The 60,920-nt window shown below is 37.0% G+C and overlaps 1 protein-coding gene across 1 annotated transcript; it reads right to left on the bottom strand.

The window, feature by feature from the left end:
* Window positions 1-9,683: 9,683 nt before the first annotated feature.
* Window positions 9,684-53,074, bottom strand: LOC142344690 (uncharacterized). The gene is made up of 8 exons (XM_075396531.1): window positions 52,836-53,074; window positions 52,549-52,670; window positions 44,588-44,709; window positions 27,647-27,758; window positions 23,154-23,346; window positions 11,268-11,439; window positions 10,728-10,972; window positions 9,684-10,327 (listed from the first exon to the last, which is right to left on the bottom strand). The coding sequence occupies exons 1-8, from the start codon at window positions 53,013-53,015 to the stop codon at window positions 9,764-9,766; spliced, it is 1,710 nt and encodes a 569-aa protein (XP_075252646.1). The 5' UTR covers window positions 53,016-53,074; the 3' UTR covers window positions 9,684-9,763.
* Window positions 53,075-60,920: the final 7,846 nt, after the last annotated feature.

Below are 60,920 nucleotides of genomic sequence, written 5' to 3'. Positions count from 1 at the left end.
TTTTCAATTATTCATCATGCCTTTTTCATTGAGTGAGCTAAGGAGAACGAATTAGTGAGTAAAGGCCCCCTCTCATTGGGTGAGAAATAATTGAGACTCTAATTATTTAGCCATCATGATGCAAGATTGTTGCGCAACTTGTACAGTACAATTTTTAAAAAGTTCCCGACTATTTTTACAAGTTACCATGAATCTTTATTTCAAGTCGCTCCCTCACTTTGGGTGGCGATTAAATAAGCGCCAGCATAAACTTAGTGATTGTAAGACATCTAATTTGAAACTCTTGGTTCTCATTCCTTGCGTCTTTTAAACATTAGCAAACACATTGCCATCAAAACATTTCTATAAAAGAAGAGCTAAATATCCGGTCAAAATGCAATCATTTGTTCTTTTCGCTTTTCTTGTCAAAGTGACCTCAACGGTGAGACAATTTCTTATCAAAATACAAATACCATAGTAAATCAATTTCTTGTTCAGCCTGGACCATCGTTTCCGAGTTGTACAAGGAGCAGATAAAATTTAAGACAAACCATAGCGGTGTTATTGTATTTAATGACTTATTCAAAATCATGAATCATTTGATAGTAAACATCAAATAGAAGAATTCAAGATTGATTGCTGTACTATACTTACCAGAAAAAAAGTTCTTTAGTTGGAAGTCAATTAGCATCATAAAAAAATCACTGCAGGGAACTGAAATTATCTCCTAAATAATCTGTTAATAATAAACATAATTAGGCAATAGGCCTCTTTGAACTCACCATAATAATAGTTCAGAGAATTCTTATGGTCTCAGAAGACTGTCATTAAAATCCCCTCAAGAAAATAAACCCCACGATAACATTAAATTTTGATCGGAATAATTTGATCGGTTTTAAAAGTCCATAGCAAGTCCCACGAGGCGCTAAGAGGCTGCCAAGTCCTACGGACCATGGTCAGATCCGATAAATCCACAACACTTTAACCGTCAAACAGGGATTTATTCACGAAGGTTTATTTTTCCTTGGCTTTTTTATGAAATACACCTCTTTAAGAAAAGTGATTTAAGTTCGGAAAAATCACTCTGCATGAAGCGATCAGCAATTATTAACTTCTGAAAATTCCCTCTATAAGAAAACTGATCAGTAATTATTTCATATTTCTCCATTAAGTTAATTAATTTGTGAAGTTTCCCGCAGCTTACATTAAACCATTTTTTATTATCCGAAAACCAATAAATGGATTTGAGTGGCAAATACAACTAGCTTTGAATTATAAGTGCCATTTTTGCTAAATCAACGCCAAAGAGATAAATTTAATTTACCAAAAACATGCTCACGTGCTTAAATGTGGTTTATGGTGACAAATTTTGTCACAATATTCCACAAATTTGGTCATTTTTGTGAATTTTGTGCTAATTAACTTCAGTTTCTGTTTGGTAATCGCACTAGTCTGTAATAAAATATACTACTGAACTTTTTATTTAAGGAACTTTCCACTGGCAATTGCTTCCAACTGGTGTTCGCACACACCAGAAACAGTCCAGTTCCGGCCCTCAACTGAAAGAAAAGTCTGGACGAACTCTGCGACAAGTTCATTGTGATCAATTCTACTAGCCAGGTGTAAATCTGGAGTGATTGTCCACTTGTCAGGGTCGAAGTCTATATCTCCTTTAACTGCAGTTGTCAGAAGTTGTGACAAAAACAGTGCTTTTAAAGGCTTCATAGTCAATTCTTTAACTGCAGTATTGATATTTAAGTTTTGGACGGAATGGCACACTGTTAGATAAAAGAACACTAAGTATTAGCTTCTAAAAATTTGCGAAATCACTAATTGACAATGCTCAAATTTTTTCTTTTTCATTGACTTTGGGTACTTTATAAGGATCAGGTAATTTGTTGAGTATGATTTTTCTTCACATTTTTATTGAAAATTTTTGTTTAGTTTTACTTTGTTTAAGTTAGTTTTGTCATCGTTGCAGTTTGTTTTGAGTACTACGAGATTAGTTCAAGATCTTCAAACGTCATAAGTCATAGGCAGTAATTGGTTTCTCTAGTATTGTCACCTTCAACTCACGTACATTTAACTGATTCTACAGCATAAATTTCCAGCTTTTTAATAATGTGTATAATAGTGACCTCGAGGAAAGGCTCTAAAACAGTGCCAGAAGATTGCCTCTAAAACATAGCAATTAAATTAGACTACCAATATACCAGGTTTATCAGTACTCATAGCTAGAAAACTCCATACCTCTTATAGAGGAGTACTCTAAGAGGAGTAAAAGTTATTCAATTATTTTACTTCAAGACATAGCTTTTTGTGTTAAGTATAAACTTCCTTATTACGAAGACAATAACTTTTTTCACAGGCAGTTGCATTGAGTTTTCTGATTTAGCTTTTCAAAATGCTTCTGCTGCCAATTTCTTTTTGCTGGGAAAAGTAAAAAAGAGGAGTTGATTTGTATAATTCCATTGAGACCAACCATTTCCATTGATTTTGCCAGTTTGCTTTCATGATATATTGAAACATAATAACTGAAGTAAAAAATTAACTCACATGCCATATATTGTTCCCTCAAATTGTCAAGCTTAAAGAAATGCCACACTTTCAAAAAAAATGCCTTACTAATTTATGACGAAATACTTAAGTTATGAATCTTTTTTGTTAAAATTTGCAGGGGGAGGTAGAAGCCATTTCAAGAAGTCAGGTACTGATAGAATCTCCTTCTTTCACACGGAGCAGAGCCTATTTAGAGAACCCAGGGAAAAAAAATTAAGCACTAAAAGCTGAAGTCCAACTAAAGTAATCTCAAGCGCTTTGGTAAAAGTTTGCAGCAATACGTGCTATGTAAACGGTACTAAGTTTTCGGTCATCTAGGTTTCCAACCCATACTTAGCAGCCATATACCCCAGTCATTTGTTCTTGATTGATTGTTTTGTAACGGACAACCTTCATTGTTTTGTAACGGACAAGTTTTTGCGAAACAAAAATTTCAACAGAAATTGTGTTACGGATAACGAGTACATAAGTAAGTAGAACAACTTGCCCAAAAGTCAGAACAACTTATCCAATATCATTACAGTCAACCTGCCATTTTACCCAAATGCCTTCTTTAACTTACCCTATTGTTAAAATTGCCAGAACGACTATTTGGCCGACTAAACCAAATGGCTCATGTGACTTGATTTGCAATTATTAGAACCATAAATGGGATTTTAAATGGCTACATAATTAAATGGCTCGCGGGACTTGATATTAAACTATTACAACTGAATATCGGATAATTGAAGGAAAAGATCAAAGAGTGTTGGGTACGTTGGTATTGGGTCAAAATGGCATTGGGTAAAATGGTAGTTTGGGTAATGTTGCATCGTATGAAATGGGGCAAATTGTCATGTGAGCGGAACTGTGTAAACTTATATTTGAGAGTGTTGTCTGCAGGCACAACTTGTAGAACGCCCTAGGATCAAATAAAAGGTGCCTAAATTTCGGCTATACAGGACTTGAGGGCCGGTAGCGGAAAATTCCTCAGATGAACTTAGAATAAAATTCTTTTCCTCCCTCCTTACTTATTCTGAGCATTCCTTCACACAAAATGAAGAGCAGATACTTATCCTATTATGACTAAGGGTGAAAAGAGGTTTATATCATTGCTCTGAAGATTTTTTCTGTCACTAACTTTTTCTCCGATTATCATGTTTCCGATTTCTGAAATCTCTCCAGGCATAAAGCAAATATGCCCTAAGTTGTGTTTTTACGATTCCACTATTTTCAAATAAAACTTTTATGTTAATGTTTTCCCCGGAAGCCACGGAAAATTGAATGCTTTAGAGGAAAATCTCTCTTGTTTCAACTATCTTATTTCAATAGGGGGTCTAACCCAATTACAGAACAACTTTGCATTCGTGATTGATTAGTGTCGGGCTTACTTTCCACTCGGTTTTGCGGCGTCACAGCTCTTTCCCGTATATGGAAGAATAATCACTCCGCGTAGTTTTTTAAATAATGAATTCATTTGGGCAACAGAAAGTAGACGGGATGTTCATTCCATTAAAAATTGAAATTTGTTTGTTTACATTGAATTGAACTCCCGCGTTGAGATCAATTTTTCCCGAGCTCCTGAGGTATTGACAAATCTACCAAACTCATGCTTCAAAACATGAAAAGGGGCTGGTTAGTATTTGGCAGTATCTTAACACTTAAACGCATTAAAATTGAAAATTCCAGAAAATCTTTTGAACAAATGATCCGCTGAGAAATTGATAGCAACAGCCAGGATAAACACACCCGACTAAACGTCAGAAGAGTTGCTCTCGAACGACTAGTGGAAGCTCTAATCATTTGCAGCCTGCTTCAGTCGGGGAGAGGGGAGGAGCCTAATGGGACTAAGGAGTTCAATAGTGGGCTTCAAATAACCACAGAGGTTAATATATACAACTATTAATATTTAAAGTGAAAAACGGCACCAGTTTCGGCGCACTTTCCATTTGACTTTGAGTATTAAATTACCGCCAATTGAGTTCAGCTGCTTGAAATTGTGACTGCGTGGAATTTTAGATCACTCAAAACGCAAAAAGTCAAGGGCGTAAAAGTAACTCGAAAAGTCGAAACAGTCAAGCGAAAATTTGCATAAAAACACACGTTTACAAAAATTGCTTCTCTACGAGAGCAATCAAAGAATTTTTGACTTTAAACGACAGCCCGCGTGAATCGATATAAATCACCTCAACCCAACATTAGATTAGTTAACCCAAGAAATTTTCATTTTGGAATCATTCTATTGCTTATGTTAATTTCTACAATGCATGGTACTCCAGTTGTGTGCTTTATTGAATCATTAGCCAAACATAGCCGGCAGATTGCCGGAAAATAGCCGCCGTTGACGCGCTTGATGCTAATCGGGACTGAAACAGAAAACGAGAACAAGAAGAGATAAATTGAAATTTTTTTCAGCGTCAAAAAGTTCTAATTTGGCCTGCAGTTTCGACTGGATTCTAAAACTATACTTAATTCAGCTTCTAAACTGAAGGGTAATGAGCTTAATACTAATATCAGCTATCAGTCGCTCCAATGAATTTTGATAACCTAATGCACTATGACTTAATGCCAGGTCTTTATGGGTTTATCCTGTCTCTTCTGATTTTGCTCTTTTGACCTTGACTGTATTCACCATCTTGCGTAACTCCTTAAGTGCATAGATTTAAAAACCTTTCAGTTGAAATAGTGAGTGAGGTATGTCAGAAGTCAAACGTGAAAGTCGTGACTCACGTAAAACGAAAAACGTGATCAGAAGGTACAGCGAATTAAAAAAAAACATAGCAGGACAAGTCCTGACGTACAATTCCAAAGTATTTTCGTTGACTAAGCAAAGAACTAGACGTAGAAGGGACTATGAGTGAATTGGAAAAACCATTTCTAAAAAAATCAGATTAAAATGAAAAATGTGAACAAAAAACCACTAGCGAGAAGTGGAAATTTTGTTCAAACCAAAAAACTAGGCCTAGAATGAACTCTGAATGGATTGGAAAAATTTAGAAAAAAATTCCAGCCAAAAAATCAAAAAAACATTAAAAAATCAAAGTAAAATTGCCGCATGTGAACAAAAAACCACTAGCTAGAAAGCGAATTTTTGTTCAAACACCCCTTTCTCACTCTACTTTTAAATAAGAGCGAAAACAATTCACGCCACAAAACCACTCGCTTTTTTCGCCCCACTACCTGTTTCGGCATGACCAAAATCACTACTCCAATTTGACTTCAAAAATCATGAAAATGTGTGAACAGATCTTGAAAAAAAAGACAGCGCCACAATACAATTCAAATTTTTTGATTTGTACAAAAAGGAGAGAGCCTAAATAATAGCCGTTTGAGAGCCTGACGGAAGCTATTAATCAGAAATTAGGAATTTCATCAATTCTGGTTGGCCCACGTTTTTTTAAATACTTTGTTAAGTCTGCTGTTTTAACTAAATTAGCTTTAGTTTCTGCCCAGTAGATTAGAGCACATTTTTTCTCTTTACTTTAGTGTCCTAATAAGAACTTATTGATTTAAATGTATTCGTCACCTTGGTCAAATTTGTTGATTATACAAGTGTGTCTGATTGTAGTGACCGATTTCATTTCAATGTGATGAGACACTTTGAATTAATGGACACTGCTTTACATTAGAGGAAATAAAAATCACATGCATGTGTGAATTAATAGTGCTTACTATCAACCATATGCAAAGTAGTAGTAGTAATCGAAAAGTAGTAGTCATAAATTCGAATTAGACACGAAGGTAATTTGAATCTATTCCGTTTCGGACCCTCCAGCGACGTTCGTGGCCCCGTTACAAATGCATGGTGGTATAGAAGTTTTATTCAAACAAAAACGGGGGCTACAAAAGAGAAAATACCCAGTAATTTTTGCATGATTCATTTACTAAATTCAGTATTATACTGAACCGCAAAAATAAGTTAGGACCACTTATTGTTACGAAATGAAAATTCAATTTTGAAGCAATATTATTCCGATTTACTTTTTGAAAACAATTCGCACAGCATTCATGCCTACACTACTGTCGCGTACGTATGAAATTCAGATAAAACTCGCCAGAAACGCTCACTCGCCAGAAAACCCAATTTAACTTTGAGGAACTCCATCAAAGTTTCACACAAAACAAAATTGTCACAAGATATGCCCGGACCATGGTCGCAGTGAGTTTCATTGCTGTACCATTGACTTTCAATTTGAACCAGTATTGAACCAGACAAATAAGTATAAAACCTTTTGTCAGTCTGCCCAGACTACATTAAGAAACATCCCGCTCTGTCCCTCTTCTTCGCAGCCTCATTTGCATTCTTGGTCGACACTGCACAGAATGTTTCACATTTCTCCGATCATCAGACTGTGCATACAAAGAACTGATAGACTGCACATAGCAAATTTTGAAAATTTCGAATAACTGATCTCATGCATAAAATTTTTAAGATGGCGATACCCTCAAAAGCTATTCTAGCTCGTAACTAAACCATATATTGGTGCATTCACATCTCTTGGTGCATTCACATCTAAACCATATATTGGTGCATCGGTGGAGGTCGATAGCGGAGGTTGATGTTAAAAATGCTTGATGTTATAAATGCTACATTTGATTACAGGCGGAGGTTGATGTTATAAACGCTACATTTGATTTTATAAATGCTACATTTGATGTTATAAATTGATGCTATAAAATAAACATAACCGACTAACGTCGGGCGAATTGCTCTCAAACGACCGGCGGGCGGTTGTCAGCACCTAGCCACTGTTTAGTGAGGTTAGCTTTCGCTTGATTGAAGAGGCGTGAGGCTAGGGTAATAGACGATATTATCACGCCACATAACAGCCGCTGAAGTCAACAAAAGAGTTAAGGAGAGAGAGAGAGAGTGCGAGGTAAAACGTGAGCGAGAAAGAGAAGGAAAGAAACGCCAACCAACACACACACAGAGAGAAAGAGAGAGCTAGAAATTTTTTCCATGAGATTCTAGCCTTGTTAGTAACTAAATATAAAAAACTGAAAGTGCAAAATTCAGAAGAAAACTTTCCACATTTCGCAGTGACGAAAATGTTCAAAGAACATTTTTTGCCTCTGGATTTTTGTCATGTAACCCATCTGCAAGACATAAAAAGCTTCGTTGGCCAGTATTAATCGTTAAACTCAAAAAAGGACTCAAAAACTGCAAATAAAATGACAAAAATTTCAAAAAAAAAATTGAAAAAATCATAAGTTTTATTAAAAAATCGATACACTTTGTGATATTAAAAAGTTCAAAACTATTCTATCGCAATAAAAATTGTTCAGTAACCTATTATCAAAGCCTATAGGAGGTTTCTTGGGGGTGGAAGAACTTAGATAATGACAAATTTTGAAAAATTTGAAAAAAAATTCAAGTTTTATCCAACAATTGCTAAAAATCGTGATGTTCAAATGTTGAAAAACATTCTATTACCATTAGAAACTATGCAGCAACGTATTATCAAACCCTTCAGGAGGTTGTCTGAACCCTGAGGCTGAAAAATCTTGAATAATGAAAAAATATGTCAAAAATTTTTAAAAATATAGCAATTTTTGTCAAAAAATGCTAAAATTCGTGATGTTTAAATCTTGAAAAAGATTCCATTACTTCTAGAAACTACATAGTAACCTATTATTAAACCCTCGAGGAAGTTCCTTGGCTCTTGATGCTGGATAAACCTAAAAACGACAAAAACTTTCAAAAACATTGAAAAAATTTGCAAAATTTATCAAAAAAATGCAAAAAATTTGCAGTGTGGAAATGTTGAAACCATTCTATTACCACTAGAAACTATTCAAAAACCTATTATCAAATCCTAAAGTGGATTCCTTAACACCTAGGGCTGCTAGGGCTGAAAAAACTTATTATAAGCAGACTCGTCTTTGTTTTGAGGTACTAATTCCCGCCATTAGCATGCGAGCCTGTGTGTATGATTCAACCTTCACATACAAACCTGCGTGTATAACTCATCCTTCGCATACAAACCTGCGTGTATAAATCATCCTTCGCATGCAAACCTCCGTTTAAAACTCATCCTTCGCATGCAAACCTCCGTTTATAACTCATCCTGCGCATGCTAACCTGCGTGTATGATTCATCCTGCGCATGCAAACCTCCGTTTGTAACTCATCTTAAGCATACTAACCTACGATTATAACTCATCCTGCGAATGTGAACTCCAGTTGAATATCCATCCTAGGCATAGAAAAGGCAGATAAAGGCTATGAATTTTACTATGATGTGCAAAATATGTCATGATCAGAACTCTTGTAACTCAAAAATACATGGAAAGATGCTGATCCATTGCTGAAATGAACTGCAAGAAAACTCCGGGTGATATGTTTTCAGGTTTGTTCAAGATCAGAATTTACTCACATGTTTTTTCTTTCCAATGTTTAACACAATTGCCATACTTCAACAAACCTGAAAACATAACACATCTTGTGGCAATTTTCATTTCACTGTGATTCTTTGATGGAGTTCATCAAAAATACATTGAGTTTTGTGGTGATATAGCGTTGAGTTTTATCTGAAATTCATAGCCACGCGACAGGATTAGTGTAGGCATCAATGGTGTAAGAATTGCTCTAAAAAAGTGATTTCAAATTGAAGAAAAATTGCACTCAAATTGAATTCCTACTTCGTTAAAATAGGGGGTGCTAAATTAGTTTTGCCGTTCAGTTTAATACTGAGTCTAAAAAGTGAATCATGCAAAATCTAATGGATACATTGTTTTCTGTATGCCCCCCCCCCCCCCCCCCCCGCTTTGTTGGAATAAAACTTTTTCACCACCATGCATATGCAACTGGGGTCCGCGAACAGCACTGCAGGGTCGAAACGGAATAGAACCAAATTAGTGGGAGGGGGTGATGTGTGGGGGCGGGATCAAACACTTAAGCCTGCGAACCACCCTTCACACAATGAATTTACGTCTCAAACTGTTCTGGTGAATCGCATACCTACAGATTAATGAGCCGTACGGATCTAAGAGAACTTAATACACTCAGTATGCTTTACTTGTTTATGCCATTTTAGAGGACGAAAAGTCAATTGCTCAGACCAAAGAAACGATCAGACAAAAAGTTGGTAAAACGAAAAATCGCAAAACAGACCTGCAGCACTAATATAATTGCTACCAACTTTCTTTCAAAGCAACTAAAAACGCTACAAGCTAATAATCTGAATTTGGTGTGGGTTGGAAACTAATACAAATCAATTTGGAATGTTCAATTAGTTAAACGAATTTCATCCACTGTTGTCTAAACTGATTTCAGGACTTGACAAATGCCGCGTTTCGAACACTTTCAAGTCTGTACTATCATTATTATTCGGGTTATTTTCAAGTTGCAATTCTGGCTCCAATTCGTTTATGAGAGATTCCTCATTTATTACGATAGAATTCTCATTTGCGTCATTTACTTTCGAAACCGTATTTTGGTCATTTAAATGTTGATTGTCTGGATCTAATCCGCCAGTAATCGCTTCAAATTCGCTGGTTGGTGGTTTTTCACGCACAATAATTTCTACTCCAGTTACGGATCCCGGAGTCTGTCTTGAAAGTCCCTCGGAGATTTCAACGTCTTCGTCGTCAATGTCAAGAACTGGTTCAGTAGCGAATACGCGAATAAATGATTTTTTCTCACCTCTCACCTCAGTTTGATCTGTATTTTGGACAGGAACTTCAAACTTCGCTGCCTCATTATTTGAAACTATGACCGCAGCTTCGGACTTATCATCCTCATCAGCTTGGTTGCTGATATTGAATACAGCTTCTACATCAGACTGCGCGCTGAAGTCAGCGGTTGTTGGCTGAAAAATGAAAAATGTTACAAATTGTTTATCTATAACACGTTTAGAACAAATAGAAAACAAATTATCGAAGCGTTTTTCTCACACAACCCGTCAATGACGTAACTGATCGCGCTAAATTTATTTTCCTACAGTGCCCAAAAAACAGACATGCCCGCATAACAGGGTCGATTTATTAGATATGGATGGTCGAGAAAATGGAGAGTAATCCCTCTGTACGTATTGAAAAAAATCCCCCAGAGATTTTTTAGATAGTCCTTAGCGGCAATCGAATTTTAGGAAAAATGTAGTCTAAGTTTTAGTGCATCGGGGCACACCATAACGAGCAAAACCATTATCGTTGAAAATAATTAACACCTAGGCATCGTTTATGTTCAATCAGACGCAAAAATTGTTTTACTCTGGCTTCATCTGGTGCCGATTGCTGCTCGTTGTTTTGTTGCTGGCTTTCAACGTAAGCCTTCCAGATATCTGGCGATTGACAGATAACACAGTCAGAGTTCCCTTCAGATATTATACCACTCCTGGATTTCAAACTCGATGCACTTGAGGACTGTGGTCGGGGAGTGTAAGCGGAACCAGAGGACATCACATATCTCGGTGCATGCTTGGAGAGTGCTTTGTCAAATACTTCTTTAGTGAAACCTGCAAATATACAGCATGCTTCATCAAAATGTCTTTGAGGAAAACCTAGACGCAATTCAACTTTTCGGGTTTCGACGAGCGAATGCATTGAGATAAAAACATCATAACGATGACAACTGTCCGACACTCTAATTGAAGTTTTTAAACTGATCTGTGAACAGAAAACACCCGGCCTTCAAAAAATTTGCTTACACCGAAGTTTAAAGATACTAACACATTTTCTAACCCAGCAGCTAATCAACTTTGATCAATTTTGCTATAGAAGGCATAAAAGTTGAATGACGAAAAGTTCTACCTTGCAAATGAGATATTCGTCTGGTGTGACCACTTGACAATGGTGCACTATTCAGCCTTCTCACTGATGTTTTAGCAGTGTTCACTTTTGACCCCTGTTGAGTGGATGGTCGCCTCGGAGTCAGTGAAGCGGCTGTGGAAGATGACCTCGCCGAAGTTGGTTGCGCAGAAATCTGAATACAAATTTCATTTTAGGAAATCGAATGTTACGAACAACTCGAATGTTACAGAAAACGAAAAAAGAAGCGAACATAGCTGGCAAATTGCCAGAAAATAGCCGCAATAGCTTCGTAAAGCTGTAGTCTCAAAAAGATAGTAAAAGAAAAGATAGTATAAGAAAGGTTTTTGGTCATACATGACTTACCTCACTCTCAAAAATGATTTTGACTCTAAAACAGTTCATTACCGTAATTCAAAGACATAAAGTCAAGTGAGTGTGTGCCACTCTAATTGAAGGTTATTTGAGAGCAGCTGATAGAAAGAGAAACAAGTTTGACAGATTCTTAATCAAAATGTAACATCTGAGCAGTTAAGAAATTTTTTGTGGTTTCTTATACTAACTGCTCAGATGTTACATTTTGATTAAGAATCTGTCAAACTTGTTTCTCTTTCTATTAGCTGCACTCAAATAACCTTCAATTAGAGTGGCACACACTCACTTGACTTGATGTCCTTGAATTATGGTAATGAACTCTTTTAGAGTCAAAATCATTTTTGAGAGTGAGGTAAGTCATGTATGATCAAAAACCTCATCACACAAATGAACAAAAAAATCGCTCCAATTAAGAGTGAAAAACGACGTCACATATACAATACAGTTAAAATTGCATGAACAAATGAACAAAAAGCAGATTTGAAGTGGTTGAGACTGTTGCCAATGCAAATGCGTTGAAGCGAGAGGAAATAACATGTGATTTCGCACAGATAATTCTATAGCCTATATCGCCGAGTGGTTAAGACCTTTTGCCGGCGCCCCAGAGGTCGGCGGTTCGAATTCCGTCAAAGTCAGAACTTTATGCCCCACAAAACATTGTGTATGGTTTTTAAGGTTAAACTTAAAAGGTTTTTGACCTCTTTTCGACCTTCAACTAGAGATCAAAGAAACGTTTGGCGGACGACCTTCTGATCGTCTAGTGCAGTAGAAAAATGAGCTTTTCTCTCGTTTAGAGAATCTTATGGTTTTGTCTGTTATCATATGTTATGTTATCGTCTTGTACGTTCGAGATACGTTTGTAAAACATGTTTCTATACGGAAATAGATCATGAAAACTTCTCCTTCGTGAATTTGTCTATGTTCCGATACACAGTAATAATCCTCAAAATTGAGTCTTGACTTTTATATACTTTTTTCAAGAATTATTCAAGTTTATTACTCGATACGAGAACGAGGCGCAACATTTTGGTCCGCGAACCAGAATCATTTGAAAACCGGTTTCCGGACTGCACAAAGAGAGAGAAGTGTGGTTTTGGTCACCAATGCTAGGAGTGAAGCTGATAACCGAAGCACATTGAGCGAGGCTTCTGGAAACCCATGAGTGGATGTACTAAGAATTTTGAAGGCAAAACGTCACAAAAAATGTAAGATCGAAACATTTTAACTGAAAACTGGGATGCGCCAGAAATTGATGCTATAGCGTCAAAATAGACAGAAAAACTCGAAAACTGACAAACTGGCTTTAGTCGAAAAAATTGAAACTCATATTTGAGCATTATTTTGATATTAGACAACCGTGTCTGAGAGAAGGGAAATTGGAAAACCAGCTTTCAAAAAAATTCGATAAATTTTTTTGCGATTTTTAGGTCAAAAATTTGGAAAACCAAAAATTGGATCAATTTTTTGAGAAACTGGTAAATTATTGTTCTGTATAGTTGGGGTAACATATAATACAGGTATTCAACAAAAAATTGGGATTTTGACAAAAATTTTTGAAAATTGTCAATTTTACCGATTTTTGAGAAAAAATCTCAAAAAAACATCAAAAAACAGGAAAAGGTTTGTAGTTTTTATCCCCATATGGTAAATACACGTTGATGTGAGCCTGTGGTATTCATTTTGGGTGCTAGTTCCGCGTTCCACGCCATCACCGGTCTACCAAAAAGCAGCCAAAATCGGTATACAAGCACCGTACTTTCACTTCCGGGATTAGGCTTGAATCCTTTCGCTTTAACTACAGAATAACGGTACAATATCAGTTGTATAGCGTTTTCCAGCACAAACGTGATGTAATCATAAGGCACGACGCCATAAATAATTTGTTAACATCGCATAGAACGAAAAACTACCGCAAACTTGCGTTGCCGGAACCTGCTACCGTATCAGAACGTTGTCAAGACCGATTGAAAGCAATTGTTTATTGTCCGGCGCACCGAATATCTTTGGTTTTCTTAAGCAAACAAGCATAGTGACTTTTCATATGATCACTGATTTAGTATCGAAGCGCAAGCAAAAGTATCAGAACTTGATTAAAGAGTACTATCAATTGCATCAGAAGCATCTTGGATTAAAGTCACTTACAATGGTATTAACACATCAGAATTCACTCCGTTGCTTGCTTAGGAAAACGCTCCATAGTAAGCTCAAAAAACGACGCCGTAGAGCGAAAAAGAATAAACTCGCCGCTGAAGCCGCTGTCGCGTCGCATTCTAACTAGGTTGACTTCTTTCTGGTTTTGTGACCTCAGTTTAGCTCACATGGGTTATTAAGTTAGTTGGTTGTGATACCTAGTCGTTCCGCTGTGTCTCGTTTTTATTTTGTGTTTTCTGTGCGTTTAGCCGGTCACTTTGCGCACCCACCCATCCAGACCTTGCTTTCGTTCCTTTTCTCGTCTTTGCGTTTCCGTTTCCGCCGGTTGCACTTAAGTCACTAGGCTTCTTCACCTCGTTTCGCACGTTGCACGTTTCGCTCGCCGTCGCCCGTTTTTTTGGGCCTCAATAGCTTTTGCGTTTTTGTGTCCTTGGTTCTAATTACAGGGGTTACGAGAATCAAGAGTGTTTGAGACTCAAGCGTCCGTTGCGCTTGGTTACGTCCCACTCGCCGTGCGTTTCCAACTCCATTTTTCGTTACGGTACTACTTGTCCGCCCTTGACGCTTTGTGCTTCGTTCGTGCTCCACGACTTGGCCTGACTTCCTTAGTTTTAACCCCTTTTGTGTTTTTGTTTTAATTGTGTACGTCCAAACTTTAAGGTCATTATCCCAAAATCCACTTAAAAGTAAAACCTTAATAATTCAGCATGTCAAAATCTATTGGAGAGCGAGTTCTAAAGTTGCATGACACAAGAACAAAAATTGAGAGAGCTTTGTATAGCCTATGAGAGTATCGATGACGCAAATCAGGAACCCGCAAGACGCGTAAATAGAGAGGCTAGTAACTAGGTGCAAAGATCTCTTCGTGAGTGACATCTCTAAAAATGATCAATTACCAGCACTCGTCACGAAAACTGAGCAGGTAGAGAAAAAATGCGGAAGTTGAGGAATTGCTAGAAGCTGTTAACACGAGACATGATGATTACATGAAAAACGCTCGAAAATACATATACTCAGTCCTAGATACTGATAGTTCTAGCAAGTTGTCTCACCATTCCAAAAAATCTTCCACATGCAGAACAACATCGAATGCTTCCACACTGCGTAGAAAAAAAACTACTTTTGTCTAAACTCCGACACGAGGAAATAGAAGAGAAAGCAGCAGCGCGAATTGCCGAAAGAGAATAAGAAATTCAGACGTCTCTAAGGGAGCGAAAATTGGCCGAAAGAAAACATGACATGGAACTCTTCTCCAAGAAACGCCAAAATGATCTTGAGAAAATACAGAAAGAAAACCGTAAACGACTCATCGAAGCAAAAATGGAAGAAATTGACCTCATGGATAGTGAATCGTTGTTTAGCAGGATTAAGACCGACAAAGAACCAAGACGTGGTAGCTACCATTAAATGAAGAATGATGACCTAGTAAATGGATGGCTTGAGTCTGATGACAATGCGAACACGCTCGCTGCTCCAGAGAAGAAAGTTCAAACCAGTTTCGGTCAGAATCAAGAGCACCAAACGAAATCAAGTCAAAACCAAGAACCGACATCAGATCCAGCCTAGGCTGCAGAACGTGATAGTCAATTACCGCATCTCATTCAACAATCTTCCTTTGAAGTTAACAAAACTGGTATAGGAAACGGAAAAGCTTCAGTCCCTTTTCCCGCATCGAACGAACCGAGGGAGAGCTCACATGCTGCCGAACTTGTTATCGAGCGCCTGACAGCGGCCAATCGCCTAATGTTGAATATCCAAACAAATTGAACACAAACTCAAATAATCTGACACATCCCTTGATTATCACATCAACGCATGTTTGGAACTCAAATGCAGAACAAGAAGCCGCACACCGTCGTAGTTTACTGGCTTATTCACCGAACTTTTCCGTGCCACCAGTGAACAATGTCGTCGATAGTAGCACAGTAACTGTACCCTCAACTGCTGGTTTGTTGAACACAGCACCCGTTCCGAATTTAACAACACCGGTATACAATCCTCATCCGAGTTAAAATGCTGCGCAATCCGTAAATAATTTAATGCTGAACTTGTCCTCCAATACTGGTGATATCACATCCCGAAACCGTCTTCAAGCATCATTACACTTCAGTCATTACTTCCCAAACTTAGCCTCATGGAAGCTTGCCATTGTTGACCCGTCCACCGCTACCGTAAATTGTCCTCCAAATTTGTCTCAAAGCTCATCCGTAAATGTGAACACAAGTGTCCCGGTTTCCGCCTCAACAGTTGGTGGTGCAATATACTACCAAAATCCGATCTCGACACGAGTGTATCTGCGCAGGTACTTTCTCCAGCGTCCGCCCCAGGCTACCCGATGCCGACACTCCAGTATTACCTGTTTCCGCCTCCAATGGTTACCCCGCAATGAATCAAGCACCGAGTCCGATTAAAATAAAAGACCAAGCAGAAGTTCTTACTCTCAACAAGGACCTCATACCAGATTGGATAATAGCTAATTTTAATGGCAATCCCTTGCAATGGCATGAAAGGTACGGCCAATTTAAGAGCGCTATTGATTCGCCGGCGCTAAGTGATGAAATCAAGTTGACGTATTTGAAAACCCTCGTAGTTGGTAAAGCCAAAGATGCCATACCAGAATTCGCTTATTGTGGAAAAATGAGATTGAAAACGCTTGAGCGAAAGTTCGGACAACCCCAAGCAGTTGTCACTGCTCATCTTGACAAATTGGCAAACTACCCATCAATTAAGATGCACAGCTCCGATCAAATAATCAATTTTTCCTCAAATGTTGCTAGTTTTGTTGACGTCTAAAACAAAGTGCAGATCTTCAGAGTTCATAACTCTTGAATCAGGCAGCTCAGAAACTGCGGCCAAATTTGAAGGAATCATGGTCCTTGCACACTGTGAAAAGAGACTTGATTCACCCAACAATGTTGGATTTTAGCGACTGGTTGAAAGAAAGAGCCGCGGGTCATAATTGCATGAAAACCACTTCTTTTAGGACACTGACAGCAGAGCTGCAGTGAGGACCCAACTGTCTTCGAAAGTATTCGCGTCCAGCTCGACGTCATCTAGTGTTAGTAGGCTGTATCAATGTGCAAAGCATGATCACCCACCTTGTCTGCTTTCTCAATCACAACATCCGATCTGGCGATTTCTGACTTTCACGGAAAAAACTCCCACGCAGCGTGCTAAAATAGCCACAAAGAGCCAACTCTGCTTTTCCTGCTTGAAAGGTCAGCATTCGTTCCGTACGTGTCCGAATCAACGCAAATGTACTCGCGAACGCTGTCGCAGTACCCATAACATCTTGCTGCATGGTGCTGAGCGGGTTTTCCTAGCAAGCGCCAAAAAGAAATCTACTGCTGCATCGCAACCAAAAGTAAACTCAAACCAAAAGTAAACTCAAACCAAAAGCAAAACAAAAACGTCAACAACAGCTGTAGACAGTGCAAGTACTCAAGGAACAAGCAACACAGGACTCACATCGATCACTGATGTCAAGTGTCTTCTGCAGGTCCTCAAAGTTGATCAAGGGGGACATTCACAGAAGTGCACAAGAGCACTTGTTCTCTGCGATACAGCATGCAGTCACTCCTGGATTTCCAGTGAACTCGCAAAACCTCATCATTTGAGAGGAACACCGTTCAAAGTGACAGTGAACGGTATCAATACGCACGAAACAATCAACACTGAAGCTGTTCAGGTGAAAGTGACCCCAAATGGTGAGAATACCTGTTCTCCGTTTGAGTTGTTGCCGTACGTGAAAAAAATCTCCGCATTGGGTAAGACAACATTGATACGTTGCCCTGCAAGATAAATATCTTCATTTGAGTGTGTTACCTCCAAAGAGTTATGAAAACACAAACGTAAAGATGCTACTTGGTCAACACGCGCACCACGCCATCCGACCGCTCGAGTATTTCAAAACCGAATCGAAATCCTCGCCCACTGCCGCTCATTTACCGATAGGATGGGTACTAAGTGGTCCAATGCCGTCAGCGTCCGGTCTAATCTCGACATGTTTCAAAGCAGTAGTTGAACATGACTCTGAGTTGGCGACACAAATCAAGTCGTATGACATGGAATCATACGGGGCTATTAAGCAAGTGGATCCGCGCTCAGCGTCCGACCGTCGAAATCCTCGATCAGTCCACCGTACATGAGAAAGGTCGTTATTTCTTGGGTATGTTGTGGCCTTCCGATCAAGTCAAACTTCCCAATAACTATTTCTCTGCATTGGTCCAGCTGAAGTCCATGGAGAAGAGACTTAGTAAAGATTCCGACTTACGCGAACGCTACGCACAAACAATACGAGAGGATTTGAGTAAAAAGTATGTTGTTAAAGTGCAAAATCGTGAGGACACTGAGCATCCACCCGGCAGGGAATGGTATTTGCCGCATCATCCGTTCATGCTCCCAAACAAACGGGGTAAAGTGCGAAGGGTCGTGATGGCGCCTCCAAGTTTCAAGGCGTTTCTTTGAACAAAGTCCTGCTAACTGCTCCAGATCTTCTGCAGAAGTTGAATCACACGCTAATCAGATTCCGTCGGGGTCAATTTGCTGTATCCGCCGACATCGAGGGACTGTTCCTACAGGTAGATGTGTTGCCATCTGATCAACCAGCAATCCGTTCTTTGTGGCGGGAAGACCCCTCAAAGACCGTTGAGGTGTATCAGTACATTCGACACATCTTCGGGGCAAAAGACTCACCGACTTCCGCAAATTACGCGTTGCAGCGAACAGCACGGGATCAAGAAAAGGAGTATCCAGACGCAGCGAAGGCAGTTCATGAGAAATCCTATATGGATGATTACCTGGACTCAATGGATGTCCATGTCACGACTCAATGGATGTCCAAGTCACGACTCAATGGATGTCCAAGGACTCAATGGATGTCCAAGGACTCAATGGATGTCCAAGTCAATTTGACCAATTATTTAGTAAGGGTGATTTCAAACTAACTAACTTCATTAGCAACGTGCCAGGTTTACTAGAAGAGCTTGAAGATCAATCAGTTGAGGCCGTTCCGAAAGTCATTGGTGCATCAATGGAAGAGTCAGCCTCTCATGTGTTGGGATTAAAATGAGATCATACCAAAGACACTCTAGTAGTGAGTCGGGGCATTTCTTGTGATAGCAGTAAAGGAGTCAGGCAAAGGTTGGTTTTGAGATTAGTAGCCAAGGTATTCGATCCCATCGGCTTAGTTGCTCCTTCCACCGTCACAGCGCGACTTCTGAAAGATGTCTAGCGCTTGCATAGTCAGAGCTGGGATAAAAACTCCCCAATAAGATGATTGATCGATTCTCCTCTGGGAGCTCTGAGTTACCAACGCTGGCATTGTTAGCCATACCTCGCTGTTATTTTCCGGTCCTTTTGAACACCTCCAATTGCACTTATTCGCAGATAGTTCACAGGAAGTTTTTAGCGCAGTTGCGTTCTTGCGTGCACTCGTAAGTCCACCAGATGAAAGTAAACGCACCGAACTTTCATTCGTGATTGGAAAAGCACGTGTCGCCCCAATGAAGACACTCACCGTGCCGAAGCTTGCATTGCACTACAGGCATCTTTGCTCGCAGCCCGATTGAGAGAAATAAGCAAAGCACTTACCGTACCTGTTCAAAACACATTATGTGGATAAACAACACTACTGTCCTCCAATGGTTGAACTCACTGGATAAGCAACCAATATTTGTCGCAAACCGCGTCTCGGAGATTCTTGAAGGGACAAAAGTCGATCAATGGCATCATGTTGCATCTCATACCAATCCGGCCGACGCAGGTACCAGAGGAATGTCTTCTGAAGCGCAGCAAAAAAACAGTTGGTTGCATGGTCCCCAGTTCCTCCGAACGTCCGATTTCTCGTGCCAGCCGAATACCGATAGAGTCAAAAATATCAAATTCAAGGGTCATTCAACTCAAGCATCCTCTTCAGAGAAGACTTCAACTTTGATAACCGACGTTTTCAAAAAAGACTAGCCTTCCATTCCGTAAGTTCAGTTCAATCTAAACTGCTTAGGATAGTTGCGTATTGCATGCGATTATCTCATTTTGCCTATTGGTCTTCTGGTAAATAGTTGATCCGGAAGAACTTAACCATATAGAACAAAAATTGCAGGTAATTATTCAGTCTGAATCGTTCCCCCTTGAGCGGCAACAGCTTTCTCAAGAAAAACAAAACAAGAAAAGCCGCATTGCCGTTTACTCGCCGTTCATTGGACCTGGTGGCTTACTACGGTCCACCGGTCGCCTTAAGCCTTTCGCCGAAATTGACTTCGACTTGAAGCATCCCATAATACTTGATGGACGCTATCCATTAGTGGTGTTGTTCCTACGTCACATGCATCTGAATCATCACCATTAAGGTGTCGATTATCTCCGTGCACTTATCCAGCGAAGATTCGCGGACCTGAAACTTCGTTCAACACTCCGCTCCGTTCTATTCGCTTCGGTTGCGTTCTTTGCCGAAGAAATGCAACACCGGTTCAGCCAAGGATGGCTGATCTTCCGTCTGAATGACTTGGGTTTCAGGGTGCGCCTTTTACCGACGTGGGTCTAGATTACTTTGGACCTTTTTACGTAACGATACATCGCTCATCTGAGAAAAGATGGAGCTTCTTGTTTACGTGTCTCACGTATCGTACCGTCCGTGTTGAGAGAGCGCACTCGATGGATGCAAACACCTGTGTGATGGCTATCGAGAGATATATCGCACGTCGTGGAATACCATCAGTCATCTGGTCAGACAATGGGACGAACTTTGTCGGTGCAGACCTATTGTCATGTCTCCTCAATTGGGATGCAAAGTTGACAGCTTCACAACTCGCACAGAAGGGAATCAAATGGAAATTTCATCCACCTGCAGCGCCGCATCACGGATGCGTCTGGGAAAGGCTTGTGCGTAGATTCAAGCGAACGGTGTACGCCATACTTGACAACTGCCGACTTACTGATGAAGTACTTCAGACGACTTTCTGTTCAGTCGAACAGACACTGAATAACCACCTGCTGACGCCCGTTAGTTCCGACGCTAACAACTTCGACGCCTTGACACCGACCACTTCCTCCTTGGAAATCGCAGTTCCTGCTTGCTTCCAGTCGATGACATTAACCATCGTAAGAGGTATGCTACAGCGCAAGCTTATGCGAATGAGATCTGGAAACGTTGGCTAAAAGAGTACGTCCCTGCGTTAAACCGCCACTCCAAATGGAGACCTCAACCAGCCGGAGTGCCAAAAACTGGCGACTTAGTCTGGATAGTCGATGACGAAAGCCCAGGGGGCCACTATCAACTCGCTAGAGTTTCGAGCCTGCGTTACGGTAACGATGGCATCGCGCGATCTGCCCAAGTGCGAACACCAACCGGCACACTACTTCACCCCGTAATTAATTTAACGCCTGTCATAGAATCATCACTTTTGGGGCCTTTTGTAGCCAATGCAAATGCGTACCAGCGAGAGTAAATAACATATGCGTTCGCACAGATTGTTCTATAGCCTATATCGCCGAGCGGTTAAGACCTCTGGGCGGCGCCCCAGAGGTCGCGGGTTCAAATCCTGTCAAAGTCAGAACTTTTTGCACAAAATTTTGTGCATGCTTTTTTAGGTTAAACCTAATAGGTTTTTGACCTCTTTTCGACCTTCAACTAGAGATCAAAGATAAGTTTGAAGGACGACCTTCCGGTCGTTTAATGCAGTAAAAAACATGTGGTTTTATCTCGTTTAGAGAATCTTATGGTTTTGTGTGTTATCATATGTTATGTTATCGTTTGTACGTTCGAGATACGCTTGTAAAACATGTTTCTATACGGAAATAGATAATGAACATTTCTCCTTCGTGAATTTGTCTATGTTGCGATACATAGTTAAAATCCTCGAAATTGAGTCCTAACTTTTATGTACTTTTTTCAAGAATCATTCAAGTTTATTACTCTATACGAGAACGAGGCAAAACAGAGACGTCATATGGTAGTAATAAAAATCGTTTAAAAAAGTGTTCTATTTCGGTGAGCAGTTTCAGTCAGATTCTAAAACTGTACTTAATTTAGCTTTTAAACTCAAAAGCTAGCAAGCTTAATAATAATGTCAGCAATCGCTCTAATAGTCACATAAAAAAAAGACCCAATGCCAAAATACCCTATTTATTCCCTTTGATCTTTTCGTTCAAGAATCCGATTACAAATTAGCAATCAAAATTACAAGCACATTTTCTCGCTATTAAGTTGATATTTTAATCCAATCTTTGTGGTGATAGTTTCAAATCAAGTCCACTGAGGCATGGCCATGGACCGCGAGGCATGGTCAAACGTACTAATTAAAAATTAGGCAAAATAATCGTTCTGATAGTTTCAACGTTAGAAACATAGCCGGCACATTGCCCGAAAATAGCCGCGATAGACGATTGTGGCCTTCCATGACTTGAAACAACTAAAGAAATAAGGTAGACAGATCGACCACCAGTCCTTCAAAAGACCACTAGACTTTTTGGGTTAGAATCGGACTGTCAATTTTATGGCACATACGGTCTATAAGGAAAAAGCCCTAAACGAGACTAAATTCAAGACTAATACTCGAGAATTAGGGCGTATAAGTTTGGGCACTACTTAGATGCACTACTAGTGCCAAATTAGTTTGGCACTACTATTGATCTTTAACTAGCAAATGTTCAGAAAATTTGAAGTTCCATAAGTGAGTTCAGGAGTCATTTATTTGTGTGAGGTAAGTCACGCAATTGACTTAAATACAAAAATGACGCCACGTACACAAAATTTAACTGCAAAGCAGTAGAAGTCACTGAAGTCATTGAAAAAAGTCAATTCCAAGAAGCCAGGTTGTCAGAATCATCGATGGAGACGACGAATTGAAAAACATAGAAGGACAAGTACTGACGTACAATTCAAAGAATTTCCATTGACTAAACAAAAGCTAGCCTTAGAACGGTCTATGAGTGAACGGTCTATAAGTCAAAATGCCGCATGTGAACAAAATACCACAAGCGAGAAATGGCTCTTTAAAAAAGCCAGCGCCCCAATACAATTCAAATTCTTTGAACTGTAAAAAACCACGACGTCCCCAATAATAGCCGCTATCGCTTCGCGGCTATTAATAAAATATTGGGTATTTTGTCACATTGGGTGTTTTGGCATTGGGTATTTTGTACTGACACCGCTCTAATGAACTTTGATAACCTAATGCACTAAAGACTTAATGACCGCGCTTTATAGGTTTATCCCGTTTCTTTTGAGTTTGCTCTTTAGAGTTTGACCGTATTCGACACATTGCGTAATACAATGCGTAAAAAATTAAAATCCTTTCAGTTGAAACAGTGAGTGAGATAAGTCAGAAGTTGAAACAGAGTGAGGTAAGTCAGGTATTTAATTACCTGATCGCCAGACGTCGCCTCCTTAGGCAGAGGACTCTTTAACCGGGATGTAAACTCTGTCTCACTTGAGATGACTCGACACTGAGTGTTGCGACGTCTAAATCTTCTATACTTGCTCTCAATGTACTCTGGTCTGATCGGCGGGGAGTAGCAGTCAAACAACTGCAAATGATGAGGACTCGTGTAGTTCTTCCTGTCAAAATAACAAATATTTCTGAATACCAACCGTTCATTGGCAACTAACACTTAACATAAGGGAAAACAAAAAATTGGCAAAAATGGAGTGGAAAACTAGATAATTCCATTTAGATTTTTTATATGATTACATAAGACTTAAAACCAGATCCCAATAAAACGAATAATGTATTGGTCGCAAAAATTGGATTGTATCGGTCTTATTATTGGTTTTCTTCAACCAGCACAACAGTCAAACATACCCGGTAGATTGCCGGAAAATAGCCGCCGTTGATTCCAATAAGCATGATTGGGATTGAAAGAATAGAAGATATCGAAAAAAAAAAGATTTTTGTACAAAAACCTTTTTTAAGTCCGATTTATTTTGATGGCATTTCGTAGTTGAACATAACGTACTTCTGTTTCTTAGAGAGAGGCTACAGGGGCTACTATCAATACCAATAAGCATTAGAGATGGTAACTAAGACTTATAGGAACGAAGTTCAAATCGCGGGCATCTAAAATTGGGCTTTATCCCGTTTCTACTTCTGACTTCAATTTTTTATACTGAATCTGTTCATTTTGAATTGCTTTGCTGAGCAACAGATGTAGAAAATCACTTTTAGCAGAATGAGAGAAGAGAGAAACTAGGCTAGAGAAGTCACAAAAAGATTTCACGCAAAATGTTGAAAAAGCGGCAAAATGAGGTAAAGCGAAACATTTTTTTATTCGACGAAGTAAAAAAACATAGCAGGACAAGTCCTGACGTACAATTCAAAGAATTTCCATTGACTTAACAAACAACTAGATCTAGAACGGACAATGAGTGAATTGGGAAAACCATTTCTAAAAAAATCAGATGAAAAAACAAAAAAAAAAAAACAGAAAATTAATGTCAAAATGCTGCTAGGGAGAACAAAAAACCACTAGTGAGACATGTAATTTTGATTCTAAAAAAAAACTAGGTCCAGAATGAGCTGTGAATGGATTGGGAAAACTATTTAGAAAAAAATCCGATCCAAAAAAACCGAAAAAACAGTAAAAATCCGAGTGAAAATGCCGCATGTGAACAAAAAACCACTAGACAGAAAACGAATTTTTGTTCAAACACCGTTTTCTCACTCTACTTCAAAATTAGAGCGAAAAAACTCTACACACGCCGCAAAACCATTCGCTTTTTCGCTCCATTTCCTGTTTCGGCGTGACCAAAATCACCGCTCCAATTTGACTTCAAAAATCATGAAAATGTGTGAACAGATCTTAAAAAATAAACATAGCAGGACAAGTCCTGACGTACAATTCAAAGAATTTTCATTGACTTAACAGAAAAACTAAACCTAGAATGGACTATGAGTGAATTGAGAAAACCATTTTAAAAAAATTAGAAAAAAATCAGAAAAAAAAAACAGAAAAACGATGTCAAAATGCCGCATGTGAACAAAAAAACCACTAGCGAAAAATGAAAATTTAATTCAAACAAAAAACTAGGCCTAGAATGGCTTTGAATGGATTGGGAAAACCATTTAGAAAAAAATCCGATCCCAAAAATTGAAAAAACAGTAAAAATCAGAGTGAAATTGCCGCATGTGAACAAAAAACTACTACCGAGAAACCGAATTTTTGTTCAAACACCGATTTCTCAATCTACTTTTAAATAAGAGCGAAAACAATTCACGCCGCAAAACCACTCGCTTTTTCGCTCCATTTCCTGTTTCGGCGTGACCAAAATCACTACTCCAATTTGACTTCAAAAATCATGAAAATGTGTGAACAGATCTTAAAAAAAAACATAGCCGGAAGAATTCCGGAAACAACACGAAGTGAAAATCCATTTAAATGCCATCCAACTACTTATCAAACAAAACGTGCCTTCAGTAATTTATGATTATCTTGAAACAAAGTCATGAAACAAAAAAGTAAAAACAATAAAATCAAATCTGTTAAAATATTATAAAAAATCTGATCAAATTTTGTTATAAATTGAGATCCCGAAAAAATTATCTCTGCCAAAATAACTTCATCAAAACAACTAGTACTTACAAAAACCACTTATGTGAATATTGAAAAAATACTTTAGGCTAAAATTATGAAAAAAAATAGCTCTTAAAAACAACTTTCACTGAAAAACTGGAAAAAGTCACTAAATTTTTTTAATATTTCAAACACATATAAATCCAAAGAAAAATTTCCTTTCGGCCAATAGGGTATCCAGATGCTCACAAAACAATAGGCAAGTCATAATAGGCAGAGAAACTTAGCTAAAAACAGAAAAATAAAAAAAACTGCAAAAAAATTAAGAAAAATAGTTGCAATTTTCGCCATTTTTTTGTCATATTTCTGAACAAAAAAATGATTCTTACCCACAAAACTGTAACCAATTTTTATCATAAAATTGCTCAAGTAGAAGGGTTTTCTTCAATACCCAATTGAGCCATTAAAACAAAATAATCGTCAAAAAAACGGAAAAATTAGCCCGAAAATCAGCAAAATACATTAAAAACCTCCGAATTATCATAAAATTCAGATGAATTTCCAGAAACCTTCAAACCACTACCGAAACCAGCCTAAAATTAAAACCAAATCATAACCAAACCTCTTAACCAAAATAAATGAAAAAAAAACTGCTTTAAAATGCCGCACGCGAACAAAAAAATTTCGCTCGCTTAGAGAAAATTTTTTCACACATCAATTTCTCGCTCTCTCAAAAACAGCGGTATGAACAAAAACCACTCTTTTTTCGCTCCGCTCTTCACTTTTGTTCAACGCCAAAATCACTCCAAATTTTTTCACGCGTTTCATTTCCCGCTTCAGAAATCACTCCAATAAAATTGATTAAAAAAAAGGACTTCTCCAATACTCCTCTTCGAGTCGTAAAAAGACAGCGCCGCAATACAATTCAAATTCTATGAATTGTAAAAAGACAGCGCCCAATACAATTCAAATTCTTTGAATTGTAAAAAAAATAGGAGCGCTATAATAGCCGGCTGAGAAGATGAGGGCGGCTATTAATTATATGATTGTTAAAATATGCTATTAGTAGTAGGCTTTTTAAACCATGAACAGTGCATCACATCGTTGCTAGTCGAATGTCTAGACATTTTATAGACTAGTTTCTACGAAGATGATACACATTCACCACCACCATGTTCACAAAACCCAAGATGCAATAAATTTGGATCACAAGTGATCAATTTTGCAAAAAATTTGACCCGCAGTCACAGATACAATAGTCTTATATATCACTGCAAATTACAAAGGTAGCATAAATTAACAGGTTAAAGTACTGCATGACAGTGCACTATCACCAGATGAGACACATACACAATGTAGGTATTACAACACATGACAACAAGCGAGGGAAGAAGTTGTATCTTACCGTCAGGCTCACTTAACATCTGGAAAATAAAAGACACAGCAAGGTTAATCAATGATAGAGACAATTAAAAGTAACATACAACTCTAATGATTGACTACGAGTATTGAACAACTTACAGGAATTGATACCGTTTCATACGATGTAACAATACAACTCTCATCTGAGTACCGCCCTCGATTCGCTCCAAAAATCTATGTAAATTCGAGACTCGCGACCGTTACTAAGGTTGCACACACATTTTATAGAATAATTGCGTCAAAACTTCAGCTATCCGAGTGAATTCACTACTCACTTTTCTCAAACGCTAATCCCTAAAAATAACTCAAATGCACAATTGTACCAAAAAGTTACACACACTGATAAAAGTAAACGCTCATAATACCTGTTACATGTTAAGCTGCCACATTTTGATTAGCATTTTTCGTATACACTAAAGTTTAGAACATTAAAACTTCTGAAGACAATGCGTCGATTGATTAAAATAAGAAACAAGAAAATCAGAGGCGCATGTTGACTGTTTACTTTTGTTACCGGATCTCAGTCCCATTGAACATTAATGGGCAATTGTGAAGCAGCGACTAAGGAAACAGACTTCCAACATTTCATAAGGCGATAGATCCTAGGGGCGATTAAGTTTTGCGAACTAAAGCGGTCAGTGTCTTTTTATGTAGTATTAGTCATATTGGTATGTGACTGCCTTTCCACAGATATTTATGACGTGGCCACATTCCTGAATTTGAAGCAGTGTGAACTCTATTCGAATGTATGATTGCAATGTATGAATTCGATCTCATGATTTCATACCTACCAACATTTGTTTTCTAACTATAGCGCATGTTGCTAAATTATATCTAAACCTTGTTTGCTGCCTTTCAACTGTCACCAAGCCGCGGCCTACCCAGTAAACATCGGGATGAGGTTATCAGCAAAATGGTTTGTTTACCTGTTGTACTTAGAGCCCGTAATGAAAGAATGCATGGACTCTCCATTGAACCCACTAGCATGCATCGGATACAACTGAGGTCGTTTGACGCAATCTGCAACCAGCCTCTTACCTAAAACAGCAATTAATTGTCAACTGAGAAAACGTTTACAATATTTAGAGAGAATTGGGAGCGTTTTTCCAATTTTGTCTTTCTTTGAGTTAACAATGTTTTTGTGAACACGACTATTTTCACTATATTTGATCAATTTTTCGAAACTTCAAAATATGTTTGATTATGCTTAAACATAATAAAATAGGCCCGATGATTTCATTGCATTCCATTCATTTTTTAATTTGACAAAGAGTTACTGAACGTTTTGGTTCAACTATTTCTGCAAAAACTTTGGGTAATTTTTTGATTACCCAATTACTTTTCTTCAAAAACTACCGTCAAATCGCTTATTTCTAGCTTAAAACTGATGATACTTCTCAACAACAGTTGCCTAAAACCTGCTCACATAATCTTCAAAAACTAGAGCTACAATTAGTTGAGGCTTAACTATCTAGGAAAAGATTTGCAGCTGTTAGCAAAAGCTTTTGGCTAACTAAAAGATATTAAATATAAAATTTAAAGTTAAAATTTAAATTTATTAAACAATTTTGCTCACCTTAGCGTAATTTTGGAATTTTTGTCCTACTATGTTTATAATTGAAGCAATTACGTATTTAATAGCCGAGAAGCAATAACAAGGACCTTGCTGGTTCCAATGTTGTTCGGTACAATCCATAATTGGGTTGTATTGCGCCCTGTCTTTTTAAAACATCTGTTCACATATTTCATTTGATTCAATAAGTAAAAATAAAGTAGTGGTTTTAATCAAGATTAATTAAAAAACAAATTGAAAATGTGAGTAATTTTTAAGAGTGGATTTTTCTTAAAACTTTTTCAAGACAACTGACGTGTTGGTGGTTGAAAATATTTCGGCATAAAAAATTATTTCAGGCAATTTGACCTGTGTTTTCAAAATCTTTCTGAGGTTTTCATTTTTGCCCGTACCTTGTTTTCAGCTAATAGCTACTGGATTTGTTTTCATGGGCTTAAAATTTTTTGCCAAAATTTTAATTTTTGAAATTTATATCAAATATTCTTTTAGACTCATCAATTACAGGTCCCATCTGTTTTCCAAAGAAACTATTATTAATTATTATTAAAGGCTTACGCACCATTTACAAGCTCAATAGTGCTCTCAAAATCAAATAATAAATTAAAAGTTTTCAGTTTTTTTGCGAGAATCAAACTCATGGGGTATTAGTTTCATTTCAAAAGGCAACTTATTCCATTCGAAAAGAACAGCAAAACTGAATGACCTTCGCCCAAATGCAGTTGTGACATTAGGAACCTTCAAATTGTACGCATATTGGCATATAGTCACCTAATCATTTCGGAAAACTAATGCGCCAAGAGACATCGTAATTTTCCACGGATGGTGAACTAAACGGTGACCAAAAAGTAGAGTTTTGTAGAGGACACGTTGTTTCATGGTTAGCCAATGTAGCTCTTTGATATAATTTGCTGTTGGTGAACCAAGTGATAGCCTAAAAATGAGACGACATGCTGAGTTCATTATACGCTGTAATTTTGTATAATATACACAGGTAGTCCATAGTACAGTGAGTTAGAGTAATCTAGTAGCGAGGGAATCATTACCCAACTAACTCGATCAATTTTATGTCGAAAGTATCTCTGACGGACTAAATTTTTCGCAGGAAATAATAATATCTACGGCACACAGAACTAACTTGTTTCGTATATGAAAGTCTAGAATCTAAGTTGAAGCCCAACAGAGTAACAGTGTTAGAAAAATTGGCGTCTGTTGGAAGTTCAATGTCGCTATTTAAACTATTCTTTCTATTAATAAACATGTACTCAGTTTTATTCGAGTTTAATCGGAGCTTAGAACCACTGAACCACATTTGCACAGTCGTATGTATCAAATAAAAACCCCTGATTTATCGAAGCATGCTAAACAAAATCGCTAACAGTGTCATGGGTATAAAAATGATAATTGACATCAAGACGTTCAAACAGAACTTCCAGAGGAACGAGATAACATGAAAAAGAACGAGACCTAGGACAAATCCTTGAGGAACACCTGTTTTTATAGTTCTTGGCATCGAATATTCGCCATCAATCAACACTTCTTGAGATCTACTACTCAGATAACTATTTAAAAAGCTAAGCACTTCATCTTTGAAACCCAAGCTTGTTTCACGAATTAAAAGATGTAATTCATGATCGAGAGTGTCAAAGGCAGCTGATAGATCAAGTTCAATATAAAAAGTGCTTTTTGTCTTGTCTAAAATGAGGAGCAAATCATTTGTCACCTTAACGAGGGCTGTTTCTGTACAAGAAACTTACTGTACGCACTTTGGTATTTGCTAAAGAGATTATTCTTTTCAAGGTGTTCACGCATTTGCATAAAAGCCGCCCGTTCTAATACTTTCCAAATGGAACTTAGGTTTGAGGTAGTTCTAAAAATTGAAAAATGTTCATGGTCAGAATTTGCTTTTTTCAAGTGGGGCTTCACAATGGCCATTTCAAAGGACTGAGGGAAACATCCCACCTTTAGAGAAAAATTAAGAAGTTTCAGAAGGTTGAGAAAATAATAATCTGGAAATGACTTTACAAGATGTGTCGGAATGATGTCTCGTGGAGATGTGGACCCATCGCAGTGGGAATCGATGCAATAATACTTTCCAACTTTAGATATAAAGAACTCGTTGAAGTCGTTTGCAAGCTGTTTTTTGTTTTCATATTTCGGGAGCTGTTCTACATCTTGACCAAGAAGCAATTTTAAGGTTGCAAATTTTTTACGGCTACATTTTTCCATCAACGCATTTTCAATGTATAATCTACGCTTCTCTAAGAATTTTATAAAATACATATGGGTAACATTTTCATATTCAGATTTTAGTACGGATGATTTCGACTTTCTGAATTTACGCTCTGCATTTCTTTTCTTTCGTTTCAATCTCAAAAGCTCGTCGTCAAAAAATGGACATTGATGTTTAGTAAATGTTTTTAATTTGAGTGGTAGAACTGAATCCCATGCTTCATCAATACCTGAGGCAACATCAAACTTAAAGCACGGCTGCAATAACTTAATAAAACTTTCAGAGTCAAACCTCTTCCAATTTCTATACATCAAACGGTGTTGAGATTTGCGTTATTTCACACTGCTGAGCGAGAAACAAACGAATGGTCCGAAGAAGTAATGAAGCTATTCGATTAACATTGAAATATTGTTTGACGCAGCAACATGGTCAAGAATCCCACCACTTCCATGCGTTTTCTCGCACACGTACTGAGTCAGGCCGAAATCTTCAAGAAATGAGTTCCACATTTTCGATGCATCGTTATTTACATTCAGCAAAATGTTAAAATCACCCAGGAGAACAATCTTGTCGAATTGTAGCCTTTTCTCTTCAAAGAGAATAGTAAAGTGATCAAGGAAAGATTTAGCATTCAATCCAGGTGGTCGATAAACAGCGATTACTAAATAACTGGTAGCCCCAACAGATAAAGAGACATAACAGCATTCAAAAAATTCAGAGGTAAACTTTTCAAAATTTTCCAAATGGAGATCATATCTGTAAAAGAGGCAAATTCCATTTGCTCTTTTATTAACCCTTGGTGCACTATAGAAAAGAAACCCCGGGGACAGCACTGCTTTAGAACAAAATCGTCATCTGAGTCGTTCGTAATCCACGATTCTAAAAATACTCCCAAACTAATTTCATTTACTTCCAAGAGGGCATCTACACCTTTCGTTTTGTTCCTGACAGAGCATACATTATGTAGACAAATGTTTGGTTCTGTAGATCTATGTTTCGTCGATCTTTGTTTTAATGGAGGACTGGCTAGTAGTCAATTTTGATCCACTGTTTTTAGCCAATCACGGGCGGCTTCATTCAGGTAAAATCTTGACATAGTAACGTTTTCAGGCCAGAAATCAGGTAACTCAACTTTCTCCTAATCAAAATTAAATACAATGGAAGGCTTTCAGGTGAGCTTCGAAATTTGGCGATTATTAAGCAGTTCAACATTTTCTACGCAGAACTCCATTTCTGATGTTGTTATGTTCGGACTCAATCAACCTACATATAAAAGACGACGCTTCGGGGGCTTTTTGACACCCTTGATGGCTGCTGGATTGGTGTTCATTCCCGTTTTTACCTCCTTAGGTGATCTTTCTTTTCTCTGTACAATTTCAAATTCAAAATCATCCGCCCTTCTCTTTCTGTTTACTGTCGCACTGTGATAACTGGATGAACTGTCGTTTCGATTCCTGCCGGGTCCACTTTTTGCAGCTTATAGAAAAAGGAATTCCGGTTTCTTTATCAACGCTATCTCATTGCGTAGCATTGTCACCTCGCGGATCAAAGAATCAACACAATCAAGCTTCTCGACGGCTGTAATTCTGTCCAGCGCAGATAGTTCTGCAGTAAAGCTAGGAGTTTAACCATTACATGACCATTAGATCATTCCCCTGATATTTGCGGTTCTTGAAATTAACAACCAAAGTGAACATAAATTTTCTTACATTTGACACAAAATGCACTCACTTGTACACTGCAAGGCTCGTTACAAATATTGCAGAGAGGTTCGGGCGGTGGTGGGGGCACCATTGTAACTTGGGGATAAAATGGGGACTAAGGGAAGTGACCGCTAGGGGCCTAAACTAATTAGTCAAACAAATGTGGAGAACACTCACACCAAATATTTGACTAAGAAAAATATTTAGGATGGCCAAAATGTAGTGAAACAAACAAGCAGATGCGAGGAACTCGCCAAATGCTTGATATCAAATATGGAATCGTAGATAATTCTCGTATGAATTCTTCCGCCGGAATCTGAAATCCCCGGTAACTGGGGCTACCGAAACAAAATCCGGCCTCTGATACCACAGTAAATAACAACAATCAAGAGCTGAAACAGAATTAAATAGCCTCCCGGGTGCACTTGGAGACTATTTAATAAGTTTATCACAACAATTAGGCTTAAAATGCTCCGTGCATTTAACTTTCAACTACCTGTTTTCCATTGTTCGCACAATTTGTTCGAAAAAATTTTTGACCGTAAATGATGATTCTAAGCCCCGATTGACTATGATAATTTTGATGCCATTTGTTTTAAAAAAGGGAAAAGTTCATTTTCGCAATTTCGCGTTCTGTGTATATTATCGCGTTTTGTGTTCATTTTCGCATTGCTGCGTCAACTGATTTAACTGAAAAGGGCCATTATTGTCGTATAATGGTCGATGGGTAATACATGACTTATCATTTTGGATATTAACTCAGGGCCAGTCCTGCTAATTTCAATGCGTCAATTTCGGTCATCTGTTACGGTCATCTGATCACTCGCCAAGAAGTCAAAAAGTGGCTTTTTCAGTGACTACAGATGTACAGCCGCTGAATTTGTGTGCCTAATATTAATTGTGACTGCATTCTATATGTTTTCGGTTCAATTGTTTGATAGGTTTTTTTTAGCATATATGGCTTCTTTCGCTCACCATAATGTGACTTCTAAATCCGCTCAGACCTCAACTGAAAATTGAATTGAACTTATTTTTGTAGTTTGTTGTCATTTTTTGTTGTTTCGCAAACTTAAACAAACCGATCAACGTCAGACAAATTCCAATTAAACGACAGGCGGGGCAATTGAATTCAGAGAGGCCGGTAGCCTAGTTTTTTTTTAAAGGGTCAAAAAATTCCGACCAAGGAGGAGTTCGAACCTGAAGCAATATATACTGAAGCAATGTAAGAATCTGAAGCGATATACACTCAACCATACAGCCACTATGATTGCGTATCTTACGATCACTTATGTTTTAGCAACAGACTTAGTTACTGAATGAAAAGCAATTTAGGTCAAACAAAAATCAAGAAGGCAAAAATAAAGAAGATACCCGAGAATGGAAATCGAAAGAATGTCCTTGAACAAAACGGTCAAGCAAGCATTTTGCATTAAAAAAACGTTGACAATAACTGTTTCAAACTTTTTGGAGAGCAAAACTTGGGTGTTTTTTGGCTTGGAAAATTGAATTAGTTTGATTTTAGTTTTTTTTACAACTAAATGCTTTGTCCATTATATTGACGAAAATTGCGGGTCTTTTTAACCTCACTTGTAAACAAGTCTGTCCTTTTTATCCATCAAGTTAATATTAATATCAACCATTATTTTCATCCATAATCCATCAAAACTAAATTTACAAAATTACAACTGATTTGTATTATTTTGAAGTTTCCCGCCCTTCGATATTTATTAACTTAGGATGGCATCCACTTTTGCAGTTATCACTTGTTTTTTGTATGGTTACTATAGCTGTCCAACGAATCAATAACCGATTAACGTGGGGCGAATTGCTCTCAAACGGCCAGCGAGCGGTTGGCTTAGTCAGTAGCTAGCCACGGTTTATTGAGGCTAGCTTTAGCTTAATTAGCGGGTGCGGTGGGGTGCAACATTCGGGGGAGGGGGGTGAGGAGAGGAGAGGGTCGTAGGGGGACATTGACTGTTGACTGCACAGGGCCCTTATGACCTGAAAGACGTGCAGGGGTAGGAATTTGGGGGGCTGATGTGTGGGGTGGGGGTGTTGGATCAATTTCTAAGAATCGACCTTCACACCATAAGTAGTCTCCAAAACAGTTTCCGTGAATGGCATACTTGAAATATAGTTAGCTGAAAGGCTTTAAGCGAACTTAATGCCCACTGAAATCTACCTTTTTATCCCGTTTCTCAAATGTCAAGCAAAAAAATCGCAATAGAAACAACCATCAGGACTAATATAATTGCTACAAAATTCGTTTGGGAGCAATTAATCTTGATATTGCAAAAGAAATTGTCATCAACTTAATTCTTCTGAAAATAAGACGTAGTTGGTTATGACCCCTCATTCCTCACACTGTCTTGCTTATTTAACTGAGAAAAAATTGTACTGCTTGATTCGGAGAAGTCTCAATGTGCATCTATTCGCACCAGCGGCCTTTGAAATGGTCAGAAAGGTAGATTCGGGCAAGTTTAAGATAAAAAGGCAAGTCTAAGAATCTAAAAACGATTTTTGAAACACAACCACATTTAGAGCACTTAGTGAACAAGGAAAAGCTTAACAACCATACTCAAACTTTACTAGCATCTATGACAATTTGTCACAGCCAAAAAAATCATAAGAAAACAAGAGATCTGAGCAATAAAAACAAACAAATGGAAAAATCTGGAATAAGCTGATTAAGCAACCGATTTATTCAAATTCTCTAACTTAAATACTGGTAAAAAGAACGTTGGTAAAGCAGTTGAAAACGAAGCTCAAGCTTTTGCAGTGAATGGAAACCGAATTATAAAACTCAATAGGTTCGATAACTGTTTGCTATTTTAGTTTTATTTGCAAGTGTAACCGTTTCAAATATTTCCAAGGATGGGGATTATTGCATTTTAGCGAACTCCCTATGCATCCTCCAAAAACATTAAATAATAAGTTTCTTAAAAAGCAGCTTCATGATGAACTGGCAAAAATATAGAATTTCATTTATTATAAAAATTGAAATTAATAGTCAGCGGTGTATGAACAAAAAAAATCTACTTTCATCTCAATTTATATTCATTTCAGCAAAAATGATACGGAAACGGAGAGAACGGTAGCGTGTTCCAAAAGCTTTTTGTCGCATAAAACTCAAATTTTTAGTTATATTTAATGAAACTCAAAACATCAAATACAAAAAGTGTCGTGATTCAATTGTTCAAGAAACCTGAAAAGAAACAATTCGAGGCCAGAGCAATTTTAGCTAAAAAAAATGATACTATTCAATTTGGAAACCTAAAATTAAAAACGAATCAGAGTCACAAATTCTAAATTTTGGTTACCTAAATATATAGCTCTTAAAACGGTCATAAAAAGTATTTTCCTTTCAAAAGACCTTCATCAACTTTAACCAGCCTCAATTTTAGACAGGCCTTACAAAAATTTTGAAAAATGACGAAAAAACACGAAAAATTGCCAACATTTTGGGCTCAAAAACTCCTAAAAATGACCTTTTAACCTTAAGCTACGGCCTTCCCAGTAGATTCACCACACTAAGCTCTTTAATGACTACTAAACGCGGCCATGGAATCTCCTGAAAAGTGGTAATTGAGTCATTTATGATAAAAATTTCTACTATGTTTCAACGCTAATGAGTGTAATAGATGACATCAGGTCACATAACAGCAGCTGAAGTGCGGCATCAACAAAAGAGTTAAGTAAAGTGATATAGAGAGATAGAGTGTGAGAGATAAAACTTGAACCAGAAAGAGGAAATAAACCCAACCGGAGTGAAAGAGAATTAGCAATATTTTCAATGATGACAATCAACTCTGCAACTTTAGTTTTCTAGCCTAGTTAGTAATTAAATCATAAAAAACTGGAAGCAAACTTAAAAGTTAGATGTCGCAGCGAAAAAACATGTTCTTTCCCAATTTTTGTCTCTGCAGTTCTGTCAGTACCCTATCTGCAAGACGTAAAAAGTTTCCTTGGCCAGTAAGATCTTTAAAATCAGAAAAGGACAAAAACACTCAAGAAGTTTAAAAACAACTGCAAATTTTAACGAAAAATTGCAAAATTCTTGATGTTAATATCTTCAGAACCATTCCATTGTCTCACGAGACTATCTAGTATCCATATTCTACTTCTTACATAATTTCACTGGCTCATTAGAGTCAATAAATTGGAACATGATAGAAATTTGCAAATATTTGAAAAAAAAATTCAAATTTCATCAAAAAATTGCTAAACTCGATTCATTAAAATATTGATAACCATTCCATTAACTCTATAGAAATTATGCAGCAGCTTTTATTAAACCTTGGAGGAGGAACCTGGTGCAAAAAAATTAAAACAGTCAAAAAACTTTCAAAAATAACAAACATTTTAAAAATTGCTCAAATTCGTGATATTATAATCTTGAAAAACATTCCATTACATCTATAGACTATGCAGGAGGCTATTACCAAATCCTAGAGGATGTTCTTGGCTAAAAAATGAAAAGGCTGAAAGCTTGAAAAATAGCAAGGTTTATCAAAAAATTGCAAAAATTTGTGATAATAAAAAGATGGAAACTAATCAATCCATAACCACTAAAATTTTTTTAGTAACTAACTATCAAAACCAAACCCAGCTTTCCTGAACCCTGAGATCTTGTAAAAAAAATGCAAAAATTTTCGTAAAAATTTTAGCAAGTCTGGTAAAAAAAATGCTAAAATGTGTCATGCTAAATCCTCTAAAAACACTCCATTACATCTAAAAATTATACAGTAACCTAATTTCAAACCCCAGAGGAGGTTCCTGGACTCTTGAGGCTGTAGAAAACTGAGAAATATGACTAAAAATTTTAAAATATTAAAAATTGCAAGCTTTATCAAATATTGCTAAAATTTGTGATATTAATCAGTTGAAAACTACTCCATGGCCAATAAAAACTTTTCGTAATTTATTATAAAACCCTAAAGAAGATTATTCTGACGTGAATAAGTTTTGTCAAAAAATGCTAAAATTTGTGATGTTAAAATGTTGAAAACCATTCCATTATCACTAGAAACTATGCAGTAGACTATTATCAAACACTAGATGTTTCTTGACAGCTAGGGCTGAAAAATTTTCAAAAATCTCGAAAAAATTGTGAAAATTAGTATAAATTTGCTTGTTTTTGTTTGGATTACCAAAAAGTATAGCTCTTAAAATGGTCATAAAAAGTGTTGTTTTTTCTTTCAAATGACCTGTATCAACTTTAACCAGCCTCAATTTTAGACAGGTCCAACAAAAAATTCGAAAAACGACAAGAAAACACGAAAAACTGCCAACATTTTGGGCTCAAAAACTCCTAAAAATGACCTTTTAACCTTAAGCTACGGCCTTCCCAGTAGATTCACCACACTAAGCTCTTTAATGACTACTAAACGCGGCGATGGAATTTCCTGAAAAGTGGTAATTGAGTCATTTATGATTAAAATTTCTACTATGTTTCAACGCTAATGAGTGTAATAGATGACATCAGGTCACATAACAGCAGCTGAAGTGCGGCATCAACAAAAGAGTTAAGTAAAGTGATATAGAGAGATAGAGTGTGAGAGATAAAACTTGAACCAGAAAGAGGAAATAAACCCAACCGGAGTGAAAGAGAATTAGGAATATTTTCAATGATGACAATCAACTGTGCAACTTTAGTTTTCTAGCCTAGTTAGTAATTAAATCATATAAAAAAAACTGGAAGCAAACTTAAAAGTTAGATGTCGCAGCGAAAAATGTTCATTCCCAATTTTTGTCTCTGCAGTTCTGTCAGTACCCTATCTGCAAGACGTAAAAAGTTTCCTTGGCCAGTAAGATCTTTAAAATCAGAAAAGGACAAAAACACTCAAGAAGTTTAAAAACAATTGCAAATTTTAACGAAAAATTGCAAAATTCTTGATGTTAATATCTTCAGAACCATTCCATTGTCTCACGAGACTATCTAGTATCCATATTCTACTTCTTACATAATTTCACTGGCTCATTAGAGTCAATAAATTGGAACATGATAGAAATTTGCAAATATTTGAAAAAAAAAATCGAATTTCATCAAAAAATTGCTAAACTCGATTCATTAAAATATTGATAACCATTCCATTAACTCTATAGAAATTATGCAGCAGCTTATTATTAAACCATGGAGGAGGAACCTGGTGCCAAAAAATTGAAACAATCAAAAAACATGCAAAAATAACAAACATTTTAATAATTGCTCAAATTCGTAATATTATAATCTTGAAAAACATTCCATTACATCTATAAACTATGCAGGAGGCTATTACCAAATCCTAGAGGCTGTTCTTGGCTAAAAAATGAAAAGGTTGAAAACTTGAAAAATAGCAAGGTTTATCAAAAAATTGCAAAAATTTGTGATAATAAAAAGATGGAAACTAATCAATCCATGACCACTAAAAATTTTTTAGTAACTAACTATCAAAACCAAACCCAGCTTTTCTGAACCCTGAGATCTTGTAAAAAAAATGCAAAAAATTTTCGTAAAAATTTTAGCAAGTCTGGTAAAAAAAAATGCTAAAATGTGTCATGCTAAATCCTCTAAAAACACTCCATTACATCTAAAAATTATACAGTAACCTAATTTCAAACCCCAGAGGAGGTTCCTGGACTCTTGAGGCTGTAGAAAACTGAGAAATATGACAAAAAAATTTAAAATATTAAAAATTGCAAGCTTTATGAAATATTGCTAAAATTTGTGATATTAATCAGTTGAAAACTACTCCATGGCCAATAAAAACTTTTCGTAATTTATTATAAAACCCTAAAAAAGATTATTCTGACGTGAATAAGTTTTGTCAAAAAATGCTAAAATTTGTGATGTTAAAATGTTGAAAACCATTCCATTATCACTAGAAACTATGCAGTAGACTATTATCAAACACTAGAGGTTTCTTGACAGCTAGGGCTGAAAAATTTTCAAAAATCTCGAAAAAATTGTGAAAATTAGTATAAATTTGCTTGTTTTTGTTTGGATTACCAAAAAGTATAGCTCTTAAAATGGTCATAAAAAGTGTTGTTTTTTCTTTCAAATGACCTGTATCAACTTTAACCAGCCTCAATTTTAGACAGGTCCAACAAAAATTCGAAAAACGACAAGAAAACACGAAAAATTGAAACATTTTGGGTTCAGAAACTCCTAAAAAAGACCTTTTAACCTTAAACTACGGCCTTACCAGTAGCTTCACCACACTAAGCACTTGGACTACTAAACGCGGCTAAGGGCCTCTAATGAAACTCAATGCCCGCTACCTGTTTATCCCGTTTCTAAGGACGAAAACTCAAATGGGTCAGACAAAAAATCGGTAAAGCGAAAAATCGCATAAAAAGGACCAACAAACATCTCCAAGCATAAAAAAGGCCACAAACATCTCTTGAGAGTAATTAACAATGATTTCCTGAAAAACAATAAAAAAAATCATAAAAAGTGCATAACTTAAGTTTTCAAATGTCGCAGTGGAAAATGTGTTCATAACCATTTTCGTCCCTGCAGTTCTGTCAGTACCCCATCTGCAAGAAGTAAGAAGTTTCGTTGCCCAGTAATGATCGTTAAAATCAGAAAAGGACAAATATTCAAAACAATTGCAAATTTTAACAAAATCTTGCTATAATTCGTGACATTAATATCTTCAGAACCATTTCATTGTCTCAAGAGAATATCCAGTATCCTTATTCCAATCCTCAAATACATTTACTGGCTCAGTAGGATCCATAAATTGTAATATCATAGGAATTTTTCAAAACTTTGAAAAAAATATCAATTTTATCAACTTGACTCATTAGAACCTTGATAACCATTCCATTAACTCAAGGAACTATGCATCAGCTTTTACCAAACCTTGTAGGAGGTCCCTGGTGCAAAAATTAAAATCGTCAAAAAATTAAACATTTTAAAAATTGCTTAAATTCGTGATATTTAAATCTTGAAAAAAATTCCATTACATCTAGAAACTATGCAGTCACCTATTACCAAGCCCTAGAGCATGTTCTTGGCTAAAAAACGACAAAAAAACTTGAAAGCAAGTTATCAAAAAAACTGCAAAAATTTGTGATATTAAAACGACGGAAACTAATCAATCCATGACCAATAAAAAATTTTCAGTAACACAATCAAACCCTAACCCAGGTTTTCTGACCGCTGAGTCTGAAAAAACCTGAATAACGGCCATATATGCCAAAAAAATTGCAAGTTGTGTAAACGAAAAGCTGAAATTTGTGATGTTAAAATGTTGAAAACCATTCCATTATCACTAGAAACAATGCAGTAGCCTATTATGAAACATCTAGGGGTTTCTTTACATCTAGGGCTGACAAAATCTCAAAAAATGACAAATTTTCAAAAAGCTTGAAAAATTTGTGAAAATTAGTAAAAATTTGCGTGTTTTTGTTTGAATTACCAAAACATATAGCTCTTAAAATGGTCATAAAAAGTGTTTTTTTCTTTCAAATGACCTTTATCAACTTTAACCAGCCTCAATATTAGACAGGTCCAACAAAAAATTTGAAAAATGACGAGAAAACACGAAAAATTGCAACATTTTGGGCTAAAAAACTCCTAAAAATGACCTGTTAACCTTAAACTACGGCCTTCCCAGTAGCTTCACCACACTAAGCATTTGAAGGACTACTAAACGCGGCTAGGGGCCTCTAATGAAACCTGATGACCGCTACCTGTTCATCTCGTTTTTAAGGATGAAAATTCAAATGGGTCACAGACGAAAAATCGGTCAAGAGAAAAATCGCATAAAAAATACCAACAGGACTAAAATTGCTACAAACTTCGTTTGAGTGCAATAAAAACAATACTTACTCTAGCTGTTCTACGAAAAATTAATGAACAAGTGTTAACGGGACTCAAAACGAAAATTGATGCTCATCACTGCCGTGGAGGTGAACAAGACAACAAGTCTGAGAAACAGTCAGCATCATCCCCCAATAGTTTCGGTTTGTTCCAGGAACAGGTCAGACATTTCAAAAAAAATGATTTCACGACTTTGCAGGAGAATTGTTTTGGGTAGTAGCAAAATAGCAAAACTGTATGACGATGCAAGTATTCCACTGGACGTTGCAATTCATGCCTACCGGGGTTCCTCGACGCTTGAAAAATCGGGGTGCCTACCGGGGTTCCTCGACGATCGTAGTTAGATCTGCTCGTAGATAATTCTGCTCGCAGACGCTCATTTTACAGTTCATCAGACGCTCATTTTACAGTTCAACAGACGCTCATTTTACAGTTCATCAGACGCTCATATTACAGTTCAGACGCTCATTTAACAGTTCATTCAAACAGACGCTCATTTTACAGTTCATTCAAACAGTTGGCCTTTAAATGCTCTTTTTTGAATACACAAAATCGTTTCGTGCACATTAAATTGAACAAATTCTCTTAGTTTCCCTTACATAAAACATTTCCTGTGAAAAAAAAAATCAATGAATATAGATAACAGCTGTCAACTTCCCAACCTGCTAACTCTTGATGAACGGAAACAGCTAAATAAACATACTTCCTACAAACTTTATGTTGATTTGTCTAATAAATTACATCGTAACGAATTATTTATTGAACAAGTGTAAACGGGACTCAAAACGAAAATTGATGCTCATCACTGCCTTGGAGGAGAACAAGACAACAAGTCTGAGAAACAGTCAGCATCATCCCCCAATAGTTTCGGTTTGTTCCAGGAAGAGGTCAGATATTTCAAAAAAAATGATTTCACGACTTTGCAGGAGAATTGTGTTTTGGGTAGTAGCATAATAACAAAACTGTATGACGATGCAAGTATTCCACTGGACGTTGCAATTCATGCCTACCAGAGTTCCTCGACGCTTGAAAAACTAAAAGTTGTTGACAAGTATGAATCAAAAAAACTAAAAAACCTAATTTTGCAGGATGGGACTAATAGCGTTCCAAAATCTTCCAAAAATGGCAAAGATTTGTTTGCTGACTATCAAAAACTGGTTGATAAATGCATGCAAAAATTTACTCCCGATTCAATGGTGCTGTGTGAAATTCCTCCCTTTAGGGAGATACCTATAAACAGCGATAAAAATTAAAAAAAATTGCAGTTTTCAATGATTTGCTAAATAGTACTTATGGGAACGTTGATAATGCAATTGTAGTGCATAAGCTAAATGATATTATTCGAAGTGTTCCAACCTACAATCCACGCATCACACATTTCAACCAACTGTACCATGACAATGTGCATTTAAATTATATGTTGGGAATACCATTCCTGAAAAACATACTGCTAGGATACCTATTAAAAACCTCAAATGGGGTTATTGACTTCAGTAAAGTAACATCTACCGCATTATGAAATGCAAAATAAGTTCTCTAATTATCAGCAACGCTACTTTTCACAGCCTCCAAACAACAACCAATCATTTAATCGTTATCATCCATATTAATTGTTGTCAAACCTTGATATTTAGATGAAATAAACAAACATTTTGATAGTTTGTTTGATTCAATGGGCACGAGCGGTTTGACATCATTAACTGAGTATAATGTTGAAAGCTGTAATTCTGATAAATTTATGTTATTATTTTTTGACGAGGCAAACAGTGGTTTTAAACTTTCCCACGCCACTGAGCCTCACTTACAATTCTAAATTGGAAAAACTATGTGTTTGATAAAAATTGACCTACTGAAAGTTTTCGTTTTCGTATGTTTTTCCTCATCTGGGCTCTTTTTCCTTCTATATGTTCATTTACTTATGTTAATTCACGGGGATAATGAAAGAAACCCGGGGCCTTTGGAAACCTTAAGCAGTATACACACAAAATGTAAAAAATGGCCCATGCAACTGAAAATTGTGCATGCTAACTGTTAGCAGAGCCGATATGTTTTCTCTTTAACGGATTTCTTAAACAAAACAAATTTCCTTTTCTACTGAAGTTGGCAAATGTTCCACCTATCCAGAAAAAAGGAGACACTGAAAATCCGCTGAATTATAGGCCTATTTCTATAACGCCTGCTTTGTCAAAAGTTCTTGAGATATTAATCAAAGATCAAATAGAGGAACACCTATCAAAATACAACCTCCTATCGAACACACAGTTTGGATTCAGAAAAAATTTTTCAACAATTGATGCTCTTGGTTATCTGACAGAAACTGTAAGACAGAAACTTGATGAAAAAAAAGTGGTCACTGCAGCGTTTTTAGATTTGTCAAAAGCTTTTGATTCAATTGACCACTCGCTTTTACTAGAAAAACTAAAACACCTTGGTTTCTCCTCTTCGGCTATCCTTTTCATTAAGAGTTACCTCAGTAACCGACATCAACGAGTAGTGATACCAGAAGCTGAATCTGACTGGCTGGAGGTCAAGCAAGGAGTTCCACAAGGCACAGTTTTTAGGGACCACTCCTTTTCAACCTATATGTAAATGATCTACCAAATTTTATCAACTGCAGTTTAATCCAATACGCTGACGATGCAATTGTCTATACTTTCGGCAAAAAAATACTGATTGCAAGCTTCATTTACAGAAATCAATTTCTTTTGTTGACTATTTTTCATACCATTCTTTAAAACTGAATTCAGAAAAAACTGAGTTCATTGTCTTTGGCACTTCATCCGCAGCAGAGTCTATTAAAGTTGACAACCATATAATAAAAGAAAATGAGAATGTGAAATATCTCGGAGTAATTTTGGACAAAAAATTGTTGTACCAACAACGAGTTAAACAAATACTCAGCAAGATGGCGCAAGGAATAAAAACACCTTATGTCCTGAGAAACGTAGTACCATACCATTTGCGCAAAATCCTACTGAATTCTCTTGTAATTAGTCATCTCCAGTACTCAGCTGTTTTGCTTTCGTCAATTTCAAAAAATCTTCTGACAACCTTAGAAAAGCAACTCAATTGGGCAGTTAAAGCTTGTTATTTTCAACGATTTAACTGTTCATCACTTAGTATCAAACTATATAATTATATACTGCCAATTAAACAATTGCTTGAATACAGCACTGTATGTCAATCAACTTTTGACATTTAAGAAGTCTGCCTTCCGGAGAAAAACAGGACTTAGCTTGCCAACTTATAAGTTTTACAGATATTCAAGAACGAAAACTATTTTTCTTGGAGAGAGGTCAAAAACATCATGGCTGGACAAATAAAAGTATCATCAAAAGTATCATAAAATCTTTTATCTGTTACATATAATTTATGTTATATCTTTACACTGCCATTTGTGTTACTTTTAGGCTCCTACACCTATTTATACTCATTTGGAAATTCAGTTTTTTTAGTTTTGTTTTACTAACAGCTGGAAAACTCGAAAACATCTGTGAATAAAAATGCATTTAATATTTTATTTTTGATCACACGAACTAGATGGATACTTACTCAGACATGTGTGCAATTTTGTATCCCCTGCACTTCGTTCCCACTGCTCGTACTCCAGTGGCTTCCTACCTGCTCGGGGTTCCACGGAAGATTTGCTGCCGTCTCTTGCCGCGGATGCAGGTCTTAACATGCCAAACATTTGTGTGTCAAAATGCTCCGGTACATATTACGACCCGAGTTTAAGAACATAAACCGACCAACGTCGGACGAATTGCTCTCGAACGACTGGTGAGGCTAGGGAGCCTGTCGCACCTGCGACCTCTGCGATGAGAGCAGGCGACATTTACCTCTATGCTACACGGACCATTTAAGTTCATGGCTCAAAATCGGTTCTATTTTAAGCAAGAGTTTAATTCAGAATGCGCGCAATTCAAATAACCGAAAAAAGCTTCAAATTTGATAAAATAGCCTGCATATTGCCGGAAAATAGCCGCCGTTGAAGCGCTAAAACCACATCGGGAATGAAACAGAGTAAGAAAAAAGAAGAGATAGAAATTGACAAAACAATTTTCTAAGTTTCAAAAATTGTAATAATTCAGTGTGTAGTTTCAGTTAGATTATAAACCTATACTTGCTTCAGCTTCTAAACTGAAGGGTTTTAAGCTTAATACTAATATCAGCTAGCAATCGCTCCAATGAACTTTGATAACCTAATGCAATATGACTTAATGCCCGGGATTTATCAGTTCATACCTTTTGACATTGACCGTATTCACTATATTGCGCAATTCAATTAGTGAAAAAAATTAGAATCCATACAGCTGAAACAGTGAGTGAGGTAAGTCAGAAGTCAAACATGAAAATCGTTACTTATGTACTATTGGGTAATGCAGATGACTTAAAACAAGAGCGTTCAGTAAAGCTGATCTGTTCACATTGCCTTTAAACTATGTTCTATATTTTATAGTTCATACTCAAAGGAATTAAAAATGTTTTTTTTATGTAAAACGAAAAACGTGATCAAAAGGTAAAGCGAAATAAAAAAACATAGCAGGACAAGTCCTGACGTGCGATTCAAAGAATTTTCATTGACTAAACAGAAAACTAGACCTAGAACGGATTATGAATGCATTGGGAAAACCGTTTTCTCACTCTACTTTAAAATTAAAGCAAAAAAAGTTTCACGCCGCAAAACCACTCACTTTTTCGCTCCACTTCCTGTTTATCCGTGACCAAAATCACTACTTCAATTTGACTTCAAAAATCATGAAAAAGTGTGAACAGATCATAAAAAAAAGACAGCGCCCCAATACAATTCAAATTCTTTGAAATGCAAAAACTTAGCAGGAAAAGTCCTGATGTACTATTCAACGAATTTTCGTTGACTTAACAAAAAACTAGACCTAAAATGGACTATGATTGAATAGGGAAAACCATCTCTATAACAATCAGATCAAGAAAATTTAAAAAAAAACACACAAAATCGATGTCAAAATGCCGCATGTGAACAAAACAAGCCAGAAATGGAAATTTGGTTCAAACAAAAGACTACGCCCAAAATGTACTAGGAGTGAATTGGAAAAACCATTTAAAATAAAAAACCGATCCAAAAAATCGAAAAAACAGTAAAAATCAAAGTGAAATTGCGGCTGGTGAATAAAAAACGACTAGCTAGAAAGCGAACTTTTGTTCAAACACCGTTTTCTCACACTTCCAAAATTCAAGCAAAACAAATTCACGCCGCAAAACCACTCGATTTTTCGCTCGACCCCCTGTATCGGTGTGACCAAAATCACTGCTCTAATTTGACTTCAAAAATCATGAAAATGTGTGAACAGATAAAATGTGTGCAGACGCCCTTATACAATTGAAATTCTTTGAGTTTAAAAAAAGGACAGCGCAAAATAATAGCCGTTTGAGAGGCTGACAGCGGCTATTAATAATAACATTTTCTTATATTTGATATGTTCGTATACAATCAGGTATATAAAGCGTTCTAAGCTGCAGCATGGTTTCAGAAAAAAATTATTCAACTATAACTCAATTACTTCTTTATTATAACAGCTCGTATATCACCCTTGCTGAACATCGTCAACCAAAAACAGCAACATAACCGACTAACGTCGGGCGAATTGCTCTCACACGACCAGCGAGCGGTTGTCTTCGTTATTAGCTAGCCACGGTTTAGTGAGGCTACCATTAGCTTATTTGAGGGGGCGTAAGGTGAGCGCAGCGGGGGGTGTGCCGGAGGCTAATGGGGTGGCAACAGTGGGGGGGGGGGGTAGTAGCCAACTTCTGAGAACCGCCCTTCACGCCGTAAGTATCCAAAACAGTTTCCGTGTATCATACTTGGACACTAGTGAGCTGAAAGGATCTAAGTGCACTTAGTACCCGCTGGGCGCTACCTTTTTATCCAGTTTTTGAGGACGAAAATTCAGATGGGTCAAACGAAAAATCGGTCAAGTGAAAAATCGCATTAAAAAAGACCGACAGGACTAATATAATTGCTACAAAATTCGTTTGAGAGCTATTAATCTTGATATTGCATAGAATTTGACATCAACTTAATTCTTCTGAAATTAAGACGTAGTTGGGTTCGAACCCTCATTCCTCACACTTTCTTGCTTCTTATTTAACTGACAGAGAGAAAAAACTGTACTGCTTGCTTTAGAGAAGTCTCAATTTACATCTAATCGCATCGGCTGCCTTTGAAATGGTCAGAAATGTAGAATCAGGCAAGTTTAAGATAAAAAGGCAAGTCTAAGAATCTAAAACGATTTTTGAAACACAACCACATTTAGAGCACTTAGTGAACAAGGAAAAGCTTAACAACCATACTCAAACTTTACTAGCATCTATGACAATTTGTCACAGCCAAAAAAATCAAAAGAAAACAAGAGATCTGAGCAATAAAAACAAACAAATGGAAAAATCTGGAATAAGCTGATTAAGCAACCGATTTATTCAAATTCTCTAACTTAAATACTGGTAAAAAGTACGTTGGTAAAGCAGTTGAAAACGAAGCTCAAGCTTTTGCAGTGAATGAAAACCGAATTATAAAACTCAATAGGTTCGATAACTGTTTGCTATTTCAGTTTTATTTGCAAGTTTAACCGTTTCAAATATTTCCAAGGATGGGGATTATTGCATTTTAGCGAACTCCCTTTGCATCCTCCAAAAACATTAAATATTAAGTTTCTTAAAAAGCAGCTTCATGATGATCTGGCAAAAATATAGAATTTCATTGATTATAAAAATTGAAATTAATAGTCAGCGGTGTATGAACAAAAAAAATCTACTTTCATCTCTATTTATATTCATTTCAGCAAAAAAGATACGGAAACGGAGAGAACGGTAGCGTGTTCCAAAAGCTTTTTGTCGCATAAAACTCAAATTTTTAGTTATATTCAATGAAACTCAAAACATCAAAAACAAAAAGCGTCCTGATTCAATTGTTCATGAAATCTGACCAGAGACAATTCGTGGCCAGAACAATTTTAGCTGAAACAAACATTACCGACTAAACGTCGGAAGAATTGCTCTCGAACGACTAGTAGGAGCTCTAATCAATTGCAACCTGCTTCAGTCGGTGGGGGGAGGGAGGGGGCGCCCAAATGGGACTAAGAAGTTCAATAGTGGGCTTCAAATAACCACAATAGAGGTTAACATATACCACTATTAAGATTTAAAGTAAAAAAGGGCACCAGTTTCGGCGCACTTTTCATTAAACTTTTAGTATTAAATTGCCGCCAATTGAGTTCAGCTGCTTGAAACTGTGAGTGAGAGAGAAATTTAGATCACGCGAATCGCAAAAAGTCAAGGGCGTAAAAGTCACTAGAAAGGTCAAAATTGTCAAGCGAAAATTTTGCATTAAAAAAAGACACACGTTTACAATAATTGCTATGAACTTCGTTCAAGAGCAATTAATCATACTATTCAATTTGGAAATTCCAATTTAAATACGATTATCAGAGTCAAAAATTCAAAATTTTCTTGGCAAATCTCCCATAATTTAAGACAAAAATACTATTTTCAACCAGTTTTTAACTGTTTTCAACCAGTGACGAAACAATTAAAACTACATCCAGAAAAAGGAACACCAAACAACCAGTTCAATATCTGCCAATCTTTGTGACAGAATTGTCTACAGGTTGCAAAATCCCAGTAGTCATCCAACAGCAATATTTCTATCTAAAATACACTTTTGTCAAAAAACATACTTTTCTGAATAAAACACACAAAAAATGTAAAAAAGCATATACTAGTCCGGAGAAAATCAGCAAAAAATTAAAACAGCCGACAGACTGTCCACAAATAGCCATAGTTGACCCTTGGGACTAATGGGATTGAATCAGAAAAAGTTAAAAACCGAGAGCCTTTTTCCAAAGTGTCAAAAATGTTTTAATTGAATGGTGAGCAGCTATAGATTAGAAAATTTTACAGAACTTAGTTTCCAAACTTTAAGACTATTCAGATTCATACGAATACCAATTAGCATTCGCTCTAAAAAACGTTGTCATGTTATGAATTAACGCCCGGGGTTTAAACAGTTTCTCATGAATTTTCTATTTTGAAGGTATTCACTCTTTGCGTAAATTTGCTGTATTAATTGTCACCTCCATACAGCTGAAACAACGATTGGGGCGAATCAGAAATTAAATCGTAAATGCAAACTACTTGTATAAAACGAGATAAAAACAAGACAAGAAACGGAAAATTTGTTCAATAACACTTCTTGACAAAGCTTAACGCACATCCTGTAATTATTCATGGTCAACTGCCTATTTTTGGAAGCCAATTTTAGCCAACATAACTCTGTTCGGTTATTATGACTTCTATATCAATCGGCGCATAATCATCAGAACTTCGATAAATCTAAATAGTTAAGCTGGAAATCTTACTTACTGAGTAAATGCAGATAGAATTAGGTCAGTTGTCGATAAATAGCAGCATGTTGAGTCCCACGTAAAATCTGTTCAACTTGTTCATACATCGATAACTTTAATAAAGATTTTGCTCAACGCCTTTATGAGCAAGTTTAACAGATTTCACGTGGGACTCAACATACCGCTATTTACGGAAAAATGAAAAACTTCTCCGGCGCATTGAACGCGCCGGCGTGTTTGTGGTTTCGCGACTTCCGTCGGAGGGTTCTTAGTCCCAGTCATCAAGCTTTAAAATATTGACGACTTACTTTTTTACAGAGATGGCAATCACAGAACAGTTGCCATGTGCAGACGTATTGATCGCGCGCCGGAACCTTGTAAAATTGCATTTACATTTGTTAACGGGGGTATTGTTTTCAAAATCAACTGAACAAATTTCAAACCGCACAAACCACTTTTTTTTCTGTTTGGGTGCGTGTTTAAAAAACATACCCGGCAGATTGCCGGAAAATAGCCGCCGTTGATTCCCATAACTCCATTGAGATTGAAGGAAAAGAAAATTCGATTTATTTTGATGTCATTTCGTAATTGAACATACTCCTGTCTCTCAGTGAGAGGCTACAGGGTCCAGTATCAATACCAGTAAGCATTATAGATAGAAACTAAAACTTTTGAGAACAAAGTTCAAGTACCGTGCATCTTAAAATGGGCTTTATGGGTTTAACCCGTTTCTATTTCTGACTTTGATCTTTTTAAAACTGACTCTCTTCATTTTGAATTGCTTTGCTGAGCAGCTGCTGTTTAAAAGGACTTTGAGCAGAATGACATAAGAGTGAAACTAGCCAAGAGAAGTCAAAAAGATATCACGCAAAATGTTGAAAAAGCGGCAAAATGGGTAAAGCGAAAAAAAGTTTGACGAAGTAAAAAAAACATAGCAGGACAAGTCCTGACGTACAATTCAAAGAATTTTCATTGACTAAACAGAAAAACTAGACCTAGAATGGACTATGAGTGAATTCAGAAAAACATTTTAAAGAAAATCAGAACAAAAAAATAAGAAAAAAAAACAGAAAATCAATATCAACATGCCGCATGTGAACAAAAAAACCCCTAGCGAGAAATGAAAATTTAATTCAAACAAAAAACTAGGCCTAGAATGAGCTGTGAATGGATTGGGAAAACCAGTTAGAAAAAAATCCGATCCAAAAAATCGAAAAAACAGTAAAAATCAGAGTGAAATTGCCGCATGTGAACAAAAAACTACTACCGAGAAACCGAATTTTTGTTCAAACACCGTTTTCTCACTCTACTTTCAAATTAGAGCGAAAAAAATTCACGCCGCAAAACCGCTCGCTTTTTCGCTTCATTTCCTGTTTCGGCGTGACCAAAATCACTACTCCAATTTGACTTCAAAAATCATGAAAATGTGTGAATAGATCTTAAAAAAAAACAGCGCCCCAATACAATTCAAATTCTTTGAATTGTAAAAACATAGCAGGACAAGTCCTGAAATACAATTCAAAGAATTGAATGAAAAACTCAGACGTACTCTACCTGACCAGCACATCATTTGAACAATTCCAGTCAGAACACAAACAAAATCATCTCAAAAAATTGAGAAACTAAAAGAATCAAAACAAAACAAAACTAAATTCATAAAATAATAATTTCAAAAAAATGTTCGAAACCAATTTCTGTTTCTGAAATCGGTCCAGTTTTATATCTGCAAGACCTGAAAAACATTCATTGGCCCTTGAAGATCGATTAACTTGAAAATGAACAAAAAATTTAAAAAAAGAAATCAATTGCAAATTATGAGGAAATGTTGCTGAAAATCGTGAAATAAATATCTTCAGAATCATTTGTGTGTCCCTAAAGGCTACCCAGTAACCCAATTCCAAGCCTTAAAAAACTCATTGGCTAAAAGATCGATAGTGGAATACGTTTTCTCGCACTTGAGAATGGACGAAAAGCAAAAACTGACAAAAACTTTAGGAAGCCTTAAAAAAATTGCAGATTTTATGAAAAAATGCTTAAATTCGAGACAATAAAATGTTAAAAACCATTCCATTTTTACTGGAAACTATGCAGTGCTCTAACAAACCTCAAAGCAGGTTGCCTGGTCACTGAAGCTTGAAAAACTCAAAAAACGACAAAAACTTTCAAAAACCTGAAAAAAATTCAAATCTTGTCAAAAAAAATTGCTAAAATACGTGATATTCAAAAGTTGAAACCTATTTCAAGGCAACTGAAAACTTTTCAGTAACTTATTATCAAATCCTGATGAGGTTTACTGGCCCCTGGAACAACCTGAATAATACCTTTTAACCTTAAATTAAGGCCATCCCAGCAGCTGCACCACTAAAAGCACTTGGAGGACTACTAAAGCCCACTTTGGGCGTCTAATGAAACTTACTGCCCGCTGAGCTTTACCTGTTTATCCCGTTTTGAAAGATCAAAGTCATTGAAAAATGAGTGAACACATCTTAAAAAAAACACAGCGCACCAATTTGAATAGTAAAAATAGAAACTATGCAGTAATCTATCATCAAACCCTTTATCAAACCCTAGAGGAGGTTTCTTGACACCTATGGCTGAAAAAAACCTGAAAAAAATTGCCAAAATTATTATCATTTTGCGTGTTTGTGTTTGTAGTACCACAACATATAGCTCATAAAATGGTCATAACAAGTTATTTTGTCTCGTAAAAGGCCTTCATCGTTTTTTAAAAACTTCAACGTAAGACGAAAACATAAAAAATCACAAAAAACATGAAAAATTGCAACATTTTGAGCCCAAAAACTCCTAAAAATGACCTTTTAACCTTAAATTAAGTCCATCCCAGCAGCTGCACCACTATAAGGACTTGAAGGACTACTAAAGCCCACTTTGGGCCTCTAATGAAACTTAATGCCCGCTGGGCTTTACCTGTTTATCCCGTTTTGAAAGATCACAGTCATTGAAAAATGTGTCAACGCATCTTAAAAAAAACACAGCGCATCAATACAATTCAAAATCTTTGAAAAAAATAGGAGCGCTATAATAGCCGGCTGAGAAGATGAGGGCGGCTATTAATCACCATTCCTTTTTGAGTTCAAAATAATCAAAATGTGCGAGCGATCAGATCTTTATTACCTATATCCAAAGTAGTCTTCTCTTTCAAATAATTTGACTCTTCGACTACTTCCACGAGATGATGATGGCTCTGGAGTCCAAAACAGCTGATTCTGGTCCAATGTTATCGACCGCTGAAGCTTCTGTAAAAAATGACCATTTTTAATTAAAACGCATTATAGTATTATTATATATGCCGGAATGTTCTTTCGGATCATATAACGTATACTGGTTGTATACAGTAAACCTCCCCGCAACGATAATAGGTGATTATACGCCGAAAGACTAACTCACTAAATGCTACTTACTTTTTTCGGCTCCGCAGATGAGACAGGGAGTAGGCCAGTAAGAAAGAGAACATTTTGGCCGTCTGAGAACCGCATACCTTTGGTCTTTTCTAGCACACATTGTGGCGTGCCAGTATTGAGTCTGCCACTCAAAATATCGGCCAGTTTACCAGAAAGTTGCGCTTCAAATTCAAGAGACATTGAATCCTGAAGAACCCACGCAGATTTTCTTATTCTACATTTAATTCTTTAAATAGGCAAGGACAAGTGTTAATACTTTTATATCATTTCATTCGATTGCGCATCAATTTGAAGTCATTTACTCTGCGATGTCATTACTGTGTAATATCCGTTCACTGTGTACGGTTACGGTTTGGGTTGGGGGGGGGGGGTTCTTAAGCACTTTAAACCTCGAGATTACTGATGAAAATTTTCTAATCACGAGAATGCACGGTTCGTGGTGACCCGGACGAGTACTTAAAATTTGCAAATTCATTACACAACAACCGGCAATTTACCTTAGAAAAAGTTAACATGGAAGAGGATTTGACTTTTCTTGACATTAACATAAATGTGAGCAGCAAAAGCAATATTACCTGTCATTGGTATCAAAAACCAACTGACACTGTAATAATACTGATTCAAGGGACGGTTCACAGGGTTTTTAATGCAACCTCTAATTGGTTGGCCTTCGATCAGGCTCTTGAAAAGAACCAAAACTTGCTGGACCAAAAATCAGTATCCAGATACTTCCAACTAAAATCAGTATCAGCAGATACTTCCAACTACATCAGAACCCCGACATTGAGCGTAAATCACTGGGGTTAGTTGAAATATCAATCTAATCTACGGAAACTACTGAAAAAGAACAGGGGGAAAAGGAAACTATGCAAAAATCAACGGGAGGCAAAGAAAAAGCGAATGCTCAGTGGTAAGTGATAGCATCTCTTGGTGTTCGCTCACCGGAGTTCTTTCACAAATCTTCCTTAAACTGTGCTTCCTCCTATGCTTAAACTGCCAAGATGTTGGTTGAGAAAAATTTTGCAAAAAAGAGACTGTTGGAAACCATACTTGGACTATGAAAACAATGTGTGTAAATATGAAAGTAGCAGCTGCAGAAAAAATTTTCTTAAAAATTGCCTTAGCACAGATATAATACCCGATTTTTTGAAATTCCGCGTTCCGAAAACAGATGTTTTTTCGGATCAAGCGGTGCATAGTTTTCAACTAAAATTGCTAAGGTTGGAAATTTCCACAGCAGCTGACACGCAGCGTAAATGTGACCAAAAGCGAGCTGCTAGTCGAAAAGTTCTCCTCAAGAATTTAGATAACCACCTATTGCCCTCCGTAATTTTTGTTTTGCGCAACCGAGTTCTTAACCATCTAATTAATTCTGAACGAAGACTGCAGGGAAAACTTGCCAAACTTTCTGAAGGGCAGGAAAAGCCGCTAAGAGCATCTGATGAGAAGACTGTAGCGTTTCTAGATAATATCATTTTGCCGGGATTCGTCATGGACTTGCTTGCTTTTGGTCAAAAGCATCCAATAAGGGACAAGTTTAAAGAGTTGCATTTCTTAGCGGACATAGACAGTTTGATAAGAGATCTGCGTCAGAACAATGTACCAGGTGGAAAACTGTTCGAAATTGAGGCGGCAGCAAAATGGTACCCGAAAAACATCAGAGAAACACCTTTAGATAGAGCATTAGCAAAATTGCAAAAATATCTGCTCGACAACGCCCTGATTGCTGTTCCTTTTGATAAGGGGATAGGGTTTTGTGTTATGAAAAAGAGCACGTAAAAGAGCAGAAAAACTGGGAAAAGTTTTAGATTGCGAACAGTTCAGAAAATTTGAAAAGAGTTGTGAAAAAATTGTAAAGAAAAATGAAAAAAACTAAACAAAGAACTATTGGATATGAGGAAAAAAGGGAAGATACCGGTTAAGGTTTACGAAGCTTTAAGGTCTACTGGAGCGCAACCGGCAAGGTTGTATGGATTAGCTACAGTACACACAAGACATACCTAGAACAACAATGAAACGTCTGCTTGAATTAGCCGTCACCAACGTCCATTTCAAGTGCAATGAAAGTTGGTACTGTCAAAAAGACGGGCTGGCAATGGGTGCGTCCTTAGCGGTGATTTTGGCAAACGTTTGAGGAGCGACAACTGAAATTACAGACACCTAAGTGTAAAACCAACACAACCTAGCACTTGTCGCAATTGTGAACACCGTGTGACAGCACGTTCCAGGGGTGTTGAGTGTGAAGTTTGTAATAGATGGTTCCACGCAAAATATCAGCAAATCAGTAACACAGAATATGAAAGCATGGAAAACCAGTTCTAGATGTGCTAATTCTGTCGTGAAAATGACCAGACTGACAATAACCATTCGTCCGAAACTAAAGTTTTTCTAAGATATGTCGACGATATTGTGAGAACAGTTAGAGGTGACATAAAAGAGCTGTTAGACGCGGTCAATAACCTCCATCCAGATCTCCAACCGGAGGGTAACATTTTTTGCACATGGTATCAAAAACCATCAGATACTGGAACAATTCTGAACTATCGTAGCTGTGCACTCCTACGTCATAAGAAAGGCATAATACAGGGAACAATACACCACCTGTTCTGAGCCACCACCAATTGGGAAGCGTTCCATGAAGCATTGACAAACAATGAAGAACTTTGGGAACGTAATCAATGTCCTAGTCATTGGGTAGGGAATATCGTCAAGGATGCAATTAACCAGCTGCGAATGAAAGACCAAAGAAAAGGACTTAGATACAACACGGGCGTAGCCGTAAAACAACAGGAAAATACTGAGAAACAACAATTTGTATTACAGTACAGAGGCAACGTCTCTAATGAATTTGTAAAGAAGATGAACAAAATTCATTCTGTACAGACGATTTTCACCACTCTGAAACTTAAGAGCTGTTAACATAGCCTCAAGTCTAGCATTGATAAGGATCTGAAATCCCACGTGGTTTATAAGCTCATTTGTAATGGATGCAAATCCATCTATGTAGGGCAGACATACCGACATAGTACCACAAGGGTTGCAGAGCATGCTTTGGCGGACTCACCGATGGGAGTACATGCAATCAAGTGCAACGGTGATAAAACAGCTTTCCAGTGGAAGATATTAGACCAATGCAGCAACCAATCTAAGTTAATGACACTAGAGGCTCTCTATATAAGAACATTGAAACCAGCCATCAACACGCGCGACGAATACCGAACACGAGAATTGACACTGAAAGCTTAGTTTGGAGATAAAAATTCAACTTAAAAGACACGTTAAGAAACGAAAATTTCAACTTTACAATTGAACCAAAACCAAAGTAAGTTTAAAGCAATATATGTAGGTTTTTTAATAAAAAACATGTCGATATGCATCTGCTACATCAAGTCGAAGATGTACTTTTACTTAGATGTAAATGTTTTGTAGATACAATTGTAGATATGTAAAAATTCGTTTTAAATTTCCTTGAATGATTGATTTTAGTGATTTGCATTTTATTTTCTGGCTTTTCATTTTAGCATTTTGTATTGTTTATAACCTGACAATGAACTCAGAGTTCGAAAACGTTCGTAGGAAAGTTTTAATTGAACAATCATTTTTTAAAACGTTATCCAGAGGAATGTCTTCAAATTTAAAGAACCAGACTTGAGAAAAGATTAATAAGTGGCGGTAAAGTCCAATTGAGAACAACACCAAAAGAGCATCAAAAAAGCAAGACTAGATCTCATGATAAGCCAACAATTCTTCTACAAAACAGAGTCAACCTTACTCGCAAATTTGCAAGCAAATTGAAGAAACCATGCGAATTGCAACTGCTTTTTATAACGCGAAAATTAAGATCATGCCTCTACAACCTGAAATCATCTTTCGAAAGAGACTTGAAATCCCACGTGATATGAGATATAATGTAATGGATGTGGATCCATCTATGATGAGCAAACAAGCCACCATGTTATCACAAGGATAACAGAACATCAAAAAAAGGATTCACAGGTGGGTCAACATCTGACTAAACGTTTTGGCGCCACGAATGACATTGAATGGAAAATTCTGGACGCCGGTCGCACAGTAGAAAAACTTTTGACTATCGAAGCTATATACATCATCAAGCTGAAGCCGGTACTAAACACACGCAATGAATATAGGGGGCGGGAACTCACACTAAAATATTAGTTCAAATTTTAATTTTGACTAGATAAGGATACATCGGGCATGAGAAAACAAAATTTGCAAAACCTCTACAAGATGGATAATTAGGGTGAGGGCAATTTTGGAATACCCCTAAAAATACAAAATTAGGGCCAATATCGAAAAATCTGGAATACGAATGTTTTTAAGGAAATTGATAGCAGATGTAAATATGGGTTGTAAATAAGCTAAATATTGTATATAGGAAAAAAATTTTCGATTGAATTTTTTTAAAAAAAGTTACTGGAATTGTTTTAATTGTGGTCTCAGGCAAATGTAAATACATATTCATTTTAACCTTAAACAATTTGTGAAACAGTTTTAACCTGACGATGAACGTAAAGTTCGAAAACCTTTGTTTTATATATCAAAAATAATTTTAATTTGACAAATTGGATTCTTTTATCAAATTTTCTAAGTATAAGACCTTTATCTCATTATGAAGATGTAAATATGCAAACGGTTTAAGTCAGAGTTAGAATTGTTGATTGAATATAAAAGGAGTTTCAGAAGATGAAGCTATTTAAAGAAAGGCAGCTCATTTACATGAGGTTTTGGTTTTATTATGGACTTTGGTTTTGGTCCTATTACTGGTTGATTAATCTTAGGTTATTTTTACCCATTTTCTTCAATCTCTTTGGGATTTTCTCAAAGCTATTTTCTACCGCACAGGTCCCTGTTAGTCAAACTAACAGATAGGTTCATCTTCTGATTTAAAAATTAAATGAAATCATTTACTAAGTATCTTAACTTGTCCTTGACTCTATTTCTAAGAAATGAGTTAAAATAACATCCAATTTTTGAAACTATTTACCGTTAAAATCACACTTACAGCCTTTTATATACCTTTATTACACTAAAATTAATTGAAGCGTCATTCTGCAGTGTTTGCAAAATCCCGGGTTTTTTGCTTTTTATTCCTGAAAAGGGATTTTTACTTTTATTCCTATCTATCTGTTTTTATCCCATTTATTGTGAAAAATTCGTATAGTGCGTTCAATATGTATTTTATGAGCATGTCAAACATTAAGTTCTCTGGTTTACTACACTGCCTCCCTCTTAGAAAATTTAAGTGTTCCACTCACTCATATGCAAGAGTTTCAAAAGTCCATTTTCGAGTTCAGATATTCCTTTGTTTTTTCGATCCCGTACTTGACATAAATTTTACGGGCCTCCTCGTCCGCCATAAGTTTTTTCGCCTGAAGAATAATTTTGAAAAGGCCCTCTGGCCACCCTAGTCCGGATAACAGAGCACTGCCAACATTTTGAAATGCTTCTGGAAAGTACTGGTTGTAGCCCCCTGTGGCAGGTGTCGTACTCTACTTATTTAGAGTAGTGATTCGTAGTGCAAGTATACGTAGAAATTATTACTCGGTGATTCGCGGTGCGAAATCCTGATTCAGTTTGCTTGCGCTTACTCGCGGAGCAGAATTCAAAAAACGAATTTGGTGAACTGATTTGAATTGCAAAATTACAGAGAATGAAATTATGGAAATATGAACACTCATAAACAACGTGAATGCGTGATCAGACATGTCTGATCACGGGGCGGAAAACTAAGCAGAAAGTTAACGGCAGATCACAAGACACGAACTGAACAAAATATGAAGGTTAAATAAATGAACTAATTTTAGGGCATCATATAAAATATACTGCATCAAAGGAATTAATAAAATAAAGATACATCAGGTATCACATACCCCTTACATCGAGAAAGAAAATTGTAAAATACAAATTTCGAAGTATAAATAATAATATAATAACAATATTTACAAATTAATACGAGGTCCCCGGTTAAATAAATAATAGCGATATAATTACTGGTTATCATAACTAAAAATAGATGATTAATAAATTATGAAATGTTTTGTAGTTTGAGTACAGTTTACATATCCCACTCACCATTATCCGAAAGTTGTTTTTCCGCCTCGAGTGCTGTCATTAATTTTACGAGCATGAGAGTATCAATCTCAATTAATGGTGGATTCCGAGGGGCGGATGGTGAAACTTGAACAATGAGAGGAGATATATTCTGCTCTTCGGGCTGATTTTCAGCTATATGTTGCACTGACTCTACGATTGATTCGGATGGTGGTTGAAAGCTTTCCACATCTCCCGCTCGGCGGGGTCGTTTTGGTGGAGGGAGAATAGTGGAGTTGGGTGGAGAACTTTCGAATCCGTAATAGGAAGGGCTGCGTCGGGTACGATCGGAAGTGCGCGTGTGTTGAGCTGCCGCGGCCGGAGTTGTGGATAAAGACGATGCGTGATGTTCGCTATGCGTGGTTGTTACGGTTGTTGGTTGCTGATTTCGCATGGCGAGAAAGTTGGGCACTTTTGAAACTCGTCCTCGCATCGCGCACGAAATGTTTGATTTGTTCGACGAGACCCCGCTGCCTGGTTCTCGTTTCCTGTGTTTCATTTTTTCCCCTTTTTGTTTGCGGGTAAATTTTTTATGTGGCTGTGTATCAGTTCTTCCACTATCTTTTCGCCGGATCGAGGCCCTCTTCGGTCTGCATAGGTCTTTAGGGGAGTTTGTCGTTCCATCTGCGTGCCGAATTTTGCAATATCGCTATTGCGTACCGTCACAATCGGTTTCCCGGGTTCCTTGATAGTGGATGTTGTAGAGTTTTCTTTTAAAATATGAGATCCCGGCGCAAGTGCCTCATATAGTCTCTCAAGATTCTTTTTGGAGCGTCTCCACTTTAGGAGTCCAAAACAGCTGATTCTGGTCCAATGTTATCGACCGCTGAAGCTTCGGTAAAAAATGACCATTTTGAATTAAAACGCATTATAGTATTATTATATATGCCGGAATGTTCTTTCGGATCATATAACGTATACTGGTTGTATACAGTAAACCTCCCCGCAACGACAATAGGTGATTATACGCCGAAAGACTAACTCACTAAATGCTACTTACTTTTTTCGGCTCCGCAGATGAGACAGGGAGTAGGCCAGTAAGAAAGAGAACATTTTGGTCGTCTGAGAACCGCATACCCTTGGTCTTTTCTAGCACCCATTGTGGCGTGCCAGTATTGAGTCTGCCACTCAAAATATCGGCCAGTTTACCAGAAAGTTGCGCTTCAAATTCAAGAGACATTGAATCCTGAAGAACTCACTTAGATTTTCTTATTCTACATTTAATTTTTTAAATAGGCAAGGACAAGTGTTAATACTTTGTATATCATTTCATTCGATTGCGCATCAATTTGAAGTCATTTACTCTGCGATGTCATTAATGTGTAATATCCGTTCACTGTGTACGGTTACGGTTTGGGTTGGGGGGGGTTCTTAAGCACTTTAAACCTCGAGATTACTGATGAAAATTTTCTAATCAGGAGAATGCACGGTTCGTGGTGACCCGGACGAGTACTTAAAATTTGCAAATTCATTACACAACAACCGGCAATTTACCTTAGAAAAAGTTAACATGGAAGAGGATTTGACTTTTCTTGACATTAACATAAATGTGAGCAGCAAAAGCAATATTACCTGTCATTGGTATCAAAAACCAACTGACACTGTAATAATACTGATTCAAGGGACGGTTCACAGGGTTTTTAATGCAACCTCTAATTGGTTGGCCTTCGATCAAGCTCTTGAAAAGAACCAAAACTTGTTGGACCAAAAATCAGTATCCAGATACTTCCAACTAAAATCAGTATCAGCAGATACTTCCAACTATATCAGAACCCCGACATTGAGCGTAAATCACTGGGGTTAGTGTTGAAATATCAATCTAATCTACGGAAACTACTGAAAAAGAACAGGGGAAAAGGAAACTATGCAAAAATCAACGGGAGGCAAAGAAAAAGCGAATGCTCAGTGGTAAGTGATAGCATCTCTTGGTGTTCGCTCACCGGAGTTCTTTCACAAATCTTCCTTAAACTGTGC

Source organism: Convolutriloba macropyga, chromosome 8 (assembly GCF_964194025.1).
Source record: "Convolutriloba macropyga chromosome 8, txConMacr16.3, whole genome shotgun sequence".
NCBI lineage: Eukaryota > Metazoa > Xenacoelomorpha > Acoela > Convolutidae > Convolutriloba > Convolutriloba macropyga.
This window is presented reverse-complemented; position numbering and strand designations above follow the sequence as displayed.

Excerpts from the sequence above, each read along its gene's own strand:
- LOC142344690 (XM_075396531.1), bottom strand. The coding sequence starts at position 53,015 with ATGTCTCTTGAATTTGAAGCGCAACTTTCTGGTAAACTGGCCGATATT. Across the intron at positions 11,440-23,153 it reads AGGCGACGTCTGGCGATCAG|ATTTCTGCGCAACCAACTTC; the intron begins GTAATTAAATAC and ends ATTTGTATTCAG. Across the intron at positions 10,328-10,727 it reads CGGCACCAGATGAAGCCAGA|CCAACAACCGCTGACTTCAG; the intron begins GTAAAACAATTT and ends TTCATTTTTCAG.